Source organism: Prenolepis imparis, unplaced genomic scaffold (assembly GCF_030444845.1).
Source record: "Prenolepis imparis isolate NDT839.2.m4 unplaced genomic scaffold, iyPreImpa1.0 SCAF_9, whole genome shotgun sequence".
NCBI classification, from domain to species: Eukaryota; Metazoa; Arthropoda; class Insecta; order Hymenoptera; family Formicidae; genus Prenolepis; species Prenolepis imparis.
In genome coordinates this window covers 13,708,757-13,769,906 of record NW_028141167.1, presented here as the reverse complement: position 1 = coordinate 13,769,906, position 61,150 = coordinate 13,708,757, and the positions used below count along the sequence as shown (strand labels likewise).

General features: G+C 24.8%; 1 protein-coding gene and 1 long non-coding RNA gene across 4 annotated transcripts; both read left to right on the top strand.

Annotated features, from left to right (window-relative positions):
* The first annotated feature begins 2,430 nt into the window (after nucleotides 1-2,430).
* On the top strand, nucleotides 2,431-3,009 carry LOC145940878 (uncharacterized). Its single transcript, XR_014426084.1, has 3 exons — nucleotides 2,431-2,523; nucleotides 2,597-2,855; nucleotides 2,929-3,009. It is a non-coding gene; the product is annotated as an uncharacterized LOC145940878 (long non-coding RNA).
* An 11,622-nt stretch (nucleotides 3,010-14,631) lies between these two features.
* LOC145940298 (uncharacterized) lies at nucleotides 14,632-55,709 on the top strand. 3 transcript variants are annotated; one of them, XR_014425986.1, is made up of 13 exons: nucleotides 14,632-14,749; nucleotides 14,870-15,217; nucleotides 15,326-15,384; nucleotides 20,339-20,416; nucleotides 20,722-20,811; nucleotides 20,993-21,039; nucleotides 21,792-22,131; nucleotides 22,503-22,552; nucleotides 44,430-44,558; nucleotides 45,089-45,217; nucleotides 45,720-45,842; nucleotides 46,057-46,151; nucleotides 55,578-55,709. XR_014425986.1 is itself a non-coding variant. In XM_083045233.1 (12 exons), exons 8-12 carry the CDS (start codon nucleotides 22,518-22,520, stop codon nucleotides 46,061-46,063), a joined length of 423 nt encoding a protein of 140 aa, XP_082901359.1. In that variant the 5' UTR covers nucleotides 14,632-14,749; nucleotides 14,870-15,217; nucleotides 15,326-15,384; nucleotides 20,339-20,416; nucleotides 20,722-20,811; nucleotides 20,993-21,039; nucleotides 21,814-22,131; nucleotides 22,503-22,517; the 3' UTR covers nucleotides 46,064-46,543. The 3 variants fall into 3 exon arrangements, 2 of the variants coding, with proteins under 2 accessions (XP_082901359.1, XP_082901357.1); XM_083045233.1 differs by lacking the exon at nucleotides 55,578-55,709 and having other exon boundaries at nucleotides 21,814-22,131; nucleotides 46,057-46,543; XM_083045231.1 differs by lacking the exon at nucleotides 55,578-55,709 and having other exon boundaries at nucleotides 46,057-46,543.
* Nucleotides 55,710-61,150: the final 5,441 nt, after the last annotated feature.

The following is a 61,150-nucleotide window of genomic DNA, read 5'->3' as shown; positions in this document are numbered from 1 at the left end:
TAAAATAAGGATGCGTCGCATAGGGTCAGCGGCAAAAAAGTATGGATTTCTAATATTTTAAGACAAGACAAAATTGCATGGATTATACATTTTAATAGTACATTGATTACAGATCTTTTGGTACCAAGCAGACACCAGCGTACAAATTTTTTAATTTGATATTCATAAAATAAGTATGCGTTGCATAGGGTCAGCGGCAAAAAGTAATGATTTCTAATATTTAAAAACGAGCCAAAAATTCATCGATTATACATTTTAATAGTACATTGATTACAGAATCTTTTGGTACCACGCAGACAACAGCGTACAAATTTTTTAATATGATATACATAAAATAAGAATGCGTCGCATAGGGTTAGCGGCAAAAAAGTATCAATTTCTAATTTTTTAAAACGAACCAAAAATTCATCGATTATACATTTTAATAGTACATTGATTACAGAATCTTTTGGTACCAAGCAGACACCACCGTACAAATTTTTTAATTTGATATTCATAAAATAAGGATGCGTTGCATAGGGTCAGCGGCAAACAGTAATGATTTCTAATAATTAAAGACGGGCCAAAAATTCATCGATTATACATTTTAATAGTACATTGATTACAGAATCTTTTGGTACCAAGCAGACAACAGCGTACAAACTCTTATATTTGATATACATAAAATAAGGATGCTTCGCATAGGGTCAGCGGCAAAAAAGTATAGATTTCTAATAATTTGAGACGAGCCAAAAATTCATCGATTATACATTTTAATAGTACATTGATTACAGATCTTTTGGTACCAAGCAGACACCAGCGTACAAATTTTTTAATTTGATATTCATAAAATAAGTATGCGTTGCATAGGGTCAGCGGCAAAAAGTAATGATTACTAATATTTAAAAACGAGCCAAAAATTCATCGATTATACATTTTAATAGTACATTGATTACAGAATCTTTTGGTACCACGCAGACAACAGCGTACAAATTTTTTAATATGATATACATAAAATAAGAATGCGTCGCATAGGGTTAGCGGCAAAAAAGTATCAATTTCTAATTTTTTAAAACGAACCAAAAATTCATCGATTATACATTTTAATAGTACATTGATTACAGAATCTTTTGGTACCAAGCAGACACCAGCGTACAAATTTTTTAATTTTATATTCATAAAATAAGGATGCGTTGCACAGGGTCAGCGGCAATAAAGTATAAATTTCTAATATTTTATGACGAGCCAAAAATTCATCGATTATACATTTTAATAATACATTGATTACAGAATTATTTGGTACCAAGCAGACAACAGCGTACAAACTCTTATATTTGATATACATAAATTAAGGATGCGTCGCATAGGATCAGCGGCAATAAAGTATGAATTTCTAATATTTTAAGACGAGCCAAAAATTCAACGATTATACATTTTAATAGTATATTCATTACAGAATCTTTTGGTACCATGCAGACACCAGCGTACAAGTTTTTTAATTTGATATTCATAAAATAAGGATTCGTTGCATAGGGTCAGCGGTAAGAAGTAATGATTTCTAATATTTAAAGACGAGCCAAAAATTTAACGATTATACATTTTAATAGTACATTGATTACAGATTCTTTTGGTACCACGCAGACACCAGCGTACAAATTTTTTAATATGATATACATAAAAGAAGAATGCGTCGCATAGGGTTAGCGGCAAAAAAGTATCAATTTCTAATATTTTAAAACGAGCCAAAAATTCATCTATTATACATTTTAATAGTACATTGATTACAGAATCTTTTGGTACCAAGCAGACACCAGCGTACAAATTTTTTAATTTTATATTCATAAAATAAGGATGCGTTGCACAGGGTCAGCGGCAATAAAGTATAAATTTCTAATATTTTATGACGAGCCAAAAATTCATCGATTATACATTTTAATAGTACATTGATTACAGAATTATTTGGTACCAAGAAGACAACAGCGTACAAACCCTTATATTTGATATACATAAATTAAGGATGCGTCGCATAGGATCAGCGGCAATAAAGTATGAATTTCTAATATTTTAAGACGAGCCAAAAATTCAACGATTATACATTTTAATAGTACATTGATTACAGATTCTTTTGGTACCACGCAGACACCAGCGTACAAATTTTTTAATATGATATACATAAAAGAAGAATGCGTCGCATAGGGTTAGCGGCAAAAAAGTATCAATTTCTAATATTTTAAAACGAGCCAAAAATTCATCTATTATACATTTTAATAGTACATTGATTACAGAATATTTTGGTACCACGCAGACACCAGCGTACAAATTTTTTAATATGATATACATAAAATAGCGATGCGTTGCATAGGGTCAGCGGCAATAAAGTATAAATTTCTAATATTTTATGACGAGCCAAAAATTCATCGATTATACATTTTAATAGTACATTGATTACAGAATTATTTGGTACCAAGCAGACAACAGCGTACAAACTCTTATATTTGATATACATAAAATAAGGATGCGTCGCATAGGATCAGCGGCAATAAAGTATGAATTTTTAATATTTTAAGACGAGCCAAAAATTCAACGATTATACATTTTAATAGTATATTAATTACAGAATCTTTTGGTACCATGCAGACACCAGCGTACAAATTTTTTAATATTATATACATAAAATAGCGATGCGTCGCATAGGGTCAGCGGCAATAAAGTATAAATTTCTATTATTTTAAGACGAGACAAAAATTCATCTATTATACATTTTAAATGTACATTGATTACAGAATCTTTTGGTACCAAGCAGACAACAGCGTACAAACTCTTATATTTGATATACATAAAATAAGGATGCTTCGCATACGGTCAGCGGCAAAAAAGTATAGATTTCTAATATTTTGAGACGAGCCAAAAATTCATCGATTATACATTTTAATAGTACATTGATTACAGAATATTTTGGTACCAAGCAGACACCAGCGTACAAATTGTTTAATTTGATATTCATAAAATAAGTATGCGTTGCATAGGGTCAGCGGCAAAAAGTAATGATTTCTAATATTTAAAGACGAGCCAAAAATTCATCGATTATACATTTTAATAGTACATTGATTGCAGAATCTTTCGGTACCAAGCAGACACCAGCGTACAAGTTTTTTAATTTGATATTCATAAAATAAGGATACGTTGCATAGGGTCAGCGGTAAGAAGTAATGATTTCTAATATTTAAAGACGAGCCAAAAATTCATCGATTATACATTTTAATAGTACATTGATTACAGAATCTTTTGGTACCACGCAGACAACAGCGTACAAATTTTTTAATATGATATACATAAAAGAAGAATGCGTCGCATAGGGTTAGCGGCAAAAAAGTATTAATTTCTAATATTTTAAAACGAGCCAAAAATTCATCTATTATACATTTTAATAGTACATTGATTACAGAATTATTTGGTACCACGCAGACACCAGCGTACAAATTTTTTAATATGATATACATGAAATAAGTATGCGTCGCATAGGGTCAGCGGCAAAAAAGTATAGATTTCTAATATTTAAAGACGAGCCAAAAATTCATCTATTATACATTTTAATAGTACATTGATTACAGAATTATTTGGTACCAAGCAGACAACAGCGTACAAACTCTTATATTTGATATACATAAATTAAGGATGCGTCGCATAGGATCAGCGGCAATAAAGTATGAATTTCTAATATTTTAAGACGAGCCAAAAATTCAACGATTATACATTTTAATAGTACATTGATTGCAGAATCTTTCGGTACCAAGCAGACACCAGCGTACAAATTTTTTAATATGATATACATAAAATAAGAATGCGTCGCATAGGGTTAGGGGCAAAAAAGTATCAATTTCTAATATTTTAAAACGAGTCAAAAATTCATCGTATATATATTTCAACAATAAATTATCTGCACATTATGATGGTACCATCAGCATAACAGCGTACAAACTTTTTGATCTAATATACGTAAAATGAATCCGCGCCGTATGGGACCAGCGGTTTAAAAATTTTAATTTTCAATTGTTTAAAGCGAGCCAAAAATTAATCTTTTATATATTTCAACTCTACATTATATACACATTATGAAGGTACCATCAGCATAACAGCGTACAAACTTTTTGATCTAATATACGTAAAATGAATCCGCGCCGTATGGGACCAGCGGTTTAAAAATTTTAATTTTCAATTGTTTAATGCGAGCCAAAAATTAATCTTGTATATATTTCAACTCTACATTATATGCACATTATGAAGGTACCATCAGCATAACAGCGTACAAACTTTTTGATCTATTATACGTAAATTGAATCCGCGCCGTATGGGACCAGCGGTTTAAAAATTTTAATTTTCAATTGTTTAAAGCGAGCCAAAAATTAATCTTGTATATATTTCAACTCTACATTATATGCACATTATGAAGGTACCATCAGCATAACAGCGTACAAACTTTTTGATCTAATATACGTAAAATGAATCCGCGCCGTATGGGAACCGCGGTTTAAAAATTTTAATTTTCAATTGTTTAAAGCGAGCCAAAAATTAATCTTGTATATATTTCAACTCTACATTATATGCACATTATGATGGTACCATCAGAATACCAGCGTACAAACTTTTTGATTTAATATATGTAAAATGAATCCGCGCCGTATGGAATCCGCGGTTTAAAAATTGTAATTTTCAATTGTTTAAAGCGAGCCAAAAATTAATCTTGTATATATTTCAACTCTACATTATATGCACATTATGATGGTACCATCAGCATAACAGCGTACAAACTTTTTGATCTAATATACGTAAAATGAATCCGCGCCGTATGGGACCAGCGGTTTAAAAATTTTAATTTTCAATTGTTTAAAGCGAGCCAAAAATTAATCTTGTATATATTTCAACTCTACATTATATGCACATTATGAAGGTACCATCAGCTTAACAGCGTACAATCTTTTTGATCTAATATACGTAAAATGAATCCGCGCCGTATGGGACCAGCGGTTTAAAAATTTTAATTTTCAATTGTTTAAAGCGAGCCAAAAATTAATCTTGTATATATTTCAACTCTACATTATATGCACATTATGAAGGTACCATCAGCATAACAGCGTACAAACTTTTTGATCTACTATACGTAAAATGAATCCGCGCCGTATGGGATCCGCGGTATAAAAATTTTAATTTTCAACTGTTTAAAGCGAGCCAAAAATTAATCTTGTATATATTTCAACTCTACATTACATGCACATTATGAAGGTACCATCAGCATAACAGCGTACAAACTTTTTGATCTAATATACGTAAAATGAATCCGCGCCGTATGGGACCAGCGGTTTAAAAATTTTAATTTTCAATTGTTTAAAGCGAGCCAAAAATTAATCTTGTATATATTTCAACTCTACATTATATGCACATTATGAAGGTACCATCAGCTTAACAGCGTACAATCTTTTTGATCTAATATACGTAAAATGAATCCGCGCCGTATAGGACCAGCGGTTTAAAAATTTTAATTTTCAATTGTTTAAAGCGAGCCAAAAATTAATCTTGTATATATTTCAACTCTACATTATATGCACATTATGAAGGTACCATCAGCATAACAGCGTACAAACTTTTTGATCTAATATACGTAAAATGAATCCGCGCCGTATGGGATCCGCGGTATAAAAATTTTAATTTTCAATTGTTTAAAGCGAGCCAAAAATTAATCTTGTATATATTTCAACTCTACATTACATGCACATTATGAAGGTACCATCAGCATAACAGCGTACAAACTTTTTGATCTAATATACGTAAAATGAATCCGCGCCGTATGGGATCCGCGGTTTAAAAATTTTAATTTTCAATTGTTTAATGCGAGCCAAAAATTAATCTTTTATATATTTCAACTCTACATTATATACACATTATGAAGGTACCATCAGCATAACAGCGTACAAACTTTTTGATCTAATATACGTAAAATGAATCCGCGCCGTATGGGATCCGCGGTATAAAAATTTTAATTTTCAATTGTTTAAAACGAGTCAAAAATTCATCGTATATATATTTCAACAATAAATTATCTGCACATTATGATGGTACCATCAGCATAACAGCGTACAAACTTTTTGATCTAATATACGTAAAATGAATCCGCGCCGTATGGGACCAGCGGTTTAAAAATTTTAATTTTCAATTGTTTAAAGCGAGCCAAAAATTAATCTTGTATATATTTCAACTCTACATTATATGCACATTATGATGGTACCATCAGCATAACAGCGTACAAACTTTTTGATCTAATATACGTAAAATGAATCTGCGCCGTATGGGATCCGCGGTTTAAAAATTTTAATTTTCAATTGTTTAAAGCGAGCCAAAAATTAATCTTGTATATATTACAACTCTACATTATATGCACATTATGATGGTACCATCAGCATAACAGCGTACAAACTTTTTGATCTAATATACGTAAAATGAATCCGCGCCGTATGGGATCCGCGGTTTAAAAATTTTAATTTTCAATTGTTTAATGCGAGCCAAAAATTAATCTTGTATATATTTCAACTCTACATTATATGCACATTATGAAGGTACCATAAGCATAACAGCGTACAAACTTTTTGATCTAATATACGTAAAATGAATCCGCGCCGTATGGGACCAGCGGTTTAAAAATTTTAATTTTCAATTGTTTAAAGCGAGCCAAAAATTAATCTTGTATATATTTCAACTCTACATTATATGCACATTATGAAGGTACCATCAACTTAACAGCGTACAATCTTTTTGATCTAATATACGTAAAATGAATCCGCGCCGTATGGGACCAGCGGTTTAAAAATTTTAATTTTCAATTGTTTAAAGCGAGCCAAAAATTAATCTTGTATATATTTCAACTCTACATTATATGCACATTATGAAGGTACCATCAGCATAACAGCGTACAAACTTTTTGATCTAATATACGTAAAATGAATCCGCGCCGTATGGGATCCGCGGTATAAAAATTTTAATTTTCAATTGTTTAAAGCGAGCCAAAAATTAATCTTGTATATATTTCAACTCTACATTACATGCACATTATGAAGGTACCATCAGCATAACAGCGTACAAACTTTTTGATCTAATATACGTAAAATGAATCCGCGCCGTATGGGATCCGCGGTTTAAAAATTTTAATTTTCAATTGTTTAAAGCGAGCCAAAAATTAATCTTTTATATATTTCAACTCTACATTATATACACATTATGAAGGTACCATCAGCATAACAGCGTACAAACTTTTTGATCTAATATACGTAAAATGAATCCGCGCCGTATGGGATCCGCGGTATAAAAATTTTAATTTTCAATTGTTTAAAACGAGTCAAAAATTCATCGTATATATATTTCAACAATAAATTATCTGCACATTATGATGGTACCATCAGCATAACAGCGTACAAACTTTTTGATCTAATATACGTAAAATGAATCCGCGCCGTATGGGACCAGCGGTTTAAAAATTTTAATTTTCAATTGTTTAAAGCGAGCCAAAAATTAATCTTGTATATATTTCAACTCTACATTATATGCACATTATGATGGTACCATCAGCATAACAGCGTACAAACTTTTTGATCTAATATACGTAAAATGAATCTGCGCCGTATGGGATCCGCGGTTTAAAAATTTTAATTTTCAATTGTTTAAAGCGAGCCAAAAATTAATCTTGTATATATTACAACTCTACATTATATGCACATTATGATGGTACCATCAGCATAACAGCGTACAAACTTTTTGATCTAATATACGTAAAATGATTCCGCGCCGTATGGGATCCGCGGTTTAAAAATTTTAATTTTCAATTGTTTAATGCGAGCCAAAAATTAATCTTGTATATATTTCAACTCTACATTATATGCACATTATGAAGGTACCATAAGCATAACAGCGTACAAACTTTTTGATCTAATATACGTAAAATGAATCCGCGCCGTATGGGAACCGCGGTTTAAAAATTTTAATTTTCAATTGTTTAAAGCGAGCCAAAAATTAATCTTGTATATATTTCAACTCTACATTATATGCACATTATGATGGTACCATAAACATACCAGCGTACAAACTTTTTGATTTAATATATGTAAAATGAATCCGCGCCGTATGGAATCCGCGGTTTAAAAATTGTAATTTTCAATTGTTTAAAGCGAGCCAAAAATTAATCTTGCATATATTTCAACTCTACATTATATGCACATTATGATGGTACCATCAGCATAACAGCGTACAATCTTTTTGATCTAATATACGTAAAATGAATCCGCGCCATATGGGACCAGCGGTATAAAAATTTTAATTTTCAATTGTTTAAAGCGGGCCAAAAATTAATCTTGTATATATTTCAACTCTACATTATATGCACATTATGAAGGTACCATCAGCATAACAGCGTACAATCTTTTTGATCTAATATACGTAAAATGAATCCGCGCCGTATGGGACCAGCGGTTTAAAAATTTTAATTTTCAATTGTTTAAAGCGAGCCAAAAATTAATCTTGTATATATTTCAACTCTACATTATATGCACATTATGAAGGTACCATCAGCATAACAGCGTACAAACTTTTTGATCTAATATACGTAAAATGAATCCGCGCCGTATGGGATCCGCGGTTTAAAAATTTTAATTTTCAATTGTTTAATGCGAGCCAAAAATTAATCTTGTATATATTTCAACTCTACATTATATGCACATTATGAAGGTACCATAAGCATAACAGCGTACAAACTTTTTGATCTAATATACGTAAAATGAATCCGCGCCGTATGGGACCAGCGGTTTAAAAATTTTAATTTTCAATTGTTTAAAGCGAGCCAAAAATTAATCTTGTATATATTTCAACTCTACATTATATGCACATTATGAAGGTACCATCAACTTAACAGCGTACAATCTTTTTGATCTAATATACGTAAAATGAATCCGCGCCGTATGGGACCAGCGGTTTAAAAATTTTAATTTTCAATTGTTTAAAGCGAGCCAAAAATTAATCTTGTATATATTTCAACTCTACATTATATGCACATTATGAAGGTACCATCAGCATAACAGCGTACAAACTTTTTGATCTAATATACGTAAAATGAATCCGCGCCGTATGGGATCCGCGGTATAAAAATTTTAATTTTCAATTGTTTAAAGCGAGCCAAAAATTAATCTTGTATATATTTCAACTCTACATTACATGCACATTATGAAGGTACCATCAGCATAACAGCGTACAAACTTTTTGATCTAATATACGTAAAATGAATCCGCGCCGTATGGGATCCGCGGTTTAAAAATTTTAATTTTCAATTGTTTAAAGCGAGCCAAAAATTAATCTTTTATATATTTCAACTCTACATTATATACACATTATGAAGGTACCATCAGCATAACAGCGTACAAACTTTTTGATCTAATATACGTAAAATGAATCCGCGCCGTATGGGATCCGCGGTATAAAAATTTTAATTTTCAATTGTTTAAAACGAGTCAAAAATTCATCGTATATATATTTCAACAATAAATTATCTGCACATTATGATGGTACCATCAGCATAACAGCGTACAAACTTTTTGATCTAATATACGTAAAATGAATCCGCGCCGTATGGGACCAGCGGTTTAAAAATTTTAATTTTCAATTGTTTAAAGCGAGCCAAAAATTAATCTTGTATATATTTCAACTCTACATTATATGCACATTATGATGGTACCATCAGCATAACAGCGTACAAACTTTTTGATCTAATATACGTAAAATGAATCTGCGCCGTATGGGATCCGCGGTTTAAAAATTTTAATTTTCAATTGTTTAAAGCGAGCCAAAAATTAATCTTGTATATATTACAACTCTACATTATATGCACATTATGATGGTACCATCAGCATAACAGCGTACAAACTTTTTGATCTAATATACGTAAAATGATTCCGCGCCGTATGGGATCCGCGGTTTAAAAATTTTAATTTTCAATTGTTTAATGCGAGCCAAAAATTAATCTTGTATATATTTCAACTCTACATTATATGCACATTATGAAGGTACCATAAGCATAACAGCGTACAAACTTTTTGATCTAATATACGTAAAATGAATCCGCGCCGTATGGGAACCGCGGTTTAAAAATTTTAATTTTCAATTGTTTAAAGCGAGCCAAAAATTAATCTTGTATATATTTCAACTCTACATTATATGCACATTATGATGGTACCATAAACATACCAGCGTACAAACTTTTTGATTTAATATATGTAAAATGAATCCGCGCCGTATGGAATCCGCGGTTTAAAAATTGTAATTTTCAATTGTTTAAAGCGAGCCAAAAATTAATCTTGCATATATTTCAACTCTACATTATATGCACATTATGATGGTACCATCAGCATAACAGCGTACAATCTTTTTGATCTAATATACGTAAAATGAATCCGCGCCATATGGGACCAGCGGTATAAAAATTTTAATTTTCAATTGTTTAAAGCGGGCCAAAAATTAATCTTGTATATATTTCAACTCTACATTATATGCACATTATGAAGGTACCATCAGCATAACAGCGTACAATCTTTTTGATCTAATATACGTAAAATGAATCCGCGCCGTATGGGACCAGCGGTTTAAAAATTTTAATTTTCAATTGTTTAAAGCGAGCCAAAAATTAATCTTGTATATATTTCAACTCTACATTATATGCACATTATGAAGGTACCATCAGCATAACAGCGTACAAACTTTTTGATCTAATATACGTAAAATGAATCCGCGCCGTATGGGATCCGCGGTTTAAAAATTGTAATTTTCAATTGTTTAAAGCGAGCCAAAAATTAATCTTGTATATATTTTAACTCTACATTATATGCACATTATGAAGGTACCATCAGCATAACAGCGTACAAACTTTTTGATCTAATATACGTGAAATGAATCCGCGCCGTATGGGATCCGCGGTATAAAAATTTTAATTTTCTATTGTTTAAAGCGAGCCAAAAATTAATCTTGTATATATTTCAACTCTACATTACATGCACATTATGAAGGTACCATCAGCATAACAGCGTACAAACTTTTTGATCTAATATACGTAAAATGAATCCGCGCCGTATGGGATCCGCGGTTTAAAAATTTTAATTTTCAATTGTTTAAAGCGAGCCAAAAATTAATCTTGTATATATTTCAACTCTACATTATATGCACATTATGATGGTACCATCAGCATAACAGCGTACAAACTTTTTGATCTAATATACGTAAAATGAATCCGCGCCGTATGGGACCAGCGGTTTAAAAATTTTAATTTTCAATTGTTTAAAGCGAGCCAAAAATTAATCTTTTATATATTTCAACTCTACATTATATACACATTATGAAGTTACCATCAGCATAACAGCGTACAAACTTTTTGATCTAATATACGTAAAATGAATCCGCGCCGTATGGGACCAGCGGTTTAAAAATTTTAATTTTCAATTGTTTAATGCGAGCCAAAAATTAATCTTGTATATATTTCAACTCTACATTATATGCACATTATGAAGGTACCATCAGCATAACAGCGTACAAACTTTTTGATCTATTATACGTAAATTGAATCCGCGCCGTATGGGACCAGCGGTTTAAAAATTTTAATTTTCAATTGTTTAAAGCGAGCCAAAAATTAATCTTGTATATATTTCAACTCTACATTATATGCACATTATGAAGGTACCATCAGCATAACAGCGTACAAACTTTTTGATCTAATATACGTAAAATGAATCCGCGCCGTATGGGAACCGCGGTTTAAAAATTTTAATTTTCAATTGTTTAAAGCGAGCCAAAAATTAATCTTGTATATATTTCAACTCTACATTATATGCACATTATGATGGTACCATCAGAATACCAGCGTACAAACTTTTTGATTTAATATATGTAAAATGAATCCGCGCCGTATGGAATCCGCGGTTTAAAAATTGTAATTTTCAATTGTTTAAAGCGAGCCAAAAATTAATCTTGTATATATTTCAACTCTACATTATATGCACATTATGATGGTACCATCAGCATAACAGCGTACAAACTTTTTGATCTAATATACGTAAAATGAATCCGCGCCGTATGGGACCAGCGGTTTAAAAATTTTAATTTTCAATTGTTTAAAGCGAGCCAAAAATTAATCTTGTATATATTTCAACTCTACATTATATGCACATTATGAAGGTACCATCAGCTTAACAGCGTACAATCTTTTTGATCTAATATACGTAAAATGAATCCGCGCCGTATGGGACCAGCGGTTTAAAAATTTTAATTTTCAATTGTTTAAAGCGAGCCAAAAATTAATCTTGTATATATTTCAACTCTACATTATATGCACATTATGAAGGTACCATCAGCATAACAGCGTACAAACTTTTTGATCTAATATACGTAAAATGAATCCGCGCCGTATGGGATCCGCGGTATAAAAATTTTAATTTTCAATTGTTTAAAGCGAGCCAAAAATTAATCTTGTATATATTTCAACTCTACATTACATGCACATTATGAAGGTACCATCAGCATAACAGCGTACAAACTTTTTGATCTAATATACGTAAAATGAATCCGCGCCGTATGGGACCAGCGGTTTAAAAATTTTAATTTTCAATTGTTTAAAGCGAGCCAAAAATTAATCTTGTATATATTTCAACTCTACATTATATGCACATTATGAAGGTACCATCAGCTTAACAGCGTACAATCTTTTTGATCTAATATACGTAAAATGAATCCGCGCCGTATGGGACCAGCGGTTTAAAAATTTTAATTTTCAATTGTTTAAAGCGAGCCAAAAATTAATCTTGTATATATTTCAACTCTACATTATATGCACATTATGAAGGTACCATCAGCATAACAGCGTACAAACTTTTTGATCTAATATACGTAAAATGAATCCGCGCCGTATGGGATCCGCGGTATAAAAATTTTAATTTTCAATTGTTTAAAGCGAGCCAAAAATTAATCTTGTATATATTTCAACTCTACATTACATGCACATTATGAAGGTACCATCAGCATAACAGCGTACAAACTTTTTGATCTAATATACGTAAAATGAATCCGCGCCGTATGGGATCCGCGGTTTAAAAATTTTAATTTTCAATTGTTTAAAGCGAGCCAAAAATTAATCTTTTATATATTTCAACTCTACATTATATACACATTATGAAGGTACCATCAGCATAACAGCGTACAAACTTTTTGATCTAATATACGTAAAATGAATCCGCGCCGTATGGGATCCGCGGTATAAAAATTTTAATTTTCAATTGTTTAAAACGAGTCAAAAATTCATCGTATATATATTTCAACAATAAATTATCTGCACATTATGATGGTACCATCAGCATAACAGCGTACAAACTTTTTGATCTAATATACGTAAAATGAATCCGCGCCGTATGGGACCAGCGGTTTAAAAATTTTAATTTTCAATTGTTTAAAGCGAGCCAAAAATTAATCTTGTATATATTTCAACTCTACATTATATGCACATTATGATGGTACCATCAGCATAACAGCGTACAAACTTTTTGATCTAATATACGTAAAATGAATCCGCGCCGTATGGGATCCGCGGTATAAAAATTTTAATTTTCAATTGTTTAAAACGAGTCAAAAATTCATCGTATATATATTTCAACAATAAATTATCTGCACATTATGATGGTACCATCAGCATAACAGCGTACAAACTTTTTGATCTAATATACGTAAAATGAATCCGCGCCGTATGGGACCAGCGGTTTAAAAATTTTAATTTTCAATTGTTTAAAGCGAGCCAAAAATTAATCTTGTATATATTTCAACTCTACATTATATGCACATTATGATGGTACCATCAGCATAACAGCGTACAAACTTTTTGATCTAATATACGTAAAATGAATCTGCGCCGTATGGGATCCGCGGTTTAAAAATTTTAATTTTCAATTGTTTAAAGCGAGCCAAAAATTAATCTTGTATATATTACAACTCTACATTATATGCACATTATGATGGTACCATCAGCATACCAGCGTACAAATTAGATATTAATTATAAGTACAATCTGTTTAATTGCTAACGATCATGATACATTACGATATTCATAATTGCATGAAATATTGATGTACGATCATTGGAATATTACTTAATACATTCAATCGCGATTAATATCTTTAATCAGTTTTTCGAAATTTGAAATTAATATGTATGAATGTCAGGTTCCGTACACACACGTATAGATGACACACTTGAAATTACAATCGCAGTGATTGACGAAATCGAAATATTGAATCGTATATAATATAAATTTAAATACACAGTAATAATTTAGACGATGGTTCAAGTACAAAAGTTACAGCCTATAATGGTTTTTGAATTTGACGCGCGGCGCGCTGAGTGTCGACTTACGTAGTTACAACGTCACGTCCTTCGTCCCTCGCGTCCTCTAGCTAGTCACGGTATCGCGCTCAATCGGCTCCGCATTTTTCACGCGTTTTTCCCGTTAAGAATGAATTCCGCGTACAAACGAATGTTGGGAGCTATTGGGAAGTATTGAATCGTGCCACGGGCAATTAGCAGGAAGTATTAATTAACTCGTGCGATCACGGTTAATCAACCTTCGACAGTCTGCATCCGCCGGGCTACGCCGCTTAGCCGCTTTTTCTCCGAATCGATCGATCTCATTGAACATTCTATTTATTAAGAGGTATGTATCATTTGGCGTCATTTATTTATACGAATCGCATCGCGTTCAAGCTTTTGTGCTTTGGGAAAACTATATTTTGGATGTGAGATATTTAATCAATACATAATTTATCGTTTTCAGATGATTGTATCGCACGCGAACCGCGCGAAGTTCGCGCCGCACAAAGTGTTGCATTACGTCACGATGTACTACGTCACAGCGTACTACTTCACTACATATCGCGAATATCGAAAGTGGCGGATGGTTAGATATCGTCGTTATTTATCCGTTGTTATTTATGGAATCCGGTGCGTAGTGCGTGCAATCGGTGTCGAGAATGCCGTACAAAGTAACGGGTGATCGTTCTATCGTATTATTTAATGCGGGAAATCGAAATCTGTAATGCCTGGTCGATGAAAATGCATCTTGGCGAACGATTTCCGAAACGACGCAACAATCAACGAGAATATGGCAGCGTTTCAACGACTGGTGAGCAAATTGACTTTATTTACCTGATTATATCATTGTCATTTACCTGAAATATATAGCTAGCATATGAAAATCGCTCATATAATAATAATATAATATTATTTATAGGAACGACTTTCCGAAGCGACGCAACAATCAACGAAAATATAACCGCGTTTGAACGACCGGTGAGTAAATTGATTTTATTTAACTAATTATACCTATCATCGAATTTATATCATCGCCATTTATTTGAAATATATATTAGCCAGCACATAAAAACCGCTAATATAATAATAACATAATATTGTTTAGGATATAAATTGATTTTTGAGATTAGCTCAGAAATAAATTTACATTATACATATATACATATATTTAAATTTATAATATTTTCGATAAGCACTCGCATTAAAAATTTCATAAATATCTTAAAGTTCTTTTTTTTTTTTTTTTTTTTTTTCAAAAAACGCAATAATATAACATTGGTTAAAAAAATCTATTTTTTAAATTAGCTCAGAAAGAAATTTAAATTATACATTATATATATTTTCAATAAGCATTTGCATTAACAATCTCATGAATATTTTAATGACTTCTAAAAAGTCTCTAATGAAAACGATTTTATGGATTTTAATTAAATGAGATGTGTGAAAAGTTTAATCATTTTAATTACTTATTTGAAAGACATTGAATGCATTTTCATTAAGAATTTGACTCTTGCTTTATTATGTAATAATTTCATATTTACTATATTGGTTCCATCTGAATATTTATATAATTAAATTAAATTAGATGTGTGATAAGTTTAATTATCTTAATTACTTATTTGAAAGACATTGAATGCATTTTCATTAAGAATTTGACTCTTGCTTCATTATGTAATAATTTCATTTTTACGATATTGGTCCCATCTGAATATTTATATAATTTAATTAAATTAGATGTGTGATAAGTTTAATCATTTTAATTACTTATTTGAAAGACATTGAATGCATTTTCATTAAGAATTTGACTCTTGCTTCATTATGTAATAATTTCATTTTTACGATATTGGTCCCATCTGAATATTTATATAATTTAATTAAATTAGATGTGTGATAAGTTTAATCATTTTAATTACTTATTTGAAAGACATTGAATGCATTTTCATTAAGAATTTGACTCTTGCTTCATTATGTAATAATTTCATTTTTACGATATTGGTCCCATCTGAATATTTATATAATTTAATTAAATTAGATGTGTGATAAATTAATCATTTTTATTACTTATTTGAAAGACATTGAATGGATTTTTATTTAGAATTTGACTGGTGCTTCATTATGTAATAAATTAATTTTTACGATATTGGTTCTATTTAAATATTTATATAATTTAAATAACTGAGATCTAAGATTATTTCAATCATCTTATTTACTTATTTGAAAGACATTGAATGCATTTTCATTAAGAAATTGACTCTTGCTTCATTATTTAATAGTTTCATTTTTACGATATTGGTCCCATCTGAATATTTATTTAATTTAATTAAATTAGATGTGTGATAAGTTTAATCATTTTAATTATATATTTGAAAGACATTGAATGCATTTTCATTAAGAATTTGACTCTTGCTTCATTATTTAATAGTTTCATTTTTACGATATTGGTCCCATCTGAATATTTATATAATTTAATTAAATTAGATGTGTGATAAGTTTAATCATTTTAATTACTTATTTGAAAGGCATTGAATGCATTTTCATTAAGAATTTGACTCTTGCTTCATTATGTAATAATTTCATTTTTACGATATTGGTCCCATCTGAATATTTATATAATTAAATTAAATTAGATGTTTGATAAATTTAATCATTTTAATTATATATTTGAAAGACATTGAATGCATTTTCATTTAGAATTTAACTCGTGTTTTATTATGTAATAAATTTATTTTTACGATATTGGTCCCATCTGAATATTTATATAATTTAATTAAATTAGATGTTTGATAAATTTAATCATTTTAATTATATATTTGAAAGACATTGAATGCATTTTCATTTAGAATTTAACTCGTGCTTTATTATGTAATAAATTTATTTTTACGATATTGGTTCTATTTAAATATTTATATAATTTAATTAAATTAGATGTGTGATAAGTTTAATCATTTTAATTACTTATTTGAAAGACATTGAATGCATTTTCATTAAGAATTTGACTCTTGCTTCATTATGTAATAATTTCATTTTTACGATATTGGTCCCATCTGAATATTTATATAATTTAATTAAATTAGATGTGTGATAAGTTTAATCATTTTAATTACTTATTTGAAAGACATTGAATGCATTTTCATTAAGAATTTGATTCTTGCTTCATTATGTAATAATTTCATTTTTACGATATTGATCCCATATGAATATTTATATAATGTAATTAAATTAGATGTGTGATAAGTTTAATCATTTTAATTACTTATTTGAAAGACATTGAATGCATTTTCATTAAGAATTTGATTCTTGCTTCATTATGTAATAATTTTTTTTTACGATATTGGTCCCATATTAATATTTATATAATTTAATTAAATTAGATGTGTGATAAGATTAATCATTTTAATTATATATTTGAAAGACATTGAATGCATTTTCATTAAGAATTTGACTCTTGCTTCATTATTTAATAGTTTCATTTTTACGATATTGGTCCCATCTGAATATTTATATAATTTAATTAACTGAGATCTAATATTATTTCAATCATCTTAATTACTTATTTGAAAGACACTGAATGCATCTTCATTAAGAATTTGACTCTTGCTTCATTATTTAATAGTTTCATTTTTACGATATTGGTCCCATCTGAATATTTATATAATTTAATTAAATTAGATGTTTGATCAATTTAATCATTTTAATTATATATTTGAAAGACATTGAATGCATTTTCGTTTAGAATTTGACTCGTGCTTCATTATGTAATAATTTCAATTTTACGATAATGGTCCCATCTGAATATTTATATAATTTAATTAAATTAGATGTTTGATCAATTTAATCATTTTAATTATATATTTGAAAGACATTGAATGCATTTTAATTATGAATTTGATTCGTGCTTCATTATGTAATAATTTCATTTTTACGATATTGGTCCCATCTGAATATTTATATAATTTAATTAAATTAGATGTTCGATAAATTTAATCATTTTAATTATATATTTGAAAGACATTGAATGCATTTTCATTTAGAATTTAACTCGTGTTTTATTATGTAATAAATTTATTTTTACGATATTGGTTATATTTAAATATTTATATAATTTAATTAACTGAGATCTAAGATTATTTCAATCATCTTAATTACTTATTTGAAAGACACTGAATGCATCTTCATTAAGAATTTGACTCTTGCTTCATTATTTAATAGTTTCATTTTTACGATATTGGTCCCATCTGAATATTTATATAATTTAATTAACTGAGATCTAATATTATTTCAATCATCTTAATTACTTATTTGAAAGACACTGAATGCATCTTCATTAAGAATTTGACTCTTGCTTCATTATTTAATAGTTTCATTTTTACGATATTGGTCCCATCTGAATATTTATATAATTTAATTAAATTAGATGTTTGATCAATTTAATCATTTTAATTATATATTTGAAAGACATTGAATGCATTTTCGTTTAGAATTTGACTCGTGCTTCATTATGTAATAATTTCAATTTTACGATAATGGTCCCATCTGAATATTTATATAATTTAATTAAATTAGATGTTTGATCAATTTAATCATTTTAATTATATATTTGAAAGACATTGAATGCATTTTAATTATGAATTTGATTCGTGCTTCATTATGTAATAATTTCATTTTTACGATATTGGTCCCATCTGAATATTTATATAATTTAATTAAATTAGATGTTCGATAAATTTAATCATTTTAATTATATATTTGAAAGACATTGAATGCATTTTCATTTAGAATTTAACTCGTGTTTTATTATGTAATAAATTTATTTTTACGATATTGGTTATATTTAAATATTTATATAATTTAATTAACTGAGATCTAAGATTATTTCAATCATCTTAATTACTTATTTGAAAGACACTGAATGCATCTTCATTAAGAATTTGACTCTTGCTTCATTATTTAATAGTTTCATTTTTACGATATTGGTCCCATCTGAATATTTATATAATTTAATTAACTGAGATCTAATATTATTTCAATCATCTTAATTACTTATTTGAAAGACACTGAATGCATCTTCATTAAGAATTTGACTCTTGCTTCATTATTTAATAGTTTCATTTTTACGATATTGGTCCCATCTGAATATTTATATAATTTAATTAAATTAGATGTTTGATCAATTTAATCATTTTAATTATATATTTGAAAGACATTGAATGCATTTTCGTTTAGAATTTGACTCGTGCTTCATTATGTAATAATTTCAATTTTACGATAATGGTCCCATCTGAATATTTATATAATTTAATTAAATTAGATGTTTGATCAATTTAATCATTTTAATTATATATTTGAAAGACATTGAATGCATTTTAATTATGAATTTGATTCGTGCTTCATTATGTAATAATTTCATTTTTACGATATTGGTCCCATCTGAATATTTATATAATTTAATTAAATTAGATGTTCGATAAATTTAATCATTTTAATTATATATTTGAAAGACATTGAATGCATTTTCATTTAGAATTTAACTCGTGTTTTATTATGTAATAAATTTATTTTTACGATATTGGTTATATTTAAATATTTATATAATTTAATTAACTGAGATCTAAGATTATTTCAATCATCTTAATTACTTATTTGAAAGACATTGAATGCATTTTTATTAAGAATTTGACTCTTGCTTCATTATGTAATAATTTCATTTTTACGATATTGGTCCCATCTGAATATTTATATAATTTATTTAAATTAGATGTGTGATAAGGTTAATCATTTTAATTACTTATTTGAATAACATTGAATGCATTTTCATTCAGAATTTGACTCTTGCTTCATTATGTAATAAAATCATATTTACGATATTGGTCCCATCTGAATATTTATATATTTTGTGTGCTGCTACAATTTGAATTTTATTTATATGTTACAGATCAACATAACTGACTGTCTTGATAATCTGAGAGGATGAGATCTGGGAGACATTGGGCACCAGTCGAACAATCATGGAGTAAGTATTTATTCACTTTATTTAGTTCAATTACTAAATAAAAATTTATAAAATAAAATAAAATAAAATAATAAAATTATTATAAATCAAATAAAAAATAATTATAAATTAAATAAAAATTTAATAATTGTAAATTAAATAAAAATTATAAATTAAATAAAAATTTATTAAATTATTCAACTATATTTCTACTTGCTCTCTATTGTAGGCATGGAAAATAAAATCCAATGCGTACAGTAATAATTTTCTAAAACATTAATTATTTTTGGCGCTACTACAATTTGAATTTTAATTGTATGTTACAGATCAACGTAACTGACGACTGATGATCTTGACAATCTGAGAGGAGGAGGAGGTCTGGGAGAGACGTCGGGCACCAGCGGAGCAACTATTGTGTAAGTATTTATTATTAATTCAATTATTATTAAATAAAAATTTATAAAATTTTTTAATTATATTGCTGTTTATTATTTGTATGCATCGAATATAAAATTTAATGCATACAAAATAATAATTTTTTTAAGTATTAATTATTTTGAGCAGTTCTATAATTTGAATTTTATTTATATGTTACAGATCAACGTAGCTTCAATGCAGTTAACTCCGCTATTGTGCATCGACCGGTGAGTGAAAAATTATTTTATTACAAAAGGTAACGGTTTTGTAGAGATTAGATTGTGTGGAAATGTGTAGATCTAGATTGTAGCTTGTGTATAGACTGTAGATTTTGTAGATAGTTCCGTTACCTTAAAATGAATGGGTTATTAAAGATTAAAAGTATAATAAAGATTATGAATACAGTTTAAGAATTACAGTTTAAGAAAAGGAAAAGAAACATTTTATATAGTAATACATAATATATTCAATCTAATTTATTTTAAAAGAACATACTAACAATTATATTAATTGTATGTGTGATTATAAATTTTAAATGATTAAATAATTATAATTACTTATTATTATAATGTACAGATTTTATATTATATATTTTGTAATCCATTCATTTATGTTGATTGATCATTTGAGTTTACATTAGTTAAAATAAAGTTATATTTTAAAATATATAACATATCAGATATTTTGCGGATATTTTGAGAATATATAATAATTTTGGACTAAAAGAAAAAGTAATAGTGATATAAAATTTGCAGAAAAATTCATGATAATATCTTAAAATTTTTAGTACGAATTATGTTATTTTATTTTATTTTTTTTTATTTTTGTGATTCATCGATTGCGCTATCGTGTAATTCGGAAATAAACTGCAAACCGCGAATATATTAAAATTGATTATCGAATTTTCGCGGATTCATAACAAAGAACGTACAAAATTCCTTTTATATATAATATTAATTTATTATAATTTTCATTAAAGGGGGGTGTTATCGATATTATAGAATAGTAATTATTAAGAAATGACAATTATTACTAATGAAGCACATATGGTGTGCTTGACATCGCCATAAAATTGAGCGATATGATCGGCAACACGACGGTCTAACAATAAGACACAATCGGACGGTAGTGTCGCGCGTTCAAGTGCGGGAGTGTCGTTCAAAGTATCGCGCGTTTAAGTGCGGGAGTGTCGTTCAAAGTATCGCGCGTTATCATCAATCAGCAGACTTTGACTTGAATTATTGGACAATCCTGATCAATCTGACCTGAGAGGAGGAGCAGGACTAGGAGGCATCAGGCACCGGCGGAGCAACTTTGTGGTGAGTGTTTATTATTTATATAATATTTATATAATATGATGTATATGTATAATATTTGACTTGTTATAAATCACGTATTTTTTTACGCATAGATATTATATAATTCTATTTATATATTGAATAATTTAAATAAAGGAAAATTAGAGAGAAATAACTCTATATGTATAAATATTATAAAAGTTTTTTATATTTAAAAAAATAATCTTTACAAAATTTATAAAATTATTCAATTATATATACCTATCTACTGATTATTGTACGCGTCGAATATAAAATTTAATGTGTAAAATACTAATTAGATATTAAAATACTAATTAGATAATAATTATTTAAAACGCTGTTATAATTTATATTCTATTTGTATGTTACAGATCAACGTAGCTTCGATGCAGTTATCTCCTCTGCTGTTGAACATCGATTGGTAAGTGATAAACTATTATTTTATTACGAGGTAACGGTTTCATAAATATTTGATTGTAGAGATGTAGATTTAGAATGTAGATTGTGGACTGTAGATTGTAAATAGTTACTATCCGTTACCTCAAAATGAATAAACACACAATTAATTAGGATAGATATTTCAATTTAAAAAAAAAAAGATAATTTATATAGTCTTTTTTAAATATTTTCTATTATCGAAGTGAGAATTATTTTATTCATGTTTTCTCATATATTTAAATGCGCTCTTTCTTTCTTCATCTTTTTTAACAAGTTTTAATTATTAGGTGCAATGATTAATTTATTTGATTGTTTAATGTCGCGATTTAATTATCATAACTTCAAGTTATGACACGTCTTTTTTTAAACACCGAAAAAAAAACAAGTGCGCGCTACGCGCATTCTTCGATTTTATATACTAGTTACTAGAACAAGACAATCGCGCGCTACGCGCGCGCCATTCTTCGATTTTTTGATAAAAAGAATATTTAAAAAAAAATAAAATAAAGTTTGTATAAACTTGATTAATATTTTTTCACAGAAATCAGCTGATTAAAGCATTAATTTGATAATTAAATTTTAAAATAATAATATGGTAAAAATAGTAATATATTTAATAGTAATATAATTAAAATAGTATTATGTTGTAAATAATATGTTATAATACCTTCTTCTTGATTAATATTTTTTGATAGAAATCAGATGATAACTGTCAAAAATATTATAACATATTATTTAAAACATATTATTTAAAAAATTAATAAGCAAATTAACACTTTAATCAGCTGATTTTTGTTAAAAAATATTAATTAAGCGAAAATTTTTAATAAAATTTTAAAATAATAATATGTTATAAAAATTAAAATAATAATATGTATTAAATAATATAATATAATACATAAAATTCGATTGTTATTTTTGAAAACTATCAGCTGATTTCTGTCAAAAAATATTAATCGCAGCTAAAACATTATAACATATTATTTACAACATATATTACTATTTTAATTATTATAACTTATTATTATTTTAAATTTTAATTAGCAAATTAACGATTTATTTAAATTTTAAACTAATAATATGTTATAAAAATTAAAATAATAATATATGTTTTAAATAATGTCATAATTCTTTTTGACAGTTATCAGCTGATTTCTGTCATAAAATATTCAAGTTTAAAATATTATAACATATTATTTACATCATATTATCACATTCTTATGAAATTAATTTTATCTGATATAAATATTTTAAAAAAAAATTTTGTACATTTTTTTTTATAACGATAATTTTTTCACATTAAATTCAACAATAATATTCAAAGAAATTACAATAGATTTTTTTTCGATGTAATACGTAAAATAGATTAATGTATACCTTAATGATAACAATATATATAATTATTATATTATATTTGTATAACTATATATAAAACTAAAAATTATGAATTAAAATTATTCAAATATATATATAATCGCATTTTTAAGAGCAGATGTTCAGATCATTTTAATTACTTATTTGAAAAACATTGAATGCATTTTCATTTAGAATTTGACTCGTGCCTTATTATGTAATAAATTTATTTTTACGATATTGGTTCTATTTAAATATTTATATAATTTAAATAACTGAGAACTAAGATTATTTCAATCATCTTAATTACTTATTTGAAAGACATTGAATGCATTTTCATTAAGAATTTGACTCTTGCTTCATTATGTAATAATTTCATTTTTACGATATTGGTCCCATCTGAATATTTATATAATTTAATTAAATTAGATGTGTGATAAGTTTAATCATTTTAATTACTTATTTGAAAGACATTGAATGCATTTTCATTAAGAATTTGATTCTTGCTTCATTATGTAATAATTCCATTTTTACGATATTGGTCCCATCTGAATATTCATATAATTTAATTAAATTAGATGTGTGATAAGTTTAATCATTTTAATTACTTATTTGAAAGACATTGAATGCATTTTCATTAAGAATTTGATTCTTGCTTCATTATGTAATAATTTCATTTTTACGATATTGATCCCATCTGAATATTTATATAATTTAATTAAATTAGATGTTTGATAAGTTTAATCATTTTAATTACTTATTTGAAAGACATTGAATGCATTTTTATTTAGAATTTGACTGGTGCTTCCTTATGTAATAAATTTATTTTTACGATATTGGTTCTATTTAAATATTTATATAATTTAAATACCTGAGATCTAATATTATTTCAATCATCTTAATTACTTATTTGAAAGACATTGAATGCATTTTCATTAAGAATTTGACTCTTGCTTCATTATTTAATAGTTTCATTTTTACGATATTGGTCCCATGTGAATATTTATATAATTTAATTAAATTAGATGTGTGATAAGTTTAATCATTTTAATTACTTATTTGAAGGACATTGAATGCTTTTTTATTTAGAATTTTACTGGTGCTTCCTTATGTAATAAATTTATTTTTACAATATTGGTTCTATTTGAATATTTATATAATTTAATTAACTGAGATCTAAGATTATTTCAATCTTCTTAATTACTTATTTGAAAGACATTGAATGCATTTTCATTAAGAATTTGACTCTTGCTTCATTATTTAATAGTTTCATTTTTACGATATTGGTCCCATCTGAATATTTATATAATTTAATTAAATTAGATGTGTGATAAGTTTAATCATTTTAATTATATATTTGAAAGATATTGAATGCATTTTCGTTTAGAATTTGACTCGTGCTTCATTATGTAATAATTTCAATTTTACGATATTGGTCCCATCTGAATATTTATATAATTTAATTAAATTAGATGTTTGATCAATTTAATCATTTTAATTATATATTTGAAAGACATTGAATGCATTTTAATTATGAATTTGATTCGTGCTTCATTATGTAATAATTTCATTTTTACGATATTGGTTCTATTTAAATATTTATATAATTTAATTAAATTATATTTTCGATCAATTTAATCACTTTAATTATATATTTGAAAGACATTGAATGCATTTTCGTTTAGAATTTGACTCGTGCTTCATTATGTAATAATTTCATTTTTACGATATTGGTCCCATCTGAATATTTATATAATTTAATTAAATTAGATGTGTGATAAGATTAATCATTTTAATTACTTATTTGAAAGACATTGAATGCATTTTCATTAAGAATTTGACTCTTGTTTAATTTTGTAATAATTTCATTTTTACGATATTGGTCCCATGTGAATATTTATATAATTTAATTAAATTAGATGTGTGATAAGTTTAATCATTTTAATTACTTATTTGAAAGACATTGAATGCTTTTTTATTTAGAATTTTACTGGTGCTTCCTTATGTAATAAATTTATTTTTACGATATTGGTTCTATTTAAATATTTATATAATTTAATTAACTGAGATCTAAGATTATTTCAATCTTCTTAATTACTTATTTGAAAGACATTGAATGCATTTTCGTTTAGAATTTGACTCGTGCTTCATTATGTAATAATTTCATTTTTACGATATTGGTCCCATCTGAATATTTATATAATTTAATTAAATTAGATGTTTGATCACTTTAATTATTTTAATTATGTATTTGAAAGACATTGAATGCATTTTCATTAAGAATTTGATTCGTGCTTCATTATGTAATAATTTCATTTTTACGATATTGGTCCCATCTGAATATTTATATAATTTAATTAAATTAGATGTTTGATCACTTTAATCATTTTAATTATGTATTTGAAAGACATTGAATGCATTTTCATTAAGAATTTGACTCTTGCTTCATTATTTAATAGTTTCATTTTTACGATATTGGTCCCATCTGAATATTTATATAATTTAATTAAATTAGATGTGTGATAAGTTTAATCATTTTAATTATATATTTGAAAGATATTGAATGCATTTTCGTTTAGAATTTGACTCGTGCTTCATTATGTAATAATTTCAATTTTACGATATTGGTCCCATCTGAATATTCATATAATTTAATTAAATTAGATGTGTGATAAGTTTAATCATTTTAATTACTTATTTGAAAGACATTGAATGCATTTTCATTAAGAATTTGATTCTTGCTTCATTATGTAATAATTTCATTTTTACGATATTGATCCCATCTGAATATTTATATAATTTAATTAAATTAGATGTTTGATAAGTTTAATCATTTTAATTACTTATTTGAAAGACATTGAATGCATTTTTATTTAGAATTTGACTGGTGCTTCCTTATGTAATAAATTTATTTTTACGATATTGGTTCTATTTAAATATTTATATAATTTAAATACCTGAGATCTAATATTATTTCAATCATCTTAATTACTTATTTGAAAGACATTGAATGCATTTTCATTAAGAATTTGACTCTTGCTTCATTATTTAATAGTTTCATTTTTACGATATTGGTCCCATGTGAATATTTATATAATTTAATTAAATTAGATGTGTGATAAGTTTAATCATTTTAATTACTTATTTGAAGGACATTGAATGCTTTTTTATTTAGAATTTTACTGGTGCTTCCTTATGTAATAAATTTATTTTTACAATATTGGTTCTATTTGAATATTTATATAATTTAATTAACTGAGATCTAAGATTATTTCAATCTTCTTAATTACTTATTTGAAAGACATTGAATGCATTTTCATTAAGAATTTGACTCTTGCTTCATTATTTAATAGTTTCATTTTTACGATATTGGTCCCATCTGAATATTTATATAATTTAATTAAATTAGATGTGTGATAAGTTTAATCATTTTAATTATATATTTGAAAGATATTGAATGCATTTTCGTTTAGAATTTGACTCGTGCTTCATTATGTAATAATTTCAATTTTACGATATTGGTCCCATCTGAATATTTATATAATTTAATTAAATTAGATGTTTGATCAATTTAATCATTTTAATTATATATTTGAAAGACATTGAATGCATTTTAATTATGAATTTGATTCGTGCTTCATTATGTAATAATTTCATTTTTACGATATTGGTTCTATTTAAATATTTATATAATTTAATTAAATTATATTTTCGATCAATTTAATCACTTTAATTATATATTTGAAAGACATTGAATGCATTTTCGTTTAGAATTTGACTCGTGCTTCATTATGTAATAATTTCATTTTTACGATATTGGTCCCATCTGAATATTTATATAATTTAATTAAATTAGATGTGTGATAAGATTAATCATTTTAATTACTTATTTGAAAGACATTGAATGCATTTTCATTAAGAATTTGACTCTTGTTTAATTTTGTAATAATTTCATTTTTACGATATTGGTCCCATGTGAATATTTATATAATTTAATTAAATTAGATGTGTGATAAGTTTAATCATTTTAATTACTTATTTGAAAGACATTGAATGCTTTTTTATTTAGAATTTTACTGGTGCTTCCTTATGTAATAAATTTATTTTTACGATATTGGTTCTATTTAAATATTTATATAATTTAATTAACTGAGATCTAAGATTATTTCAATCTTCTTAATTACTTATTTGAAAGACATTGAATGCATTTTCGTTTAGAATTTGACTCGTGCTTCATTATGTAATAATTTCATTTTTACGATATTGGTCCCATCTGAATATTTATATAATTTAATTAAATTAGATGTTTGATCACTTTAATTATTTTAATTATGTATTTGAAAGACATTGAATGCATTTTCATTAAGAATTTGACTCTTGCTTCATTATTTAATAGTTTCATTTTTACGATATTGGTCCCATCTGAATATTTATATAATTTAATTAAATTAGATGTGTGATAAGTTTAATCATTTTAATTATATATTTGAAAGATATTGAATGCATTTTCGTTTAGAATTTGACTCGTGCTTCATTATGTAATAATTTCAATTTTACGATATTGGTCCCATCTGAATATTTATATAATTTAATTAAATTAGATGTTTGATCAATTTAATCATTTTAATTATATATTTGAAAGACATTGAATGCATTTTAATTATGAATTTGATTCGTGCTTCATTATGTAATAATTTCATTTTTACGATATTGGTTCTATTTAAATATTTATATAATATAATTAAATTATATTTTCGATCAATTTAATCATTTTAATTATATATTTGAAAGACATTGAATGCATTTTCGTTTAGAATTTGACTCGTGCTTCATTATGTAATAATTTCATTTTTACGATATTGATCCCATCTGAATATTTATATAATTTAATTAAATTAGATGTGTGATAAGATTAATCATTTTAATTACTTATTTGAAAGACATTGAATGCATTTTCATTAAGAATTTGATTCGTGCTTCATTATGTAATAATTTCATTTTTACGATATTGGTCCCATCTGAATATTTATATAATTTAATTAAATTAGATGTTTGATTACTTTAATCATTTTAATTATGTATTTGAAAGACATTGAATGCATTTTCATTAAGAATTTGACTCTTGCTTCATTATTTAATAGTTTCATTTTTACGATATTGGTCCCATCTGAATATTTATATAATTTAATTAAATTAGATGTGTGATAAGTTTAATCATTTTAATTATATATTTGAAAGATATTGAATGCATTTTCGTTTAGAATTTGACTCGTGCTTCATTATGTAATAATTTCAATTTTACGATATTGGTCCCATCTGAATATTTATATAATTTAATTAAATTAGATGTTTGATCAATTTAATCATTTTAATTATATATTTGAAAGACATTGAATGCATTTTAATTATGAAGTTGATTCGTGCTTCATTATGTAATAATTTCATTTTTACGATATTGGTTCTATTTAAATATTTATATAATTTAATTAAATTATATTTTCGATCAATTTAATCATTTTAATTATATATTTGAAAGACATTGAATGCATTTTCGTTTAGAATTTGACTCGTGCTTCATTATGTAATAATTTCATTTTTACGATATTGGTCCCATCTGAATATTTATATAATTATATTAATTTAGATGTGTGATAAGTTTAATCATTTTAATTACTTATTTGAAAGACATTGAATGCATTTTTATTTAGAATTTGACTGGTGCTTCCTTATGTAATAAATTTATTTTTACGATATTGGTTCTATTTAAATATTTATATAATTTAAATAACTGATATCTAAGATTATTTCAATCATCTTAATTACTTATTTGAAAGACATTGAATTCATTTTCATTAAGAATTTGACTCTTTCTTCATTATTTAATAGTTTCATTTTTACGATATTGGTCCCATCTGAATATTTATATAATTTAATTAAATTAGATGTGTGATAAGTTTAATCATTTTAATTACTTATTTGAAAGACATTGAATGCATTTTCATTAAGAATTTGATTCTTGCTTCATTATGTAATAATTTCATTTTTACGATATTGATCCCATCTGAATATTTATATAATTTAATTAAATTAGATGTTTGATAAGTTTAATCATTTTAATTACTTATTTGAAAGACATTGAATGCATTTTTATTTAGAATTTGACTGGTGCTTCCTTATGTAATAAATTTATTTTTACGATATTGGTTCTATTTAAATATTTATATAATTTAAATACCTGAGATCTAATATTATTTCAATCATCTTAATTACTTATTTGAAAGACATTGAATGCATTTTCATTAAGAATTTGACTCTTGCTTCATTATTTAATAGTTTCATTTTTACGATATTGGTCCCATCTGAATATTTATATAATTTAATTAAATTAGATGTGTGATAAGTTTAATCATTTTAATTATATATTTGAAAGACATTGAATGCATTTTCGTTTAGAATTTGACTCGTGCTTCATTATGTAATAATTTCATTTTTACGATATTGGTCCCATCTGAATATTTATATAATTTAATTAAATTAGATGTTTGATCACTTTAATCATTTTAATTATGTATTTGAAAGACATTGAATGCATTTTCATTAAGAATTTGACTCTTGTTTAATTTTGTAATAATTTCATTTTTACGATATTGGTCCCATGTGAATATTTATATAATTTAATTAAATTAGATGTGTGATAAGTTTAATCATTTTAATTACTTATTTGAAGGACATTGAATGCTTTTTTATTTAGAATTTTACTGGTGCTTCCTTATGTAATAAATTTATTTTTACAATATTGGTTCTATTTGAATATTTATATAATTTAATTAACTGAGATCTAAGATTATTTCAATCTTCTTAATTACTTATTTGAAAGACATTGAATGCATTTTCATTAAGAATTTGACTCTTGCTTCATTATTTAATAGTTTCATTTTTACGATATTGGTCCCATCTGAATATTTATATAATTTAATTAAATTAGATGTGTGATAAGTTTTAATCATTTTAATTATATATTTGAAAGATATTGAATGCATTTTCGTTTAGAATTTAACTCGTGCTTCATTATGTAATAATTTCAATTTTACGATATTGGTCCCATCTGAATATTTATATAATTTAATTAAATTAGATGTTTGATCAATTTAATCATTTTAATTATATATTTGCAAGACATTGAATGCATTTTAATTATGAATTTGATTCGTGCTTCATTATGTAATAATTTCTTTTTTACGATATTGGTCCAATCTGAATATTTATATAATTTAATTAAATTAGATTTTCGATCAATTTAATCATTTTAATTATATATTTGAAAGACATTGAATGCATTTTCGTTTAGAATTTGACTCGTGCTTCATTATGTAATAATTTCATTTTTACGATATTGGTCCCATCTGAATATTTATATAATTTAATTAAATTAGATGTTTGATCACTTTAATCATTTTAATTATGTATTTGAAAGACATTGAATGCATTTTCATTAAGAATTTGACTCTTGCTTCATTATTTAATAGTTTCATTTTTACGATATTGGTCCCATCTGAATATTTATATAATTTAATTAAATTAGATGTGTGATAAGTTTAATCATTTTAATTATATATTTGAAAGATATTGAATGCATTTTCGTTTAGAATTTGACTCGTGCTTCATTATGTAATAATTTCAATTTTACGATATTGGTCCCATCTGAATATTTATATAATTTAATTAAATTAGATGTTTGATCAATTTAATCATTTTAATTATATATTTGAAAGACATTGAATGCATTTTAATTATGAATTTGATTCGTGCTTCATTATGTAATAATTTCATTTTTACGATATTGGTTCTATTTAAATATTTATATAATTTAATTAAATTATATTTTCGATCAATTTAATCATTTTAATTATATATTTGAAAGACATTGAATGCATTTTCGTTTAGAATTTGACTCGTGCTTCATTATGTAATAATTTCATTTTTACGATATTGGTCCCATCTGAATATTTATATAATTTAATTAAATTAGATGTGTGATAAGATTAATCATTTTAATTACTTATTTGAAAGACATTGAATGCATTTTCATTAAGAATTTGATTCGTGCTTCATTATGTAATAATTTCATTTTTACGATATTGGTCCCATCTGAATATTTATATAATTTAATTAAATTAGATGTTTGATCACTTTAATCATTTTAATTATGTATTTGAAAGACATTGAATGCATTTTCATTAAGAATTTGACTCTTGTTTAATTTTGTAATAATTTCATTTTTACGATATTGGTCCCATGTGAATATTTATATAATTTAATTAAATTAGATGTGTGATAAGTTTAATCATTTTAATTACTTATTTGAAGGACATTGAATGCTTTTTTATTTAGAATTTTACTGGTGCTTCCTTATGTAATAAATTTATTTTTACAATATTGGTTCTATTTGAATATTTATATAATTTAATTAACTGAGATCTAAGATTATTTCAATCTTCTTAATTACTTATTTGAAAGACATTGAATGCATTTTCATTAAGAATTTGACTCTTGCTTCATTATTTAATAGTTTCATTTTTACGATATTGGTCCCATCTGAATATTTATATAATTTAATTAAATTAGATGTGTGATAAGTTTTAATCATTTTAATTATATATTTGAAAGATATTGAATGCATTTTCGTTTAGAATTTAACTCGTGCTTCATTATGTAATAATTTCAATTTTACGATATTGGTCCCATCTGAATATTTATATAATTTAATTAAATTAGATGTTTGATCAATTTAATCATTTTAATTATATATTTGCAAGACATTGAATGCATTTTAATTATGAATTTGATTCGTGCTTCATTATGTAATAATTTCATTTTTACGATATTGGTCCAATCTGAATATTTATATAATTTAATTAAATTAGATTTTCGATCAATTTAATCATTTTAATTATATATTTGAAAGACATTGAATGCATTTTCGTTTAGAATTTGACTCGTGCTTCATTATGTAATAATTTCATTTTTACGATATTGGTCCCATCTGAATATTTATATAATTTAATTAAATTAGATGTTTGATCACTTTAATCATTTTAATTATGTATTTGAAAGACATTGAATGCATTTTCATTAAGAATTTGACTCTTGCTTCATTATTTAATAGTTTCATTTTTACGATATTGGTCCCATCTGAATATTTATATAATTTAATTAAATTAGATGTGTGATAAGTTTAATCATTTTAATTATATATTTGAAAGATATTGAATGCATTTTCGTTTAGAATTTGACTCGTGCTTCATTATGTAATAATTTCAATTTTACGATATTGGTCCCATCTGAATATTTATATAATTTAATTAAATTAGATGTTTGATCAATTTAATCATTTTAATTATATATTTGAAAGACATTGAATGCATTTTAATTATGAATTTGATTCGTGCTTCATTATGTATTAATTTCATTTTTACGATATTGGTTCTATTTAAATATTTATATAATTTAATTAAATTATATTTTCGATCAATTTAATCATTTTAATTATATATTTGAAAGACATTGAATGCATTTTCGTTTAGAATTTGACTCGTGCTTCATTATGTAATAATTTCATTTTTACGATATTGGTCCCATCTGAATATTTATATAATTTAATTAAATTAGATGTTTGATAAGTTTAATCATTTTAATTACTTATTTGAAAGACATTGAATGCATTTTTATTTAGAATTTGACTGGTGCTTCCTTATGTAATAAATTTATTTTTACGATATTGGTTCTATTTAAATATTTATATAATTTAAATACCTGAGATCTAATATTATTTCAATCATCTTAATTACTTATTTGAAAGACATTGAATGCATTTTCATTAAGAATTTGACTCTTGCTTCATTATTTAATAGTTTCATTTTTACGATATTGGTCCCATGTGAATATTTATATAATTTAATTAAATTAGATGTGTGATAAGTTTAATCATTTTAATTACTTATTTGAAGGACATTGAATGCTTTTTTATTTAGAATTTTACTGGTGCTTCCTTATGTAATAAATTTATTTTTACAATATTGGTTCTATTTGAATATTTATATAATTTAATTAACTGAGATCTAAGATTATTTCAATCTTCTTAATTACTTATTTGAAAGACATTGAATGCATTTTCATTAAGAATTTGACTCTTGCTTCATTATTTAATAGTTTCATTTTTACGATATTGGTCCCATCTGAATATTTATATAATTTAATTAAATTAGATGTGTGATAAGTTTAATCATTTTAATTATATATTTGAAAGATATTGAATGCATTTTCGTTTAGAATTTGACTCGTGCTTCATTATGTAATAATTTCAATTTTACGATATTGGTCCCATCTGAATATTTATATAATTTAATTAAATTAGATGTTTGATCAATTTAATCATTTTAATTATATATTTGAAAGACATTGAATGCATTTTAATTATGAATTTGATTCGTGCTTCATTATGTAATAATTTCATTTTTACGATATTGGTTCTATTTAAATATTTATATAATTTAATTAAATTATATTTTCGATCAATTTAATCACTTTAATTATATATTTGAAAGACATTGAATGCATTTTCGTTTAGAATTTGACTCGTGCTTCATTATGTAATAATTTCATTTTTACGATATTGGTCCCATCTGAATATTTATATAATTTAATTAAATTAGATGTGTGATAAGATTAATCATTTTAATTACTTATTTGAAAGACATTGAATGCATTTTCATTAAGAATTTGACTCTTGTTTAATTTTGTAATAATTTCATTTTTACGATATTGGTCCCATGTGAATATTTATATAATTTAATTAAATTAGATGTGTGATAAGTTTAATCATTTTAATTACTTATTTGAAAGACATTGAATGCTTTTTTATTTAGAATTTTACTGGTGCTTCCTTATGTAATAAATTTATTTTTACGATATTGGTTCTATTTAAATATTTATATAATTTAATTAACTGAGATCTAAGATTATTTCAATCTTCTTAATTACTTATTTGAAAGACATTGAATGCATTTTCGTTTAGAATTTGACTCGTGCTTCATTATGTAATAATTTCATTTTTACGATATTGGTCCCATCTGAATATTTATATAATTTAATTAAATTAGATGTTTGATCACTTTAATTATTTTAATTATGTATTTGAAAGACATTGAATGCATTTTCATTAAGAATTTGACTCTTGCTTCATTATTTAATAGTTTCATTTTTACGATATTGGTCCCATCTGAATATTTATATAATTTAATTAAATTAGATGTGTGATAAGTTTAATCATTTTAATTATATATTTGAAAGATATTGAATGCATTTTCGTTTAGAATTTGACTCGTGCTTCATTATGTAATAATTTCAATTTTACGATATTGGTCCCATCTGAATATTTATATAATTTAATTAAATTAGATGTTTGATCAATTTAATCATTTTAATTATATATTTGAAAGACATTGAATGCATTTTAATTATGAATTTGATTCGTGCTTCATTATGTAATAATTTCATTTTTACGATATTGGTTCTATTTAAATATTTATATAATATAATTAAATTATATTTTCGATCAATTTAATCATTTTAATTATATATTTGAAAGACATTGAATGCATTTTCGTTTAGAATTTGACTCGTGCTTCATTATGTAATAATTTCATTTTTACGATATTGATCCCATCTGAATATTTATATAATTTAATTAAATTAGATGTGTGATAAGATTAATCATTTTAATTACTTATTTGAAAGACATTGAATGCATTTTCATTAAGAATTTGATTCGTGCTTCATTATGTAATAATTTCATTTTTACGATATTGGTCCCATCTGAATATTTATATAATTTAATTAAATTAGATGTTTGATTACTTTAATCATTTTAATTATGTATTTGAAAGACATTGAATGCATTTTCATTAAGAATTTGACTCTTGCTTCATTATTTAATAGTTTCATTTTTACGATATTGGTCCCATCTGAATATTTATATAATTTAATTAAATTAGATGTGTGATAAGTTTAATCATTTTAATTATATATTTGAAAGATATTGAATGCATTTTCGTTTAGAATTTGACTCGTGCTTCATTATGTAATAATTTCAATTTTACGATATTGGTCCCATCTGAATATTTATATAATTTAATTAAATTAGATGTTTGATCAATTTAATCATTTTAATTATATATTTGAAAGACATTGAATGCATTTTAATTATGAAGTTGATTCGTGCTTCATTATGTAATAATTTCATTTTTACGATATTGGTTCTATTTAAATATTTATATAATTTAATTAAATTATATTTTCGATCAATTTAATCATTTTAATTATATATTTGAAAGACATTGAATGCATTTTCGTTTAGAATTTGACTCGTGCTTCATTATGTAATAATTTCATTTTTACGATATTGGTCCCATCTGAATATTTATATAATTATATTAATTTAGATGTGTGATAAGTTTAATCATTTTAATTACTTATTTGAAAGACATTGAATGCATTTTTATTTAGAATTTGACTGGTGCTTCCTTATGTAATAAATTTATTTTTACGATATTGGTTCTATTTAAATATTTATATAATTTAAATAACTGATATCTAAGATTATTTCAATCATCTTAATTACTTATTTGAAAGACATTGAATTCATTTTCATTAAGAATTTGACTCTTTCTTCATTATTTAATAGTTTCATTTTTACGATATTGGTCCCATCTGAATATTTATATAATTTAATTAAATTAGATGTGTGATAAGTTTAATCATTTTAATTACTTATTTGAAAGACATTGAATGCATTTTCATTAAGAATTTGATTCTTGCTTCATTATGTAATAATTTCATTTTTACGATATTGATCCCATCTGAATATTTATATAATTTAATTAAATTAGATGTTTGATAAGTTTAATCATTTTAATTACTTATTTGAAAGACATTGAATGCATTTTTATTTAGAATTTGACTGGTGCTTCCTTATGTAATAAATTTATTTTTACGATATTGGTTCTATTTAAATATTTATATAATTTAAATACCTGAGATCTAATATTATTTCAATCATCTTAATTACTTATTTGAAAGACATTGAATGCATTTTCATTAAGAATTTGACTCTTGCTTCATTATTTAATAGTTTCATTTTTACGATATTGGTCCCATCTGAATATTTATATAATTTAATTAAATTAGATGTGTGATAAGTTTAATCATTTTAATTATATATTTGAAAGACATTGAATGCATTTTCGTTTAGAATTTGACTCGTGCTTCATTATGTAATAATTTCATTTTTACGATATTGGTCCCATCTGAATATTTATATAATTTAATTAAATTAGATGTTTGATCACTTTAATCATTTTAATTATGTATTTGAAAGACATTGAATGCATTTTCATTAAGAATTTGACTCTTGTTTAATTTTGTAATAATTTCATTTTTACGATATTGGTCCCATGTGAATATTTATATAATTTAATTAAATTAGATGTGTGATAAGTTTAATCATTTTAATTACTTATTTGAAGGACATTGAATGCTTTTTTATTTAGAATTTTACTGGTGCTTCCTTATGTAATAAATTTATTTTTACAATATTGGTTCTATTTGAATATTTATATAATTTAATTAACTGAGATCTAAGATTATTTCAATCTTCTTAATTACTTATTTGAAAGACATTGAATGCATTTTCATTAAGAATTTGACTCTTGCTTCATTATTTAATAGTTTCATTTTTACGATATTGGTCCCATCTGAATATTTATATAATTTAATTAAATTAGATGTGTGATAAGTTTTAATCATTTTAATTATATATTTGAAAGATATTGAATGCATTTTCGTTTAGAATTTAACTCGTGCTTCATTATGTAATAATTTCAATTTTACGATATTGGTCCCATCTGAATATTTATATAATTTAATTAAATTAGATGTTTGATCAATTTAATCATTTTAATTATATATTTGCAAGACATTGAATGCATTTTAATTATGAATTTGATTCGTGCTTCATTATGTAATAATTTCTTTTTTACGATATTGGTCCAATCTGAATATTTATATAATTTAATTAAATTAGATTTTCGATCAATTTAATCATTTTAATTATATATTTGAAAGACATTGAATGCATTTTCGTTTAGAATTTGACTCGTGCTTCATTATGTAATAATTTCATTTTTACGATATTGGTCCCATCTGAATATTTATATAATTTAATTAAATTAGATGTTTGATCACTTTAATCATTTTAATTATGTATTTGAAAGACATTGAATGCATTTTCATTAAGAATTTGACTCTTGCTTCATTATTTAATAGTTTCATTTTTACGATATTGGTCCCATCTGAATATTTATATAATTTAATTAAATTAGATGTGTGATAAGTTTAATCATTTTAATTATATATTTGAAAGATATTGAATGCATTTTCGTTTAGAATTTGACTCGTGCTTCATTATGTAATAATTTCAATTTTACGATATTGGTCCCATCTGAATATTTATATAATTTAATTAAATTAGATGTTTGATCAATTTAATCATTTTAATTATATATTTGAAAGACATTGAATGCATTTTAATTATGAATTTGATTCGTGCTTCATTATGTAATAATTTCATTTTTACGATATTGGTTCTATTTAAATATTTATATAATTTAATTAAATTATATTTTCGATCAATTTAATCATTTTAATTATATATTTGAAAGACATTGAATGCATTTTCGTTTAGAATTTGACTCGTGCTTCATTATGTAATAATTTCATTTTTACGATATTGGTCCCATCTGAATATTTATATAATTTAATTAAATTAGATGTGTGATAAGATTAATCATTTTAATTACTTATTTGAAAGACATTGAATGCATTTTCATTAAGAATTTGATTCGTGCTTCATTATGTAATAATTTCATTTTTACGATATTGGTCCCATCTGAATATTTATATAATTTAATTAAATTAGATGTTTGATCACTTTAATCATTTTAATTATGTATTTGAAAGACATTGAATGCATTTTCATTAAGAATTTGACTCTTGTTTAATTTTGTAATAATTTCATTTTTACGATATTGGTCCCATGTGAATATTTATATAATTTAATTAAATTAGATGTGTGATAAGTTTAATCATTTTAATTACTTATTTGAAGGACATTGAATGCTTTTTTATTTAGAATTTTACTGGTGCTTCCTTATGTAATAAATTTATTTTTACAATATTGGTTCTATTTGAATATTTATATAATTTAATTAACTGAGATCTAAGATTATTTCAATCTTCTTAATTACTTATTTGAAAGACATTGAATGCATTTTCATTAAGAATTTGACTCTTGCTTCATTATTTAATAGTTTCATTTTTACGATATTGGTCCCATCTGAATATTTATATAATTTAATTAAATTAGATGTGTGATAAGTTTTAATCATTTTAATTATATATTTGAAAGATATTGAATGCATTTTCGTTTAGAATTTAACTCGTGCTTCATTATGTAATAATTTCAATTTTACGATATTGGTCCCATCTGAATATTTATATAATTTAATTAAATTAGATGTTTGATCAATTTAATCATTTTAATTATATATTTGCAAGACATTGAATGCATTTTAATTATGAATTTGATTCGTGCTTCATTATGTAATAATTTCATTTTTACGATATTGGTCCAATCTGAATATTTATATAATTTAATTAAATTAGATTTTCGATCAATTTAATCATTTTAATTATATATTTGAAAGACATTGAATGCATTTTCGTTTAGAATTTGACTCGTGCTTCATTATGTAATAATTTCATTTTTACGATATTGGTCCCATCTGAATATTTATATAATTTAATTAAATTAGATGTTTGATCACTTTAATCATTTTAATTATGTATTTGAAAGACATTGAATGCATTTTCATTAAGAATTTGACTCTTGCTTCATTATTTAATAGTTTCATTTTTACGATATTGGTCCCATCTGAATATTTATATAATTTAATTAAATTAGATGTGTGATAAGTTTAATCATTTTAATTATATATTTGAAAGATATTGAATGCATTTTCGTTTAGAATTTGACTCGTGCTTCATTATGTAATAATTTCAATTTTACGATATTGGTCCCATCTGAATATTTATATAATTTAATTAAATTAGATGTTTGATCAATTTAATCATTTTAATTATATATTTGAAAGACATTGAATGCATTTTAATTATGAATTTGATTCGTGCTTCATTATGTAATAATTTCATTTTTACGATATTGGTTCTATTTAAATATTTATATAATTTAATTAAATTATATTTTCGATCAATTTAATCATTTTAATTATATATTTGAAAGACATTGAATGCATTTTCGTTTAGAATTTGACTCGTGCTTCATTATGTAATAATTTCATTTTTACGATATTGGTCCCATCTGAATATTTATATAATTTAATTAAATTAGATGTGTGATAAGAGTAATCATTTTAATTACTTATTTGAAAGACATTGAATGCATTTTCATTAAGAATTTGATTCGTGCTTCATTATGTAATAATTTCATTTTTACGATATTGGTCCCATCTGAATATTTATATAATTTAATTAAATTAGATGTGTGATAAGTTTAGTCATTTTAATTACTGTTGTACCAGCGTACAAACTTTTTGATCTAATATACGTAAAATGAATACGCGTTGTATGAGATCCGCGGTTTAAAAATTTTAATTTTCAATTGTTTAAAGCGAGCCAAAAAAATGTGTTTAGCACAAATTTCATTAATATTTAAGTCAACTATACTTTGTTATTATTTTATCAAAATATTATACAATATAAATTTGTTATTCACTGTATCTAACAATCCTGTAATCAATAATTTGTGACAATTTGATTAAGTATGAATATGTATATCGACTAAATAATCAGGCGAAATTAAATAATGAAGCAACAATTTTTGTTTTTGAGCAGCATATTTATGTTAAATTTTTATAAATAACAAACTTAAATTTTCAACTTGACATGTGTGGATAAATAATAAAAGTGTTTTATATTACTAATAACAATAATGTTTAATAATTATGCACATTATTAAAACAAGATTAAGTTTATTCATAATATAATTTATTCATCAATTTCTATTTTTATTTTGCCTATTTTAATAAAGTACATAGGCACTATTTTTAATTTAATTTAATTCTGATAAATATGCCGAAGATATTACTGCGTCAATCAACAATCATCATTTAGGCATGTTTAATATCGAGTATATTGATCATAATTCTAAAAGTCTCATTGATGCTTCTGATTATAGCCTATTAAAGCCTTGATGAATAATAGCACAAAGTAAAAGAATCCGAATCGCTTTATCGATAGGACATGATATAAGCAATATACATAAGCGACGTAGGCAATAAAATTGTAATTATATTAATTAATTTGCGAACACATTGTTTCATAATTATCAACTTATCAAGCATCGATTAGGCATAAAATTTTCTTTATATTTCTTATAACATTATTTGTATTTACAATTTGTTATATGTAGTTATATATATTTGTTATATTTGTTACATCACATTATATTATATATATTATACATAAATCTATTCTTCATTTCATAATTATAGTTTATTAAAGGTCACATATAAACAAAAATGTTTAATTAAGCAAATATTAAATTTGTGTAACTGTTTTCAATTCTTGACATTTATTATAATGAAAATGATAAAAATTGCTAGCAATCTTATACAAATAAAATGCCATTATTAAATAAGTGTAACAAAATATATTTTTAATTTACAATTATTTATTACACATGTTTATTATATAATTTGATTAATATATATTCCGCATGTTCTCTTCCTTTTACCATACTAATTAAAAATAGTTTTATTTTAATTACGAGAGGAGTAATCTTTGCTAAAATTAAAATATCCCTGCAAAAATAAAAAAAATTACAATATTTGCATCTATTGTAATATTTGCGAATATGTAATTTTTTTTAATCGTCCGTCCTGTAGGATTATAAGCAACTGATTTATTAAATAAGTGCGTTTTTATATATTTTTAATATACAATTATTTTACACATATATATTATAAAATTTGATTAATATATTCCACACATATTCTTTCGTTTATTATTCGAAGCTTACTTTATTCATTTTGAAAGAAGTAATTTTTGCTATATTAAACATACTCTTCAAAAATAATAATTAAACAAATTGAAAAATTTGTAATATTCGCATTTGTTGTAAAAAATATTTGTGATTATATAATTTTTTAAATTATTTACTAGGTGGGATTATCAGCAGTATATTTTATTAAAATAATAAGTAATCGAAAAAGTTAAGACACACGTTAGGCAGATAAAATGTGTATTAATATTTACATTCTTATAACGAATCATACGTGGTTTCACGACCTTCCGGTTTTCCTGTACCATCTTCTATTTTCTCTGTTTATTTTTCGTTGTAATAATTATTCTTTGTACCTAGTAGTGCACGAACTGTAATACGAAGAAGATGTCATGGAAACGTCGAGTAAAGATAATAGATTTAACGATTATATCACGTTACACACCAATGAAGCAACGTGCGATATTTGTCATGATGCCTTTGCCATATATATAGAATTAGAAATAGTATTAAGTCATTTATTAGAAAAGCATAAGGATAAGTATGATGTTTCATCAAATATTTTACATATAGATACAGTGTGGCAATTTTATACAATACAAAACAGCAACATCACATGCATATATTGTGACGAAATTTATCATTCAGCAATCTTTAAGAATAAAACAATTAAACACTTAGAAACACAACATAATATTAGTAAAGATACAGCGGAAAAAATATGTAAATGGCTACGTAAAAAATACATATTTGATGAAAGTGCGAAAGAATATAATTGCATACGTTGCAGTAAATCTATTCTAAATAAATCTGGTGCCTTAATGAAGCACTTGTTCGAAGTTCATGACATCGATCCTTCCGAGGATAGGGAAAACACAGAAAAGAAGTAAGAGAAACAACGATAAATTGAATATTATTATTTTTCGTCTCTTGAATCATTTATAAATAATTCTTGTAAAATGAGTAGCACTTAGTATAACGAATAAAATCATAAAATTCAAATATTTAGCATATATTTAATTATCATATATATTATAAAATTTTAAGTTAAATCAAGTTATCTAGTACTGTATAAATATATGCTACAACCACACACAAGATATAATGTAAAGCAAAAATTTTTGTATCTGGTTATTTTTTGAATGTCGAATTTAAAAGATATCAAAAATTAAAATACTAAAAGAAGCAAAAATTTTAAGATATAATAATAGTTTATTAATTTTGATTTAATGTTACAAATTATACATTGTACACATGATTCAAACAAGACTTTGTAATATTTGATTAATCCAACAATATTCATTTGTTGTTCTATGCAGATTCTCGATATATTCTCATTTCTCGACTAGTTTAGTATCTGGAAAAGCATGGATAATGGAATATTTTAGAATAAACGTAGAGCTACGTCAAGTTACGTGCATTATGTGTGATAAAGGTTTCAAACTTTACGATTTCTTTCGTAATTTATCTTATCATATAAGACGACATCATGATACAAATTATCAACGAAATAAATCACAAAAAGATTTCAATCCTTTTACTCAAAAAAAAATAAAATGCATTATTTGTCATAAAATTGTTGCTATCCATTTCCATCTTTCAGTCAACATGGAAATACACTTAATGGCGTACCATCAACTTAATATAAATAAAGCAACAGAACTTTTAACCTTGGTGTCGAAAAATTTTCATGTAACAATCTTTCAGACATCAAAATGCAAGATTTGCAAAGACAATTTTCAAGAAAAAACTTTGTTTGAATTAATGATACATTTGAAAAAAGAACATAATAATGTCACGATATCATCGGATATTATACCAGAAAAGTAAGTTTACATATATAAATTAAATATTACTATTTTTTTCTTTTTAGTCATTTATATATGCACTTTTGTAGATTAAGCAGTATTGAGTATAATAAATAGAATAATATTATTAAGATACTAAATATACATATATATTTAATATATTTATATAATATAAATATTCGGGACTTACAATTAATTAATAAAGATTATATTTACAATCTAATGTATTTAATAATACTGTGATCTAAGAGTTATCATAAGTTAAAAGAATATAAACTGTGTTTAAATATAAAAATAATGGCGCAAAAATTTTGTATTTGACTAGTATTTCGAATTTATGAAAATATCGAAATCAAATTTTATCAGCGATAAATAATTGGATAAAAAAAACTGTTTTATTAATAACAACAGTGTGTGCTTAATAATTATCAATTAGGCACATGATTAAGAAAGATTTTTTAATAATGACTAATTTAGCCATTTTTATTTTCTATTCTGTGCAGGTTATCAAGTGAATTAAGCAGTCTTTTCAATTCTGACAGAAGTGCTCAAGATATTCCACCATGTAGTAATCAGCAGCCAACCAGTTCTCATAATGTTAACTATTCATCTTTGGAGATCAGACCAGCGGGGTAAAAGAAAATGGAAATAAATTCTTAATACTATTTTTTCACTTCTTTCCAATTAATTTACGTGTATATTGCATATAAATAGATATTACATAGATTAGAATAAATATAATGAGTATAATAAATTAAATTTAAATGATTTAGATATATAGATTTAGTCTCTGTGTTTACCGCATATATTATATATATTCCAGTCAACATAATTAATATTATAACAAAATTCGATCGTATAAATTTGTGTTGTATTTCAAACACCGGTATTTGGTAATTTGTGACAATATAAGTATGAATAAGTTTTAAAATTAAACAACTAATACAAATTTTTGTATTTAAATGGTATTTGAATGCCAATTAAATTTACGAAAATATTAAATTTCAAATTTCAGCGACAAATGTTTGTATAAAAAAAAGTATTTTATTAATATATATTAACAATGTGTACACTTACTTAATAATTGTATATTGTGCACATTTATAGAAATCTTTATAATATAATGATTAATTTAGCCATCTTAATTTCATATTCTGTGCAGATTATCAAGTGAATTAAATAGCCTTAATAGTTCTGACAAATATGCTCAAGATGTTCCATCATGTAGTAATCAGCAGCCAACCAGTTCTTATAATGTTAACTGTCCATCTTCGGAAATCAGATCAACGGGGTAAAAAAACGAGAATAAATTCAATTATGATATTTCTATTCAATTAATTACACATATTTTTGTTGCATAAATTAAATAGAATAAAGTATAACGAGTTAAATTTAAATGATTCAAATATTTAGCTTGCTCACTACTAATATTATATATATTCGAGTCAACTTATCTAATATTGTATCAAAATACGATGCCATGTTGTATTTTATACTCCTGCAATCGGTAACTTATGACAATATAAGTATGAATTTTGAATAAATGTAATAATTAAATAATTGAGCAAGAATTTTTGTATGTGCTTGAATTGGAATAGTTTCTTTATGTCGAATTTATGAAAATATCAAATTCCAATTTTTAGCGATAAATAGTTGCATATATGTATATAAATTCATTAATAATAATTTGGAAATTATTATACATTGTGTACATATAACTAAAACAAAATTAAATAATATTGACTATTCTGTGGACCACCGAGTAATTTAAACTGTCTTTTAAATTGTGATAGATATGCTGAAAATGTTACTCCATCAAGCAGCAATCAGCCGCCAACCCAAAGATCTGATCAGAGTTCTGACTCTGATAATGTTCATAATAAGATCGATCCGTCCTCGCAAATCAGACGTTGGTGGTAAAAAAAAACGGCAATAAATTTAATATTTGAATAAAATTTTGTTGTCCAATTTTTAAAAAAACACACTTAAATTTATTTTCAATGGGATATGTTTGAATAATAAAAGTGTTTTATATTAATAATAACAGTTTATGTTTAATAATTATGCACATTATTCAAACAAAATTTAATATTTATAATTTGTTTAACAATTTCTATTTTTATTTTGCAGGGAGTAGGAAAGTACATAGGCACTATTTCTAATTTAATTTAATTCTGTTAAATATGATAAAGGAATTACGACATCAGTCAACAATCAATATTTAAGTATGTTTAATATCGAGTATATTGATCATAATTTTAAAAGTCTTATTGATGCCTCTGATTGTAGCATTAAAGCCTTGATTAATAATAGCGCAAGTATTGAAAAAATCTGAATCGCTATTTCGACATGACACGATATAAGCGATATACATAAGCGATGTAAGCGATAAAATTGTAATTTATAAAATTGTAATTGATTTGCAAAAATATTGTTTGATAATTATCCATTTATCAAGCACCAGGCTTTATATTAAGCATTAGGCATAAAATTTCCTTTATATTTATTATAATAATATTAGTATCTACAATTTGTTGATATTTGTATTTTGTTATATTTATATTACATGACATTATATATATTATATATTTTATATTATACATTAATCTATTCTCGATTTTACAAGTATAGCAATTAGAGGTCTAGTATAAACAAAGATGTTTAAACAAATATTAAATTTTGTAACTGTTTTAAATTTTTGACATGTGTTTATTCTAATAGAAATGATAAAAATTTTAAGCAATGTTATAAATAAAATGACATTATTAAGCAAGTATGCGATATAGTAATTTTAATTTACAATTATTCATTATACAAATTTATTCTAAAATTTGATTTATTTTACATGTTTTTATTTTTTTACTCTAATTATTTTGACCGAAAAAAGATTTGCAAAATCAAATATGTATAACTAATACTATAAAAATACATAAAATTTTATATTTTTGAAAAATTATAAACAGTTACTTTTGGGATATTATGATAAATTTATTATAATAAATATTTATTATAGAAATTAATACATATTATGTTTTGTTCAGTTTTTATATATACGTATGTATATGTATAGATATTACCACGTATTATCTTCTTCTTACTTATTTTTAACGCTATTTAAAATACATGATAATTTATGAGAATAATTAATGAGAAACTATAATTATAACAGATCGGCCTATCCGCGTGAAAATAAACGAGCAACAAGAAAAAGTAGCTTAATATCATGGAATTTTACTATATGTGTTACTATCGTGATTTTATAGAACTAGTACAGTATTTACACTATAATTATGTTACAATTTACAATTTAATATTTAGTCTTGTAATGTAAAATTTCGTAAAGTTTTGTTCTAAATATTGCATAATGTAATTTATAATGTTAATTAACAGGTCCTCTGGATAGTTATAGCGATGTCCTACGGGTAAAATCTTGCTAGGATTTTATTCGGTACCTAATGCGTATTTTCGAATTTGTAGAAATATCGACCTATTTCGGAGCTGATAAAGATATAGAATCTAAAATAAAAAATGCAAATAAAAAACGATGTATAAATAAAATAAACTAATTATAATAAACAAAATAATAAATTAAATATATTATAACTCAAATAAATAAAATAACTGAATTATAAAAAAGAACAAAATATATCAAAATAAATATAATAAACTATTAATATTTTATATTGTGTATAAAAAAAGACATGCTCGTAAATAAATAAATATAATTTTAAATAAAACGCGTCTAATATGATATTCATATCTTTATTTACATAACATATTTTATTAGTAAGAATAATATAATTTGTTTGTTGCTTTTTAGATTTATAATTGCTACAGTAATTCAATGGCAAGAAAATTTATTTCTATATACAAATTATCGTCCAATAGATCGTGCTTAAAGATTTTAACATGTCTGTCTATATGTCGGTCTCATCCGATTATGATGCCGACGCAGCAATTATTTTTATACATATCACGATGTGTTACGATCATTCCTACCGCAAATTTGACGTCCTCTGATCTAATAAATTGCCCTGTTTTTTTAACTTAAAGCGTTCTAATCTAAAAAGTATCAGATTTTTTAGACCCTAATTTAGCTTTCTCATCATTTAATTTTTAAATAGATTTATAGCAAATTAAATTAAATTACACTTAGTTAAATTACAGATAATTGTATCTTATATATTTTTCGCCAACTTCACACACACAAGCGTGTTTAATATCGAGTATATTGATCACAATTCTAAAAGTCTCATTGATGCCTCTGATTATAGCATATTAAAACCTTGATGAATAATAGCACAATCAAAAAAATCCGAATAGCTTTATCGACAGGATACGATATAAGCGATATACATAAGCGATGTAAGCGATAAAATTGTAATTATATTAATTTATTTGCGAACACATTGCTTGACAATTATCCACTTATCAAGCATCGATTACGCATAAAATTTTCTTTTTAAGTCTCATAACATTATTTGTATCTACAATTTGTTATATTTATTTGTTATATCTGTTATATTTGTTACATTACATTATATTTTATATGTCGTCCGTTCTGTAGGATTATAAGCAACTGATTTATTAAATAAGTGCGTTTTTATATATTTTTAATTTACAATTATTTTACACATGTTTATTATTAAATTTGATTAATATATTCCACACATATTCTTTCGTTTATTATATTCGAAGCTTACTTTATTCATTTTGAAAGAAGTAATTTTTGCTATATTAAACATACTTTTCAAAAATAATTAAACAAATTGAATAATTTGTAATATTCGCATTTGTTGTAAAAAATATTTGTGATTATATAATATTTTAAATTATTTACTATGTGGGATTATCAGCAGTATATTTTATTAAAATAATAAGTAATCGAAAAAGTTAAGACACACGTTAGGCAGATAAAATGTGTATTAATATTTACATTCTTATAACGAATCATACGTGGTTTCACGACCTTCCTTTTTTCCTTTACCATCTTCTATTTTCTCTGTTTATTTTTCGTTGAAATAATTATTCTTTGTACCTAGTAGTGCACGAACTGTAATACGAAGAAGATATCATGGAAACGTCGAGCAAAGACAATAGATTTAACGATTATATCACGTTACACACCACTGGAGCAACGTGCGATATTTGTCGTGATGCCTTTACCATATCTATAGATTTTGGAATAGTATCAAGACATTTAACAGAAAAGCATAAGGATAAGTATGTTTCATCAAATATTTTACATAAAGATTCAGTGTCGCAATTTTATACAATACAAAACAGCAACATCACATGCATATATTGTGACAAAATTTATCATCCAGCAATCCTTAAGTGTACAATAAATAGACACTTAAAAACACAACATAATATTTGTAAAGATACAGCGGAAAAAATATGTAAATGGCTACGTAAAAAATACATATTTGATGAAATTTGTGCGGAAGAATATAATTGCATACATTGCAGTAAATCTATTCTAAATAAATCTAGTGCCTTAATGAAGCACTTGTTCGAAGTTCATGACTTCGATCCTTCCGAGGACAGGGAAATCAAAGAAAAGAAGTAAGAGAAACAACGATAAATTGAATATTATTATTTTTCGTCTCTTGAATCATTTATAAATAATTCTTGTAAAATGAGTAGCACTTAGTATAACGAATAAAATCATAAAATTCAAATATTTAGCATGTATTTAATTATCATATATATTATAAAATTTTTAGTTAATTCAAATTATCTAGTACTATATAAATATAAGCTATAATCACACACAAACTCACACACACACAAGATATAATGTAAAGCAAAAATTTTTGTATCTGGTTATTTTTTGAATGTCGAATTTAAAAGAATATCAAAATTTAAAATAGTAAAAGAGAGAAGCAGAATTTTTAAGATATAATAATAGTTTATAAATAATATTAATTTTGATTTAATGTTACAAATTATACATTGTACACATGATTCAAACAAGACTTTGTAATATTTGATTAATCCAACAATATTCATTTGTTGTTCTATGCAGATTCTCGATATATTCTCATTTCTCTAATTTAGAATCTGGAAGAGAATGGGTAATGGAATATTTTACAAGAAACGTAGAGCTACGTGAAGCTACATGCATTATTTGTGATCAAGTTTGCAAACTCTTCAAAAGCTTTCAAAATTTATATAGGCATATAAAACGAAAGCATCATAAAAATTATCGACCAAATAAGTCACGAAAATATTACATTCCTTTTACACAAGACAAAGTAAAATGCAATTTTTGTCATAAAAATTCTACTTTCTATTTCCATCCTTCAGACAAGATGGAAACACACTTACTAAAGTACCATCAACTTAATAAAAATAAAACAGTAGAACTTTTAACCTTGGTGTCGAACAATTTTCATATAACAATCTTTCAGACATCGCAATGCAAGATTTGCAAAGACATTTTTCAAGAAAATACTTTGTTTAAATTAATGATACATTTAAAAAGAAAACATAATGATGAAGTCATGATACCATCGGATATTATACCAGAAAAGTAAGACTATAACAGATATAAATAAAATATTACTATTTTTTTATTTTTAATCATTCATATGCACTTTTGTATAGAATAAATAGTACTGGGTATAATAAAGAGAACAATATAAATATTATAAATTTTGGGATAATCTGACTTACAATTTTAGCTAATATTTTCTCAAAATGCGATTATATTTACAATCTACTGTATTTAATATTACTGTAATCTAAAGTAATTTGTGATAATTTAAAATAGTATAAACTGTGATTAAGTGTATATAAAAATTAATCGCGCAAGAATTTTTGTATTTGACTAGTATTTGCATATGGATGAAAATATCGAATTCAATTTATCAGCGACAAATAATTGTATAATACAAATATTCTGTTAATAACAACAATGTGTCTATTTAATAATTCTATTTTGAACACACATTATTCAAGAAAGATTTTATAATGAATAATTTAGACATTTTTTTCTATATTCTGTGCAGCTTATCGAGTAAATTAAGCAGTCTTTTCAATTCTGGTAGAAATACTCAAGATATTCCATTAGATAGTTATCAGTCAACCGGTTATAACTTGAGTAATGTGAACTCTCCATCTTCGAAAATAGGAGCAACAGGGTAAAAGAATAAATGAATTCAATATTATTATTTCATTATTATCTATTTTCTTTTCATTATTTACATATATTTTTGTTGCATATAAATAAGTATTATACACTCCACAAAAAAAAATAATACACTTGAAAAGTAGTAAAAAATGTGAAAGTTCAAAAATTTATAACTCAACTAATAATTACGATATCGAGGTGTTTAAAAAACGAAAATGAAGCTTGAATCTCCCCGAAATTTCCCCGCGTAAAAAGAAATTTTTTACTTTCATTTCTTTTTTTCTTTTTTTTTTTACACGATGAAATCCTCATGGATACTCTCCGATCTCCAAGAAAGTAGTGCCGAACTCGTACCAGAGAAAAACCCCGCGAATATCCTACTCGGACTTTGTTTGCGCAAGATGTCCGGCTCGATTTGCATCGCTTCAAAACATCCTGCATTCTATGCAACATTCTTGAATAAAATTGCAAATTTGAAATGATAAAGATAGCAGATACACATTTTAAATCATAATTTGTCGTTAAAAATCGACTTTTTTCAAGTTAAGATAATTCAGCGAAAAATTATCGTATCGAGTTCCGCCAAAGCGCATTTTAAGGGGAAAAGTTTGAATTTTTACGTGCTTTTTATCCCATTGAGTTACGTCAACTGATTCACGCCGTGCAATTCAGAAAAGTGGACCTAACATTTATCAGTTTGCAGGTTCTCACTCTATGATTTGTCATTGCAAAACTAATCATTCCACGTAATCGGCACTAGAATTTTCTCAAACTACGGATTCCAAGCTTCATTCTCATTTTTTAAACACCTCGATATCATAATTATTAACTGAGTTATAAATTCTTGAACTTTCACAATTTTTTCACTACTTTTCAAGTGTATCGGTTGTTTTTCGCCAAGTGTATTAAGTAAAATAGCGTATAATGACTTAAGTATAAATTATTTAAATATTTAGCTCGTGTTTACCGCAAATATTATTCAAAGCAATTTTTTAAAGCGTTACAAGCTTATGTCTCGGAAACAAAGCATTTTAGAGAAAAATGTTTTATACAAAAGTTTTGTGACTTTGAAGGGGACATAAGATGGTGTCATTGGTTTGACTTGGAAAATTGTTTGAAGATGACGTGAAAGTCATCTTTAATTTCTTAAATGGAAATCCCCATTTTCCATTACATATTCTTGTAGCTTTAGCTTAGCTCGACAGCTTTTCAAAACACTATAATAAAGTATTTTTCTTTTAAATACTTTTTGAGTTATAAGATTTGAAGTTATTTTTTTGACATAAAATGTAAAGCATCTTTTAAAATATTCAGTTTTCAATAATCTCACCTTAATATTTTTATGCGCGAAATAATGAGACTAATCAATTGGTGTAAAAAAAACAGATAATAGTTTTTAAAAAAAGTATGTGTGATTTGCAACATGCAGCTACGAACTTTTTCTTAAAAGCAACTCGGTGTTTTCTTTACAACAATTGATAGGTCTCATTATTCCGTGCATAAAAGTATTAAGGAAAGATTACTGAAATCTGAATATTTTACAAGATATTTTACATTTTATGACAAAAAATTGTCAACTTCAAGCCTTATAACTCGAAAAGTATATATACAAGTAATTCTAACTAAATAAAAGAAAAAGATCGCGAAAAGATGTTTCTGATGTTTTATGTTTCTGTTGAAAATGATAAATATATATATCCAGTTTAAAGCTGTTCAATGTCTTGAATTTCTTTATTATTTTTCATATTTGCATACACACACATACACATTATACATAAATGTGTATGTATTCGATTATAAATATTTTGAGCGAAAAATGTTAGGATAATAAAACTGTTTTATTAATATTATATAGTTTGCAATTACATACTTTGTACTCAATAATTATTTATTGTGCACATAATTTACTTTGAAGTCTTCATAATATTGATTAATTCAGAAATTTATATTGTGTTAATTTTGTGCAGATTATCAAATAATTTAGAAACTCTTTTCAATCCCGATAAATATGCTGCAACATCAAGCAGTTTTCCTGTGTCAAATTATAGTAGTGACTCTGATGATACTAAGAAGTTTGATGTCGATTTGTTTGTTAAAAATGTAATGGAGAATATTGAAAAAGAGAATTGTTCAATAGAGAATATTAGAGGACAGAATTCTTTAACGCCCTTACCTAATGAGTAATTATTTATACTGCTTATTTAATGTAGCGAAATAATAAAATTATAAATATTGACTTTATGCGAACAAACTGTTTATTAATTATTTATATATCAAGCATTGATAGAGATATAAATTTCTTGTTAATTTTTTGTAATATTACTTATATGTATATATTTATTATTTTTACTTAACAATTATACATCGTACACATTTTACAAGCAAGATATGATATTGATTAATTCCGAAATTTATATTTTTAATTTTGTGCAAATTCTTAAATAGGTCAGACAATCTTTCAGATTCTGGTAACGGTGCTAAAGATGTTGTAACATCAAATAACAATCAGCAGTCAACTTACAATGCTGATTATATTGCGGATTTTGATCTCTATTTGTTAGAGCAAATTGAAAAATATTAAAGAAGAAAATTGTTAATGCTTCCAACTAATGAGTAATTATTTGAACTATTTTTTTGATGTAACATAAAGCGAAATAACACGAAATTATTATAATCATATTGACTGCATTTATATCATTTTGCGAACTTATAGTTTGTTAATTATCTTTTTATTAGGCAGTGTTTTAAAATTATTTCTAGATATTTATAATTCTTTTACATTTGTCATAAAGCATTATATATTATTTAATATACATTTTTTATTAATTCTGCAAGAATAATTTCTTAAAAGTATTGTAATAAACAAGATTTAAGCAGATATCAGATTTTTGTATTTGTTCTTAATATGTTGATATTTATCGATGGTAAAAAAAATAGTATAAAATTGATTCAACCTCACAAATAAAGTATTTTTGAATAAATATGTTTATATATCATTATTTTAATTTATAATTAATTGAACACACTCAACAATTTCTTATAATCTTTTATTAATTGATTCCTCTTATTTTTTTTCAGGCTCTGATGATTTTCGCATTGATAGAGCACTAATCTTAGCTAATTCAAAAGTACAAAATCCACAACAATTGTAATCATAAAAATTAATAAAGAAGATATCTGGGATGGAAATTTTGTACAAGTAAAATTGATGTTTTGATGCGTAAGTTTTGTGATTGTACAATTTTTGGTTTAATAATAACAGTTACGACTTATATTAAAAATTAGTAACAAATGTACTTAAAGTTAACGAAAATATAACAAATATCTTCGCATTTGTGTATCGAAATATTTTTCACATATGCATAAATATGCATAAGAAAGAACACATGCCGAATTTGTGCCATTTATACTTATGAAATCATTTTTACAAATCAATGAAACATTTGATCAACACTTTTTCACATGGCGCGTAAACTTGGCACTTTTTACTACCTTTTTTTAAAAAGGTAAGTTTTTTTATGGTTTTATATTACAAGACTAAATATTATATTGTAAACTGTAACATAATTATAATGTAAATACTGTCACTAGCTCTATAAAATCACGGTAGTAACACATAGTAAAATCTCGTGATATTTAGCTGCTTCCTCTTGCTAAGCGCTTATACTCGGGCCGATCTTTTATAATTATAATTTCTTATTAATTATTCTCATAAATTATCATGCTTTTCAAGAAGCGCTAAAATTAGGTAGAAAAAACATATACGTATATATAATATAGAATATATACGTATATATAAATAAACTGCACAAACATAATATGTATTAATTTCTAATAAATATTTATTGTAATAAATTTATTATAATATCCCAAACCCAAACTGTTCATAATTTTTCAAAAATATTAAATTTTATGTATTTTTATAGTATTAGTTATATATATTTGATTTAGCAAATCTTTCTTCGATCAAAATAATTAGAGTAGATTATTCGGATGATAAAAAATAAAAACATGTAAAATATATTAATCAAATTTTAGGATAAATTTGTATAATGAATAATTGTAAATTAAAAATTCTACGTCGCACACTTACTTAATAATGTCATTTTATTTATAACATTTTGCTTAAAATTTTTATCTTTTCAATTAGAATAAATACATGTCAAAAATTGAAAACAATTACAAAAATTTAATATCTGCTTAAATATCTTTGTTTATACTCGATCTCTAAATGCTATACTTGTAAAATCGAAAATAGATTAATGTATAATATAAAATATATAATGTCATGTAATATATAAATATAACAAAATACAAGTATCAACAAATTGTAGATACAAATAATATTATAATAAATATAAAGAATTGATATTTATTATTAAAATTTGATGAGAGAAAAAATGTTTCATTATTAATAAAAGTGTATACTTAATAATTGCATATTGTACATATAATTCAAAAAAGATTTTATAATTATAACTATTTCAGCCATTTTCATTTTTATGTTGCGCAGATTTTCGAGTGATTTAAGCAGTCTTTATAATACTGACAATAATACTCCTAATATAACTACATCATATAATTATCAGCAGCCATTCAGTTATAACGTTTGTAATGACATAAACTATGCACCTTCAGAAAGCAGACTAACAAGGTAAAGGAACGAATAAATTCAATATTTTTTTACTATTTCATTTTTGTTCAATTATTTACATACATGTATATTTTGTTGCATATAAATATGTATTATATTGAGTAGAATGGTGTACATGTATAATGACTAAAATAATTTATAATAATTTAAATAATAATAATATAATAATTTAAATATTTAGTCTGTTTTTATTGCAAATTTTATACATATTAGACTCAACTTAACTTAGCTAATATTATATCAAAATACAATATTTGCTATTAGCTATTATACAAATTGTGCCAAATGTTGTACTTTATACTCTTGTAATCGATAGTTTGTGACAGTTAAGTATGAATTGTGAATAAAAGTAAAAGTTAAATAATTGGACAAGATTTTTTGTATTTGTATTTGCATGTCGAGTTTTTAAAAATATCAAATTCAAGTGTTCAGTAACAAATTAATGGATAGAAAAAGTATTTTATTAATAATAACAGTGTAGGATTTATAATGTTATGCATTGTGCACATATGATTCAAACATAATTAACCAGCAATTTTTATTTTTTATTGTGTGGACTATCGAAAAACTCTCTTTTGATTCTGATAGATATGAAGATATTACTTCATCAAGCAGTCAGCAGTCAGCAGTCAATCCAGAGATATGACTAGTGTTCTGACTTTTATAATATCAACAATTAGATAGATCCATCGTCGTAAATTAGAACAATGTGTTAAAAAAAACGACAACTAAATACAACATTATTATTTAATTTTTGTTTCTATTATTTATATATACTCTTCTGTATAAATATCAATTAATATTACAATAAGTGGAATTATTTGTTATAGATAAACTTATATATATTATTAACACGCGTGGCTCACGTCAACAGTTTTTCGCAACAAGCCAGACAAGTGCAAGTGTACGCAATATATGTCTATATTTTAGTTTTCGACTCGTAGATTAAATCATCAACGTAATAAAAAGCTACTACAAATTGAAAATTGCGTGTTTTATATTCGCAGTTTTAAATTACATTTTATTAATGTAAAGTAATTATATTATAGTGTATAAATTAAATTCTTTTCTGAAAATTGTAACGTGTATTACTTTTGCGAAATCGTGTCATTCTCAAATTAAAGATGCTAGAATTTAAATTTTTAAATAAGTTTCCTTCAAAATTATATATGCGATATATCGAAAATGAGTTCCAAAAATTGTATATTAATTGTATATTAACAACTACGAAAAATAATCGTTCATCAATTTGTTTGTTTTTTTTTCTTATATAACTTGAATAACATTACATTTCATGTAATTTTACAATGCGTATCGTTATTTACGTCCAACTAAATTATTTTAGTTTATTTCTTGTAAATTTTTTTATTTTCGAAAATTTTATTTTTAAAAATTTCACACGTACATAATGATAAATTACATGTACATTATAATAAATATTTATTAAAAATTAATACATATATTATTTTATATTATATATATATTTTTTCTAGGATATATATATGTATATTATTGCTATATTTTCTATTGCTATACCTTCTTTTTTTCTATTTTTAGCGCTATACTTAAAACGGATAATAATTTCCTTCTTATAGCGCGTTTTCTCTTGAAATATCAACTCCAATTTTGTTCAGGATGTTACCCGAATATTTTGTATCATATTATTTGCAATATTCTGTATTTCTGTATTATTTAGAATGTCATTCAGAATATTATACAGAGTACCATTCGTTAATTATAAAAAATCGGACTTATTTATTAATATCTAGCCAGGATTATTAAATAAAAGATATTCACACCAAAAACTGGAAAAAGCAATATAGTATTGTTGTTTATTTGTTTTGATAATGCTGTTTGTTTAATTAAGTTCCTTGAGAAACGAATAAAATCAATTTAAATAGAATCGAACATATTACATTACGTTGACAAATATTCAGCTTTATTGTACATGGCATGTGTGTGTGTATAAATGAGTGTCAGTTTAAAGATGACTTTATATATTATATAAAATAATACGTAATAACCACATTACCTCTCGTGTACAGATAGAGCTGGTTGAACCAAATAGAATAGTTTTCTACATTATTTTTATCTTCGCAATAATTAATGAAATTAATTATAAAAGATCGGGCAATTTGCACGATTATAAGCGCGCGGCAAAAAGAGGCACTTTAATTTATGAGATATTACTATATGTTACTACAGTGATTTTATAGAGCTAGTGACAGTATTTACATTATAATTATGTCACTGTTTAAAATATAATATTCAGTCTTATAATATAAAATTTCGTGAGTTTTGTTCTAAATTTTGCGTAATGTAATTTATAATATTAAATTTACATTGATTGAGATTGAGATTGTTCTCTGGGTAGTTAAAACAACGTTCTGCGGGTAAAGTCTTGATAGCATTTTATTTGGTACATAATACGTAGCTAATATTACAGATTTGACGTCCTCTGATATAATAAATTGCCCTGTTTTTTTAACTTAAAGCGTTCTAATCTAAAAAGTATCAGATTTTTTAGACCCTAATTTATCTTTCTCATCATTTAATTTTTAAATAGATTTATAGCAAATTAAATTAAATTACACTTAGTTAAATTACAGATAATTGTATCTTATATATTTTTCGCCAACTTCTCTCTCTCACACAAGCGTGTTTAATATCGAGTATATTGATCACAATTCTAAAAGTCTCATTGATGCCTCTGATTATAGGATATTAAAATCTTGATGAATAATAGCACAAAGTAAAAGAATCCGAATAGCTTTATCGACACGATATAAGCGATATACATAAGCGATGTAAGCGATAAAATTGTAATTATAAAATTGTAATTGATTTGCAAAAATATTGTTTGAAAATTATTCACTTATCAAGCATCGATTCGGCATAAAATTTTCTTTATATTTATTATAATATTATTTGTATCTACAATTTGTTGTATTTATTACATGACATTATATATGTATTTTATATTATATGACATCAATTTATTTTTTATTCTACAAGTATCAATTTTTAAAAGTCTATTATTAACAAAGATATTAAAGCAAATATTACATTCTTGTAACCAATATTTTTGACATGCATTGATTATAATGAAAATAAAAAAAAATTAAGCAACTTTATAAATAAAATGACATTATTAAATGTAAGTGCAATTATATGTATTTTTAATTTATAATTATGCATTTTACACATGTTTATTATAAAATTTGGTTAATACATTCCGCACGTTTTCTTTCTTTTATGATTCGGATAATTTATTCATTTTAAAAAGAGTAATTTTTGCTATATCAAACATATACCTTGTAAAAATTGAAAAATTTTTAATATTCGCATTTATTGTAATATTTGTGTTTATATAATTTTTTTTTATAATGTACTCGAAATTATCAGCGAAACAAAATAAAATAATATTTAATCATATAATAGCGAAGACACGTTCGGCAGATTTAGGCTGTGTATCAATATTTACATTCCTATAACGAATAATATGTATTTTGCCAACCTTCTTTTTTCCTTTTCTATCTTCTATTTTCTCTGTTTATTATTCGTTGAAATAATTCTTCTTTGTATTTAGTAGCGCACGATCTACAAAGAAGATATCATGTCAACGTCGATCAAAGATAATAGATTTGAGGATTATTTCACGTTAAAATATAATGAGGCAACGTGCGACATATGTTATACTCCTCTTAACATTGTTATAGAATGGGAAAGAATAAAGACGCATTTAAAAAAAGTTCATGATTATCAGGATAATAATTCATCAGATGACATACATGAAGGTTGGATGTCGCGATATTATGAAATACGAAATAACAAAATCAAATGCAAAGTGAATCAAGCGCATTGTGAAAAAACTTATCATCCACACAAAACTAAGTTCAGTTCAACAGAACACTTAAAATCGCAGCATAATATTTCTAAAGATACAGCGGAAAAAATATGCGAATGGCTACATGAAGAATACAATTTTGATGAAAGTTGTGCGGAACAATATTCTTGCAGACGTTGCGATAAACCTATTCCAAATAAAGCTGTTCTATTAATGAAGCATTTGTTCGAAGCTCATGAGATCGATCCTTCGAAGAACGAAGAAACGGGGTAAGACACACACACACACACACACACACACACACAAAAGATATAATGTAAAGCAAAAATTTTTGTTTTCTGTTATTTTTTGAATGTCGAACTTCCGGTAATACTATCAAAAATTAAAGTAGTAAAACAAACAGACATTTTTAAGACATAATAATAATTTAGAAAGAAAATTAGTTTTGATTTAATGTTAGAAATTATACATTGTACTCATGATTCAAACCAGACTTTGTAATATTAATGAATCGAACAATATTCATTTTTGTTCTATGCAGATTCTCGATATATTCTCATTTCTCGACTAAAGAATCTAGAAGAGAATGGGTAATGGAATATTTTACAAAAAACCTACATGAAGCTACATGCATTATTTGTGATGAAGTTTGCAAACTCTTCAAAAGCTATGAAAATTTATATAAGCATATAAAACGAAATCATGATAAAAGTTATCAATTTAAAATGTTACCAAAAGATTACATTCCTTTTACTCAAGGCAAAGTAAAATGCAGTTCTTGTCATAAAAGTTATACTATCAATTTCCTTCCTTCAAACGAAATGGAAAAACACTTACGAGAGTACCATCAACTTAATAAAAATAAAGCAGCAGAACTTTTAATCTTGGTGTCGAAAAATTTTCATGTAACAATCTTTCAGACATCAAAATGCAAGATTTGCAAAGACAATTTTCAAGAAAGTACTTTGTTTAAATTAATGATACATTTGAAAACAAAACATAATGATGAAGTCATGATACCATCGGATATTATACCAGAAAAGTAAGACTAACAGATATAAATAAAATATTACTATTCTTTTATTTTTAATTATTCATATGTACTTTTGTATAGAATAAATAGTACTGGGTATAATAAAGAGAACAATATAAATATTATAAATTTTGGGATAATCTGACTTACAATTTTAGCTAATATTTTCTCAAAATGCGATTATATTTACAATCTACTGCATTTAATATTACTGTAATCTAAAGTAATTTGTGATAATTTAAAATAGTATAAACTGTGATTAAGTGTATATAAAAATTAATCGCGCAAGAATTTTTGTATTTGACTAGTATTTGCATATGGATGAAAATATCGAATTCAATTTATCAGCGACAAATAATTGTATAATACAAATATTCTGTTAATAACACAACAATGTGTCTATTTAATAATTCTATTTTGAACACACATAATTCAAGAAAGACTTTATAATGAATAATTTAGACATTTTTTTCTATATTCTGTGCAGCTTATCGAGTAAATTAAGCAGTCTTTTCAATTCTGATAGAAATACTCAAGATATTCCATTAGATA

Coding starts and splice junctions, on each gene's coding strand:
- LOC145940298 (XM_083045233.1), top strand. CDS start 22,518: ATGCAGTTATCTCCTCTGCTGTTGAACATCGATTG. Junction 22,553..44,429: donor CTGCTGTTGAACATCGATTG/GTAAGTGATAAA, acceptor TATTCTGTGCAG/GTTATCAAGTGAATTAAGCA. Junction 45,218..45,719: donor TCGGAAATCAGATCAACGGG/GTAAAAAAACGA, acceptor AAATTGTGATAG/ATATGCTGAAAATGTTACTC.